Here is a 72,089-nt window from a genome sequence, read left to right as displayed (position 1 = left end):
CAGTTACTATGTTACATAGGCTCATGGCATAGGAAGAACCTAAAACAGTGGTTTCCAAAGTTTTTTGAGTATGGGAATTTTTTTTCACGGCACCCCTAGTACAAAAATTTGTTATTGTGAAATTTTGATAAAAAATCTAATTAAATTGTGTTTGTCATTCTAAAGCTGGGTACACACTGGGCAATATACCTGTATCGTTAACGTTATGGACAATATTAATATCTTTAATGATATCATGTGCATATAGTCCAGCGTGTATGTTCAATATCGTTAATGATGCACGTGGCCACGAGTCGTTAACAAACTCCCCCTCCCTGATCTGTACATGCAGCTCAATCTGACAATATCGCCAGCGACCACATGTACAAAGCAGGGGGTGGGTGACATCACAGACAGATATCTTAAACGATATCAGTCAGTGTGTATGCCCTTTATCGTTCTCTCATGGCACCGCCAATATAATTAATTATTTGCTAGTGTGTACCCAGCTTTAGGTTCAGTTACGCTGTGTGTGGCAGGACTCAGTTCTGTTTTCCCACATAGTTTAAGCTTACCAGTCCAGCACTGTTATTGCCTATCACAATAAACCATAAATAATTTGAATTAGTTCTAGACCACCACCCCAAGGCACTCCTGCAAGTGTCCCAAGGCCAGGACCGGCAACAGAAAACTTTGGGCCCCATACACTGATATCTCTATGCTGGAACATAAACTGGACGCACTGCAACCTTTGTCCTATCACACTGATGCCCTCCCTCACCCCCGGGGCCTGCGTGCTATTACACTCCCTCACCCTGCAGTCTATAACACTGGTGCACTCCCTCACCCTGCAGTCTATAAGACTGAAGCACTCCCTCACCCTGTTGTCTATAACACTGACGCACTCCCTCATCCTGCTGTCTGCGCTATACCACACTGAAGCACTCTCGAGCCCCGTGGTCTGCCCTCTATCACATTGACGCCCCCCTGCACTCTATGACAATGATGCCCTCCCTCACCCTGTTGCCCACAGAAATGCCTCTTACGCACATTAGCCATAGACTCACAGTTCTGATGGCAATTCATCTCCAGGAACCTCTGGTATACATGTGCAGTGATGGTTCAGGGCTCCTGGGGAAGCTCAGGCAGTCAGCTTGAGGGCCCTGGGGTCAGTTTACACAGTCACCCAGCCAGCAGCACCAGTGCCACAGCTCCCCCACCTCCTCCAACCTCTCAGTGGTAACACAGGCTGCACCGACCCTGTGTAAATAGTGGCTGGGAGCTGCTGCGAATTGAGTGGGCGGACGCTTTCCCCAGCCACTGCATGTCCGCCCAGAGCAGCACACAGTTTCCACCGCGCCCCTCCCCTCCTCCAGGCCGCAGTGTAGTATACACGATTGTGGAGGAATACACCTCCGAGGCCCGATTCTCCTGGGCCAGTGGCGCCAAGGCCTCGACTAATGAGTAAGTGGTTGCAGGGGACAGAAAGTGTGAGTGGCTATGTTTTACTCCCCCTTCTAAATTCGCTCCCCAGGGTGCCTAGGCATACAGTTTGGGAACCACTGATCTCTTAGAGGCTTCAAGCAGTAACACTCATTTTTTCCTACTCCACTTTCTCAGTAAAATAATAATAATAATGTTATTTATATAGCACTTTTCTCTTAATAGGACTCAAAGTGCTTGCATGAGCCTTTTACAGCTCAAAATACAAAACAAACTTAACAACTTAACAAGAGACATTAGTGAAATGCTTGGGTGAACAGGAATTTTTGAATGTTTCCAGAGCGGAAGCTTCTCGAACTGAGCAGGGAAGTGAGTTCCATAGTGTTGGAGCCACAGCGCTGAAAGCTCGACCCCCAGATGAATTCAGGGCATTTCTGGGTACTGTTAGTAGTCCTTCATCCACCGATCGCAGTAATCGAGTGGGACAATAAGGGATCAGAAGCTGCTGCAGGTACCTTGGGCCATGGTCATGTAGAGCTTTAAAAGTCAGTAAGCCAATCTTGAAAATGATTCGCCATCTTATAGGCAGCCAGTGAAGGGAGTACAGAATGGGTGTTATGTGGCTGGAGCGGGGCTGATTGGTTAATAGCCTGGCAGCTGTGTTTTGTACCATCTGCAAGTGGTGCAATTCTTTTGCTGGGAGAACGAGGTAGAGGGCATTGAAGTAGTCAAGGCACGATGATACAAATGTATGTATGACTTTAGGCAGATCTTCTGAGGGAATTAAGTGCTTGATTCTAGCTATATAGAATAGATGATATAATGAGGATTTAATTGTGGCTGATACCTGATGTTTAAGTGTTAAGCCACTATCCAGGGCAACACCAAGATTCCACACATGTTGCGTATTTTGAAGTTCTGCACCCCAAGTGTATGTCCTGTTGGTTGGCTCTTCTACAGTCTTGTCCTGTGACCTATAAAAAGCACCTCTGTTTTTATTAGGGTTCAGTCACAGCCAACTGGCACTCATCCACTCCAGGAGCTCAGCTAGACAGCCATTTAGGGTTGGTATTGGGTTCTCAGTACCCGGAGCAAAGGCCATGTATAGTTGTGTATCATCTGCATAGCAGTGGGCAACACCAAGATTCCACACATGTTGCGTATTTTGAAGTTCTGCACCCCCAAGTGTAAGTCCTGTTGGTTGGCTCTTCTACAGTCTTGTCCTGTGACCTATAATAAGCACCTCTGTTTTTACCAGGGTTCAGTCACAGCCAACTGGCACTCATCCACTCCTGGAGCTCAGCTAGACAGCCATTTAGGGTTGGTATTGGGTTCTCAGTACCCGGAGCAAAGGCCAGGTATAGTTGTGTATCATCTGCATAGCAGTGGTAAACCAGGCTATGACGTCTGATTATTTCACCCAGTGGTAGAATGTAAACAGCAAAAAGCATGGGAGATAATATGGAGCCCTGAGGGACACCACATGGAAGTGGGGGATGCAGTTACCATCCCGGCGGTCGGGATCCCGGCGTTCAGAATCCCGACGCCGGGATCCCGGCGTTCAGAATCCCGACGCCGGAATCCCGACCGCCGTAATGCCGACACTTTCTCCCTCCGTGGGTGTCCACGACACCCCTGGAGGAAGAATAAATTAGTGTGCCGAGCGTAGCGAGGCACCGGGCCCGCTGCGTGGCGAGCGCAGTGAGCCCGCAAGGGGGGGCGATCCATGTCCCCCCCTTGTCGGGATTCCGGCGTCGGGATTCTGAACGCCGGGATCCCGACCGCCGGGATTCAATACTGAATCCGGAAGTGGCACTGGTGATGATTAATACACTCCAGACAGGGGCGGATTTAGGGATGAGGGCGCCCCTAGGCATAACAATAATGTTTACTAAGTAGGACAGTTTATAGAGGCAGTATCTGCATGTCCTATCCATTTACACTATATTTAAGATGGAATATAGTACAGTACAGTGGATATTTTGCAGTTATTGGTACATTTTGGGCTGACAGTACTATTACAGGCATCCGAGTGCCGCCCCCAAACATGTGCCGCCCCTAGGCACGTGCCTAATGGGAAATTCGGCTCTGACTCCAGATGAAACTCTCTGTGACCTACCAGTGAGAAATGATTTGAACCAGCTAAGAACTGTGCCATCCAACCCACATAAAATTTTCATGCGCTGAATTAGAATATTATGGTGCACGGTATCAAAAGCTGCTGAGAGATCCAGAGGATTAAGATTGAGCAGTCACCACTGTTTCTTGCCATCAGAAGATCATTAAGCGCACATACCAGGGCTGTATCAGTGCTGTGTCTTCTCCTGAATCCTGACTGGAATGGATCATAAATATCATGGGCTGACAGGCGGGTTTCTAGTTGAGTTGCTACCACTTTCTCAATAACCTTTTCTAGAAAAGAAAGGTTTGATACCGGTCTGTAGTTGCTCATGCAGTCGGGGTGTAAATTAGTTTTTTTTTAAGAAGTGGTCGAACAATTGCTTCCTTTAGTGGCTCAGGAAAAATGCCTGTTTGCAGAGAGCTTTGAACTATTTTTGCAAATACAGGGCCAATTATATCCATGCACTCTATTAGCAGCTTAGTTGGGGCAGGGTTCAGGTCACAGGGGGTGGGACACAGCCGTCGGGTAATTTATGCAATGACTTTTACATTCATTGGGTCAAAGCTGTTCCAAGAAGTCAGGTGGCTTACATTCGCAGGCTTGATAGTTTGGAACTCCTTTGATGACACTGTGGGGATTCCAGCCTGGATGGAAGATACTTTATCTGCAAAGAATTTAGCAGACTCATTGCAACTTGACTGGGAGAGGGCTTCATCAGACTGCAGGCATGCTGGTTTGCAAAGCTTCTCCACTGTACGGAAAAGCTGAGCAGGCCTATTGTTTGCTGCTCTGATCTCATTTGAAAGGAACTCTGATTTCTCACGATTGATTGTTGATTGATATTCTCCAGTATGTTTCATTAGTTTTAACTTATCCTCTACCATGCTCAACTTCCTCCACAGTTCTTCAAGTCTACAACCCCTTTTCTTGAGTTCACTAACACTGTTGTCAAACCAAGGGGCTTGACGTCGTGGTGTATGGGGTTGTATATGCACAGGGGCTATAATATCCATTGCAGCTATCACATCCCTGTTATAGTAACAGACTAGGGAACAAGGATCTTCACAGGCCCCCATTACTGCAGAGAGATTCTGGTTTGCTGCTAGAGCCTGGGGAGTCTAAACCCTCCTTGGGCGATATCTGGTCAACTCCATGGGTAAGGTTTTATTTTGAGGGGTTGCAACTGAGAACCAAATTGAGTGGTGGTCAGACCATATGACTGGGTTTATTTTTAGGTCATGAGACTTCTAATCCAATCTGGAAGACAAGATCAATAGTGTGGCCACTTTATGTGTAGCAGAAGTAATGACCTGTGTGAGGCCCAGAGCATTCATAGTACACAGGAGGTCTTGACCAAGACATGATAGCTCATCATCAACCCATGCATTGAAAACACCAAGGATCAGCCATCTTTGCTGCTCCAGAACTAGTCCAGCGACAAGATCTGCAAATTCTTGTAGAAATATCTTTCCAATTCCAGGGGGCGGTAGATGAGAAGCACTCTAAAACCTAATTCTGTATCTCTCCAGGCAGCAATACCCTCAGTGAGTAGTTTCCATTAGGAGTATGGCTATTGATGGGTATTTCTGTGCATTGGAGTAAAGAACGGGACCTGTGAAATATTAAAAGAGGTGGCACTTTCGAGTGTGATTAATATAGCATAATCAAGCATATATATTTTGTATAAGTTTAGTGGGCTATTCAATTTTCTGCTGAGCCTTGTAGCAGGCAATTTGTGGTAATGTATCTGCACTGTTTTTCCTGACAAGCAGTACAGAAAAATTAGTGGGGAGGGTCTAGGGTCGAGAATGTGAGAATGTCGATATTGACCATGTTGATAATCATGTAGAAAGTGTTGAAATGTCAATGATTGGTCTTTAAATGAGGCACCATCTGGAATAGGGAAGACCGTATCTTTGGGCAATGTTTGAATTATATAATCATGTAAATCGGGATAAAATACCTACTGATTTTTTTCAGACCTAAAAAGATAAATTCTGTGTTTTTTCCTACATCAGTACTAATTTGTAATTTAAAAAATTCCAGGTGGCAATCAGGTTTCCATCAATGTATCCTATCCCAGACAATGATATTGGACGTTGCTTTAGAAAGATTGTCCAAACATAAAACCCTCCCTATTCCAGATAGTGCCTAACTTAAAAAACAATGAGTTTGCAAATTTAAGAGTACTCAAGCCCACTCAAGCCAACTGGTGCTTCACTTAGGCCTATTACCATTTCTGTTTCTGTGAACTGCACAACATAGACCTGGGGGTAGCCAACTCCAGCCCTTGAGAGCTACCAACAGTTAATGTTTTCCAGATCTCCTCACAGAATCACAAGTGAAGTAATTAGTTCCACCTTTGGATCTTTTAAAATGTATTAGTGAGTAATGAGTGCACCTGTGTATCAGCTAGGTTGTCTGGAAAATGTGAACTGTTGGTACTGTAGCTCTCGAGGACTGGAGTTGGCTAGCGCTAACATAGACTGATCCAGCTATACCATCCAGCCCTGGTGTTCTGGCACTGTCCCACTACTGACGGATATTTGCACACATTTATGGACTGTTTTTTTGGGGGGGACTTTTATCATTTTATGCTGAATAAAACAAAACTTTTTGTTAATGAAAATGTCAATGTTTTAAGATCTGTGAACTGCATATCCACTGAGATATGGAAAAAAATTTTTATGCACATTCGAAACAGAATGATAATTTAACTGTATTTTCACAACAGGAGTAGTAAACACTGTTTTACTATGTTATCCCACTAATTGGAATTGGGAAAGATACCTTTATGTCCATGCAGGTGACAAACTGAATGTAAGTGTTAAGCCATGTACAGACTGAGCGGTAAAAGAAGCAATATCATTTTAGCCTAATTTTATCATCCAGTGTGTATCCTGCACCCGACAGCCAATGCACTCTCCCATGGGGTAATTGATCCACTCCATCTTCTATCCATATACAGACAAGGGAGCAGATCGTTAAGAAGTCCCCCTGCCCCCCTACTGTCGCTCATTGCCCACTGGCGATGCCGGCACCCTGCCAGGTCTCCACTGCTGCCAATATCCGCATCGTGAGTGAAACTATAATAAAAAATGAATGATAAGAAATAAACAAGATGGAGTACAAACAGGTATTTAGAGTTAGATCAGGCCATAAAATAATTTTAAAATTCAGGAGTAATTGTCCCTGTACCAAATTTACAAAGAAACATGAAGGTTTGTTTCAATCTCTTTCTGGTTAAGAGACCAAACAAGTGTCACAAATCAGTCAGCTATCTTAAAGTTAAAGATAGACAAATTCAGGATGGAGTCTATTAGGTTAGTCATAAATGGGATGAAAGCAAATAAAGTGTTAACATCAATGAACCTTATCTTCATATATCCATTTGGGAGTTTGTTATTTGCTATTGGGAGGAATGCATGTCCAGTTCAGTGCACTGCTTTTTAGACTAGTAACAGCCCCTTGTGTATTTACAAAAGTCATGGCAGTTATGTCTATGTTTTAGAAAGTATCCGAAGAAGAAAGAAGAAAACGGTTTCCTTATCTAGATGATTTACAGTTCAAAGTATAGTCAGAAGAGGGTCATCCGGGAGATCTTCTAGGGGAATTGGAAATGTCACTGTACCATGGTTGTATCATCAATTGGAAGAAATTTGGATTGATTCCTAGTCAGGTAATGGAATAGATGGCCTTAAACTTCAATTTGTCAGTTTTTCTGACAGAAGGATAAGCATATTCAGAAGTTAGTGAAAACGATTTTTGGACTCAGAAGTCCATCAGTTCTTTTCTGCATAAAACCGTTAGGAAAACAGTTTTTTATCCTTTCAAACTATCCAATATGTGAGGCTCCATTCTAGAATGTTACAAATAAACATCTTAAAGGGTTATTCAGCATCCAACCATTGCCTATCAAACAACTTTTTTACCCTGTCCACAGAGACATGACAGTCTCTCAAGTGGTGGACCAATGTAGAAATTCTGAGCAAATGCATTTGCTTACTTTTCCTGAACTAGATAGTAATCATTACAGATGCCAGTCTACAGGTTTGGGAGTTGATCATGGGGGACCAAAATTTTCAAGGAGTTATGATCCTATTAGGAAATAAGACTTCCCATAAATGTGTGCGTGCTAAGAGCAGTTCTGAACATATTAGAAGGTGGAAAACTTCTTCTAGGGAAGCCAAGAATAATTTAGTTGGATAATGCTACAAAAGCAGCATTCATAAATCATCAGGGAGGAACAAAGAGTTCCTTGGCCATGAGGAAAACTTTAAGAATCTGTCCTGGGCATAAAATATGGTCCCATCTATAACAGCAATAGTTATTAAAGGCAGGGATGGTGCAAGTTTTTTTGGCATCCTAGGCAAAACTTCAGCTTACTGTTACCATCACCACCCTCACACCAATGACTTTCCAGAACCTCAGGAGAAAGTGTGAAGGTGTCATCTTAGAAGTTCAACACCTGCCAGTTTAACAAAGATGCCTCTCTGAGTGATCTTTTATTTTGTGATAGTCAAGGGAGCTCCCTAGATTCTAAAGCCCTTAGGCATCTGTCTAAAGCTGCCTAATGGTAGAGCAGGCCCTGATTACAGGGATAGAGAATTTGGAGGCAGACTTTTTGAGTCACCAGACAATTGTTCCAGGAGCATGGTCTCTGCAGCTGGAAGTTTTCCAGAGTCTGGTAGTGAAGTTGGGTTATCCAGAGAAAGGTTATTATACAACAATACGGACAAATTTTGTTGCAGAATCAGGAATCATTTAGCATCTTTAATGGATGCAATGGTAGTCCCTTGGAAATTTCATCTGGAATTCAAATTTTTACCAATTCCAATGCTTCCACAGGTCCTAAGAAAAATAAGAAAAGAATGGTTTCTGGTCTAGTAGCTCCAAACTGGCAAAAAAAGTGTGGTACACAGACATAGAGGAAATGGCTGTGGGTCAGGAAGTCAAATCTTCTCTACTTCAGGATCTATTGTCACAAGGCCCAATTCTGTATCAGGGGTCAGGACATGAAGATACTAAAATTAATGGCATGGCTCTTGAAGCCAAGATTTAAAAAATAATAATACATTTTATCGGATTCTGTGATGCAGTCTATGATTAAGGCCAGGAAAAAGACTTCTGCAAATAATTAACAAAGAGTCTGGAAAAGATATATTGATCGCTGCCAAAAGGAAAAAGCTTCACATTCATCTTTTTCTTTACCTAGTCTGCTTTCTTTCTTACTGAACGGTTTCTTCTTAGAGCGCAGGCTAGGATCCCTGAAGGCAGTGGAGGAACTCCCGGAGGCAATGGAGTCATCTGCCGCCGGGCGCCAGCTTTAAAGGGGGCATTTGCTGACTCCATTGCCTCCTGAGCCGGAATTCTGGCAGGAGACTTCCAGCCCGCATGCATATCTAATGAGCGGGGACCCGGCGCAGTGCGATCGCACAGCTGAGCTATCCCGCACTCCCGGTCTGTGGCAGGCTGGGCTGGGGGGCAGGGCGCCAACTGCCTCCAGGCCAGTACACTTAAAGTGCTCCAGGGCCACCCACAGCCTCATCCTCCATTGTGCTGGCTGCAGAAGGCAGGCAGAGCTTCAACGGATGCTCCCTGCAGGGCCAGTTGAATGGAGTGATATAACAGGGGCTATTACAAGGGATGCAGGGCAGCCTCTGCTGGTATCCAGTAGATCATATCACTTATCTGGCCTGACCCCAGTTGCTGCAGAATGGCTGTGGTTGCCAGATCATGGATGACTCAGAAATGCATGGAAGAAGTGCTGCTTGTGAAAGAGGGCAACATAACCTTACCCCTGGAGACGAAGGCACCAAGAGTACCACTGAGGACACCTATGAACCGTCATCAAGTCCCAAGGACCCCATGTCTCATGACCCGACTGGTAAGGGGACCTGCAAGGACCCCTAATGCACTGCTCTGAAGAGGAGGAGCTCCATTTCCTGTTTCATTATGGCCAGCAGCACTGACTGATCATCGGAATAGGATAGAGAGAGTTGAAGGAAGCCACTGCTGTGCAGGGTGGGGTGAGGAGCTTCTGCGGTGGGGTGAGAATTAGTTGCTGATTAATGCCAAATTTGGTAGGAAGGCTGATAGGAGAGTGGCGCTCCCTGCATTGCATTATCAAGGGGGTAATACCCTTAGCAAGGTGTGTTAGTTATAGATTATTGGCATGTTGATCCGCCTAGATGTCAAATGCCCAATAGTTAGGGCACAGTTTGTGCCTCAGAATGCAAACTGAATAGCCCAAAAATATAATACTGAAGAAACATTGAGGGGAAAAAATGAGAAAGTTATTTTTTGCACCTAATGTTTCTACAGGGCCAATTGAATACCAGCCTCATCAGTGTTGTATGGAAAGAGCTGTCAGTGAGGGGGAAAAAAACTTATGGAGAGGCAATATGATATCTGCAGGGAGAAGTAGATATGCAGGGAGGGCTGACATATTCCCCCCCAGCCAGCCCCTGCTCCTGGTATTTATATGGGGTTGGGAGACCTGATGATTGCCGCCAGCTGCGGTATATCGGAGGGGGGCACCAACATGTATCTTGCCTCCGGGCAACTTGAATGAACTTACGCCACTGCCTGAAGGTGCAAGTATTAGCTCTCACTGTCTGATTTCAAAAGAGGTCGGCTGTCATCCCAGAGGTTACAACTTAACTGCAGGGCGTGTTACACATACAACCACCATATAGTAATGGTATTTTAAATCTGGTATTGACAGCAATTCAGGCCTCTCCTTTTGAGCAAATAGAGGAGGTAGATACAAATGAATATCTTGGAAGTTAGCTTTCTTCTTGGGCATTACATCAGCTAAGATGCTGTCAGAATTAGGAGCTTTATTCTGAAAATCTCCATATTTGTTCATCCATAAGGATAGTGTAGTGTTACGTTCATATCCCTTATTTTTTAGCAAAAGTACTCTCTGATTTCCCTTTAAATCAGGAAATAGTTATTTCCTATTTTTTTAAAAGCAGTAACAAAATTTTCCGGGAAAAATAATCATTGTTTGATGTGTTCATAGTTTTAAAAATATACTTGGATAGGACTGCAAGTATTAGGAAGACCGATACAGGTGTGGCTTCTGGTATACATGGACACATACATATTCACAGGTTTCCTTGGGAGAGCACTGTGGCATGAACAGTGCAACTAGTCATGGCAAGCTGCATATAATACAGGTATAGGGTTGTATTCCGACAGTCAGAATCCCAGACCGTTTTCGCTCGGCTAGACAGGTACTCAACAGGTGGAATCAATGTTCCACCTGTCGTGTGTCGAAAAGTGGGTGTTTCGGCTAAAATGGCTACGGATTTTCGAAAAATGGATGTAAATTTGACAATCTGCAGCTGTTTCTGACAAGTCGGATCTGTTTTGTCGGAATTCGCCTTTAATGCTGTTGGAAATGGCAGCATTGAATAGGCAGCCGCTATTTCTCCTGTCAGAAATAGTGGCCAGGATTGAATACTCCCATAAGCTGAATCCTGTTACATCTGAAGTTTATTCATTCTTTACGAGGATAAGAAAATAGGTTGGTCGCCATCTAAGCAGGTGACAGCTAGGTGGATTACGGTCACAATTAAGCAGACGTATACTGGGACTAAGGGCCAGATGTATCAATCCAGAAAGTGATAAAGTGGAGAGGGATAAACAGCCAGCCAATTAGCTCCTACCTGCCATGTTACAGGCTGGGTTTGAAAAATGACAGGTAGGAGCTGATTGGTTGGTTGTTGATCACTCTCCACTTTAACTCTTTTTGAAGCTTGATACATCTGGCCCTGAGAGTCTGTTGCAGTTATTGTCAGCTCATTCCACTCACTCAGTAGGTAGGTACTTCGTGGACAGCACCAAGGCATGTCCGAAGTTCTGGTAAGTTTAGATAAGTCTGGGTGCACCCTCCCATAGGGGGCATCCCAAGATCATCCAGAAAAAATATATTTTTAGTACTTACCATTTAACTCTCTTTCTCTGACTTCATCTGGGGAACACACGGATCCCTTATTACTTAAATATATGAGAGAGTTTTCTCCAAGTTATCCTTGATGTTCCTTAAATTGAGACTGAGGAGGGGTTTCAGGAGGAGAGCTTTTATACCACTTAAAGTTAGCTTCTTAAGTGTTGTTGCCTCTAACCCTTACTAACCCCATGGCCAGATGACATAATGGAAAGAGCTTTTACTGGTAATTACCAAAAATCTAATTTTTTACTATAGAATTTTGGTAGTTAATATATATGAATGTTCAATATTTTTTGTGTTATTGATGCCACATTCATCAGTTCACTACACTTCACCTCTTACTTCAACATTCCTCTATGTCTCCAGCATTATCACCCTGTCTTGATTTCCCTACGCCTACCCAGCCCTGCCAGCAGCCAACTCTTGTCTTCTATCTTTTGTCTGTGCTCCTCTTCACAGCTCTTCTTCTTGCTTTCAGCGGCACGATGCCTAGGGGTCATCCATAATGTAGCAAATAAACAAAAGCTGCTCACTCTTTGCCAGGAAACCTGCATCTATTTGGCCTTAACTGATCAAAGTATCCCACTACTGCATTACCCTACATGGAGGGATCACAAAGTACTCTAGTTGAAGGGATCTTTCTGCCAAATCTAAATTTAAAAAATGATCTTCAAACGGTAGAGGATCTACAAATGTGAATAATGTGTCACCTGAAATACTTATAAATATTTCTATTTCTTATAATGAAGATAGACAATGCCTCACACACACACACACCGATTGCCTTCCCTGACAAGTCTTTTTCTGCTTCGATCTGGGAGATTGAAGGCAGTGTAATGCTGCCCCCCCCCCCCCCGGCGCACGCGCGCGCTGTCCTCCCACCAACCTCCCTCCCTCTTGTTCGTTTCCAGCAACCTGCCAGGATCGAAGCGTTTGTACGCCCCATAAGTGTATGTATTTGTATTTTTTTTATATATATCTAACCTTAAGGCAGTCTTTAAATCACCTACTTATATCCAAAGTGAGATTGTTTCGCATCTAAAAAGATGAACCTTTACAAATGTCAGATTTACAAAAAAAGGAGAAATGCCAGACTCTCCGACATTAACTGCGTGACTTGTTGGCAGCCACCAACAAGGAAAAAGCGGCTGGTGCTATAGGAGTAATGAGAAACAGCCCTTCAATAATATGAAGACAGATGTTTCATAGCTGAGATAAATTGGCAATTAAAAGGAAAGAGATGCAAAGTGTTACCGTCAATATTTTATAACATGTTGGCAAGGAGAAAAGCAGGACAGACACCGCAATAAAAAGGTCAGAACCATCAAATCTTAGACTGTGCAGTGAGTCCAACAGATTGTGCTGCTCTCATCTTAATGGCAGTAACATATTTCATACGTTTTACATCGTTCAGCCATTCAGGTTTGGTGTAATGCTGCTAATAAATTGACACTGCACAGATGGAAATCACTTAGTAGATTTCTGTTTCTATTTTTACATCCTTGTTACCAATACGTCACAATAAGGTTTTTTAAGGATTTTCCTTTCTTGCTACTTATCAATGTATGCTCCACAAATCGACTCTAGCTTACCTGGCAACCAAACATTTTGATATTGATATATACTGTATGTGAAGCTGAATAATATCCATGAAATAACTGGAGTGAAGATAAGTTGAAAGAAAAATACCTTTATCAAAAATACACACGTACAACTGGCCGTGGGTCAAATGCTTCTGTAGCCTCCATAAGCTATGCCAATGCATATTAATATTATTATTGTTTATGTATATGATCCCACAAAGGTTCTACAATGCCTAATAAAGAACATAAACAAATGAACAAAGTCTTACAGTACAAGGCAGTGTAGGACATAGAATATAAACACTGTTGCATTAGGGGACATAAGTAGCGCACGCAGGGGGGGGGGTTCTGAGTACCCAGAAACCCCCCAGGAGTCTAATGACCCTAGGCTGAAAGTTGAGGGTCACCTCTTTCCATGGGTACAAGAATTTCAAAAATCGACCCGTGGGAACCGGAGATATCTGACTCCAAATCAGTGGTCCCCATCCAAGCCTGTTAATTGCGGTTCCCAGTCAGATATTTCAGGTTATGCCTGACATAGAGTTTTTCTGAGGGTATATTCCAAAAGCTGGGACTCTCTCCCTTTGATGGACACTAGTAGCTTGTCTCTACTGTTCCCAGAACCAGAGATATCAGCCTTCCAGCAGCTGGTTACTGCTCCAGCTCCACACACCTGGTATGTAGTTTTATATTCTCGTTGGCAGATTGCTCTGCCTCCTGAACTCTGATCCCCTAGTCCCCAGTACCATTTTGTAGGTGGGATTCTCTAGTTTAGATTCCATAAATTACTAAGAAATCTATGTCCGGGAACTGGAGATATCTGCAGTCAAGCAAGCTGTCCTCCCACCAGAAAATTATGAATAATAAGCCCACTCCACTATACACCCCTCCTCTGCGTATTAAACATCCTGTACAACCCTGGAAGTTATGTATCAGGTCCCCTTCATTCAGCCCAGTCCACCATCTGTGCAGTAAAGGGGTAATTAGTGGAAATTACTGATCCAGGCCCTACATGCTGTGCGGTTGATATAATACCCCCTACCACCCTCGGGACATCAAAGCTTCCCCCACCCCTACCGCTGGAGGATCGGTAGGGGCCACAATACATTGCTATGCCCAGGGGTCTACACTGCTGTTTATGCCCCTGTATGTATGTATATATATATCTATATCTATATATATATATATATATAATTTTTTATTATTATTATTTATATACATTTGGTCTATCTATAATACTTTAACTGACCCGGCATATACTGGGTCACAGAAGTGTCCATCTCCGTGCTTTGCTCCGCCCGTCTGGAAACCCCCTTCTGAAAATCCTGTGTTTGCCCCTGACATAACACAAAAATAAGCATTTGAGTGTCAGAAACCAAGGGTAAGGTGCTGTTGTAGGGAATATGGGGAAGATAGTCTAAGTAAGAGAAGGAAAAGTGAGGGCCCTATCCGAGAGAACTTACTTTATAAAGGGGAGGGGTAGACAGGCAATGGTGATGCAGATGGGGAAGGCAGTGAGCATGGAACAGAGGGTTAGTATGAGAGATGGCTGGGTTTGATGAAGACATACAGTAGGAGTCCATTTAATGCTTTATATAGAGTTAGAGAGTCTCGTAGGAAGAGGTAGAGAATTACAGAGGTAGGGAGCAGGAATGGGAGAAAGTAATCAGTTGGCAGGATAGGTGGCATGTATTTGTGGAGCAAAGAAGGGTGGGTGGAAGCGTAATCAGAGATAACGTCACATATATAAAAGGGAGAGAAATGGGTGAGGGTTTTGTGAGTGAAGGAAGCTTTAATTGGATTCCGAAGGGGAATCATTGCAGGGCTTGTAAGAGAGGGGAGGTGGTACATTTGGAGAGGAAGATGAGCCAGGCAGCAGCAGTTAGGATAGAGTGGAAAGCGCCGTTTGTCATAGAGGCCAGATAGGAGGAAATTGCAGTATTTCAATCTGAAGATGACCAGTAAGTGTCTGTTCCTCTAAATATATTTGAGGTAGAAGTGGCAGGGCTGAGAGAGGTACTGAATCTGTGGTTTGAAGGAGAATGTTAACTCTGGAGGCTGGACATGTTAAATTTAAGAAAATGCTGGGATGCCCAGAAAGAGATAACAGAGAGACTGTTTGAGTTATAAGTAAGGAGAGAGGGGAGAGGTCAAGGTGGGAGAGGTCAAGGTGGGAGAGGTAGATTTGAGTATTATAAGCATAGGGATTATGTTGTAATTCAAAAGAGCGACCTAAAGAGTTTCCATAGAGAGTGAGTGAAAACAAGAACATAACCTTGGGGGATATCTACTGATAGGGGAAGTGAGATAGGGGTAGATTCATGAGAAGAGACAGAGAAGGAGGAGGAGTGAACAGAGAAGTAGGAGGAGGGGGCAGTATCATGCAGACCAACTGAGTGAAGAATTTGAAAGAGGAGAGAGTTGTTCACAGTGTCAAAGACAGCAGAGTAGTGGCCCTTGATTGTAGTAAGATGGAGGTCATTGCAGACATTTCATGAGGGCAGTGAGTGGAGAAATGAAAGCCAGACTAAACTGGGTCAAGGGAGTGGGAGGAAAAAAAAATCAGTAATGTTGTAGACAATATGCTCCAGGAGTTTTTAGGCAAAAGGGAGGAGACAAACTGGTCAGTAGTTGGACAGAGTGTTATGATTAAGGGTAGTTTATTTAAAGAATACAGGAGACAATGGCATTTGTGTAGGCAGAGGGGACAGTGTCTGATGAGTAGTTGAGATTGAAGAGGTGGGCAAGATGGGAAGTAAGAAGGAGAGAGGGAGCGAATGTGGCTAGAGGGAATAGTGTCTATTGGTGAGGTCAAGGAGAGGACTGGATAACGGCCATTACTTAATCTCCAAGATACAGAGGAAAAATATGATGATCAGGGTATTATGGGATGTGTTGTTGAGAATATGTTTGGGTGTGATGTCCTGGCATACAGAGTCAAGTTTGGATGTGTAATGGGTGGCAATGTCAAGCACAGAGAGTATCCAGGTTACACCACCAGGAGGTGAATCAGGTGAACATGGTTGGACTGGTCCACAGGGAAAACCCTGGAGGGCTCTACTGCCTGGTGACCCACCTTCCCATCTAGGGATCATGTTCCAGATTGTACACTTGGATTATACAGTATACATATGTTACCTTATACCGCACAGAATATAATGTATTTTATACCGTGCATTACTGTTATTAATCTGGCAAATAATAATGCATGCACTAGCAGTATTTGCAATGTAGATATGTATATCAAGGGGCCCAGAGCATGCTCTCTTTAATGGTTAGGCAAATCAATATGGTGGCTCCCTCTGGAGTCTGGTCACACCCCTAAGCATGGGGCCCTACCACTGCAATTCTCCTGGTGGGCCCTTCATACCCCAGTCTGACACTGGATATGAAGAATAAACACACTACCACTGCTTCGGCTGCAGCCCATAGAAGCCAAAAGGCAGCCCCTGGCTTCACTACATTTGACCAGGTTGGGGGGGTTGGGGGAGGGGGGGGTTTGGCTTCTGCAGTCTGTCCTGCAGCCTATAGGTAAAAATAATGTAACATACTGTATTTATAATGTATAACTCAGCTATTCAGCTTCAAAGTTTGGAGCCTGATCTCTAGAGGAGGAGATGTAGGCCCAGACAGTGGGGCCCACCTGGGATTGCCCCTGTAGGCCAGGCCAGCCTGTCTCTTTTTACATCTGCACTAAACGCTATCTGCTCCAGCCACAGCTGCTCCAGCCTGATGAAGACAATATGCACATAGACGGATTGGGTATGAAATCCTGGCTTCAGTATTCTGATGATCATGATGTAGCTCAGCAGAGGATGCACAGCAGGGAGGCACTGGACAGGCACTGCTCTGCAGCTCTAATGTTGATGTCCTGCTGCTGCTACCTGTCACACCGCCTGGCAGGCAGCAGCACCGGCAGCTAGAGGCACCTCCACACACAAAGGGGGCAGCAGAGCTAGCCATGAATGAAAAGGCGGGGCTATCCATAGATGAGGGGGCAGGGCTACCCAGGTCCAGGCTAAGGCTGCTTTACAGTATGTCAGACTCAGAGGAAGAAGAGGAGGAGATCCAGCCAGCCAGACTTTGCTAGGCAGGTGGAGGTACAGTGAGTGAGTGAAAGTATGTGTGTATGCATTATATGTAAAACTGGTACTACTGCGGTCATCGACCCTTATTCAGATCTGATCGTAGTACAAATTTGTTCTCCAAATGGGCAAAACCATGTGCACTGCAGGTGGGGCAGATGTAACATGTGCAGAGAGAGTTAAATTTGGGTGGGGTATGTTGAAACTGAAATCTAAATTGCAGTGTAAAAATAATGCAGCCAGCATTTACCCTGTACAGAAACAAAATAACACCCAAATCTAACTCTCTGCACGTTACATCTGCCCACCTGCAGTGCACATGGTTTTACCCATTTTGAGAACAAGTTTGTACTGAGATCAGATATGAATAAGAGCCATTATGCATATGTGCCACTACTCCTGTTGGTGTTATGTGTAAACAGCGCTACTGCTGCAGGCATTATGTGTGTATACAAAACATTACCATTGTCACCGCAATGTGTTTATAAGCTACGCTACTATTGTGGGTGTTATGTTTATAAGTGACATTACTACTACACGCATTATGTGGATATGCGACGTTACTATTGCAGGTGTTATGTGTATAAGTGACATTACTACTGTAGGCATTATTTGTATAAACAATGTTATTACTGCGAGTGGTATGTGTTTAAGTGACGTTACTACCCAACATTCATATTTCCCCTGTGGTGACTACCGTGAGGCCCGACGTGCACGAGCCTGAAAAAGTACATGGCTTTATAGAAAGGGGGTGTGGCTTCACGGTAATGTCTGCAATCGTGAAGCCATGCCCCCCACAGCGGAAAAATGGTGTCTGAGCTGTTGGCCATGCCCCCTGTCTCTCTGCCTCCTGTGAATAGATGCTGTGGGCATGTGTGCAGTGTCTATTCACCTCTGCTAGGCACATTGGGAGACTACTGGCCCCGGTTGGGACATAAGACCGTCTCAGAAAAACAGGACAGTTGGGAGGAATATATTCAGCGCATTTAAATTGTTTTAGGTGTAGCATAGTATAAATTTCTTCAGATTTGATGTCCTTGTGTGTCAGCCCATTGTTTAAGCATGAAGGGAAATCAATGTTTGCGGCTCCATCAAAGACAGACAGGAACAGGAAGAGACATTTTCACAGGTCAGTCTCTAACTAAAGACATTATTGCTCTACCACCCAACACTTTCACTTATATCGCTGTACACATTAAGGGGAAAACCCCCACACACACACACAAAAACAATAACAAAATATATAAGCCGATGTTTATACTCCAGATGTTAGCACAGGCTTGTAGAGCTAATTAAATTAAACTAATGATGTTAAATAAAAATGAATATAGGTTCCTTAAATACTTGAAAAAAACACCTTAATGCCCTGATTTATGTCAGATTTCCCAACAGCTTTGCTATCACACTGAAAATTCAATTACTGCAGCATGAAAACACAACAGGCATAAGAGAAGAAGTATAATAGGCCTTTTTAGTACACAAAGAAAGGACAGATCAAAGTTAAAAGTCGCTGAAATACATCACTGACCAAAAACCTTTATGTTTCAATGATACAGTAGATACCCAGGGGAATTTATCTGAAAAGAATTTAGCTTGTGGAAATTTTTTTTCATGTACATTAACAGCAGTGGTGGGATTCAGCCGGTTCGCACCGGTTCTATAGAACCGATACTTAATGTCCTAACACTTCTGCAGAACCGTTTGCTAGCCTGCTGAATTCCACCACTGATTTTCCCAATGGATGCCTCATGCCTGTCATTAATAACTTTTTTGTCCGCCGTAGCTTGCCCTGGCGCTGGCTTGGACAATGATTATTTATAAATGAATAATATAAATGGCTAAAAAAATCATGGCTGCCTACGGCCTCCCTGGCTCTGCTCTTCTGGGCTTGGCAGGCCTGGCCTGGCTGTCAGTCAGCATGTGTAAGCCCTGCCCTGCCTCCCTTGATGTTGGCAAAGATTGGCTGAGAGTGCTCACGTGTTCTGACCTTCTGTACAGACTGTGCAGAGGAGGGAGCGGCAGCGGATGGTGCGCAGAAGGGCAGGCCGTCGTCTGGAAGCCTGGAACGTAGACGTCGTCACTGGGGATCGGATGGACTCAGGAGTGCCAGAGCGGGGACAGACGCTCAGCGCAGCTGTGACATCAGCGATGGTCACTCTGAGGCGAGCCCGGCGGAGGCACAGACAGAAGAGCAGAGCCGGACAGTACTGGGTCATCGTCACCGACCGTCGGTGTCCGGTCTTATCTACTACTCTGTCTGGGTGAGTTATGCTATGCTGCGGTGCTGAGGTGAGCGGCGAGCCTGTTATACTGCAATAATGTGGCAAGGGAGCAAGGGCCCCTTTCTGCTTGTGAGACAAATAATCATACCACTCAAAATAGTTAATAACCAACAAAGACCATATGTCTACTTTATGTTGCCATCATTATTTCAACCTCCTTTTAATTTTTTTGGACACTAGGAGGCTTAAAATATGAATAGCAAATTCTCAAATTTTCAAGAAAATTTCAAACACTGATTTTTTTAGGGACCAGTTCAGTTCTGATGTGACTTTGAGGGACTTGTATGTGAGACACCCCCATAAATGATGCCATTTCAAAAACTGCACCCCTCACAGTATTCAAAACAGCATTTTGGAAGTTTGTTAACCCTTTAGGTGTTTCACAGGAATTAAAACAAAGTGTAGGTGAAATTTCAAAATTTCATTTTTTTTAGCATATTTGTTAATTTTAATACATTTTTCTAAGGAACACAGTAGATTTTACTAGAGAAATGTGACTAAAAATTGATTCCCCCAATTCTTTTGTTTTCATAAATATCCTATATGTGGCCCTAGTGTGCACGTTGACCAAACCACAGGCTTCATAATAGAAGGAGCACCTACTTGATTTTGGAGCCTCCTTTTTATGAGATTATTTTTTAGGCACCATGTAGGTTTCTAGGCACCATAAGATGCTAAAAGTTAGGAACCCCCCCCCACAAGTGACCCCATTTTGCAAACTACACCCCTCAGGGAATTCATCTAGGGGTATAGTGTACATTTCAAACCCCCAGGGGTTTCACCAATTTTGGTACAACTGGGCTGCGAAAATGAAAAATTACATTTTTTTACACAAAAATGCAGTTCTGGCTCAAAATTTTTCATTTTCACAAGGAATGAAGGAGACAAAGCACCCCAAAATCTGTGCCACAATTTCTCCCGAGTACGGCAATGCCTCATATGTGACCAAAAAATACCATTTGGGTGCATGGCAGGACTCAGAAGGGAAGGAGTGATATTTGGATTTTGCAGCACAGATTCTGGTGGAATGAATGGTGGGTGCTATGTCGCATTAGCAAGACCCCCAAAGCACGGTGAAATGATGAACCTAATAATCCATAGATGTGTGGTATATTTTAAAACACTCCTTCATACATAGGCCGGGTTTGTCGGGGCAAGTTTCACAGTGGAAAATAGTTTGCTTTCTTATTCCCTTTTTATAGCAAACTTTGCACCTTTTTTGTGTCCTGGCCTTTTTTCCAGTGCAGGGGATTTTGTTAGGAAAATGCTGCCCTGATACAATACGGGGGCCAGTACTAGAAGTACTGGGGCCAGTACTAGAAGTACTGGGACCCTCTGCCTGCTGGTTCCCAAATATTAGGCCCTTTATGACTTCCTCTTGAAAGTGCATAAATGTCCCCGTCTGGCTGGTAGAACGGAATAGTACGTAAGCGTTATACAGTGCCATCTGGATGATATACACGGCCAGCTTCTTATACCATATTTTTGTTTTCCGCAGGGCACTGTACGGCTTCAGTACCTGATCTGAAAGATCCACTCCGCCCATGTACTTATTGTAATCTAGGATACAAATAGGTTTTGAGGTGTGGGTACTGGTACCTCGTACAGGGACGGAGGTGGTACTGTCTCAGTGAATTGTTGTCAGTATAAGGACATCCCTCTTGTCCTTATATTTGACAAACAACATATTTTCGGTGGATTGTGCCCTGCTTTCACCCTTTCTCAGTAATTGGGCAACGTGCGTTTTTGGGAGGCCTCTTTGGTTCTTGCGCACAGTACCGCAAGCTGCTGTACCTCTTGAACCAAGGGCCTTAAACAGGGGGATGCTGGTGTAAAAGTTATCCACATAGAGGTGATAACCCTTATCCAGGAAGGGGTGCACTAAATCCCAGACAATCTTTCCACTAACACCTACAAGGGAGGGGGGGCATTCTGGCGGTTCAATTCTTGTGTCCTTCCCTTCATATACCCTAAACCTGTGGGTGTACCCTGAGGTACTTTCGCACAGCTTATACTGAACAAGCACTGGCACGTACTGCTCCAAGACGAAATTCTAGGAGATATACTCACAACTAGACCCAAAGTAATATATAGAAAATCCACAGATCTCAAGCAGCAACTTACACATAACCATGCTAGGACTAAATACACAGCACCCAAGCAAAAAGGCTTCTACCACTGTGGCACCTGTAAATATTGCATGAAAGGAAGCAAAACAACAAGTAAAATTGAGACATTCAAATCCACAACCACAGGCGAGTCTTTCCGGATCACAGACTACATTACTACATTACATGCAATAGCACGGGCGTGATATATCTAGCGAGCTGTCCGTGCGGTCTTCAATATGTAGGTCGGACCATTAGAAAGTTGAAAGTACGAATTGGTGAACATATGCGGAACATATGTAACGGAAAGGAGACACATAGTTTGTCCCAACACTTTAAAGATAGACATGAGAGCAATCCCAATGCATTATCCATTTTAGGGATAAAGGTAGTCAACAAAAATTGGAGAGGGGGGGACTATATTAAGACCATCAACAAAGAGGAGCTCAGATGGATGTATATATTAAAAACACTGACTCCAAGAGGCCTGAACATTGACAATGAGATCAGGTCTATCAGCACAATGTAATTAAAACAAGATTAATTAAAACAAGGTCAATAGTCCATATTCAGGAAGATCCCCTTTTTACACCTGTACCTTCCATACAGCAAACCCAAGAGGTCAAGAGTGCCGTTTAACCCATTATTATTATATTATTATTATTTTATTTATTATTATTTCTATTTCTATTTTTATTTTTCTTTATTTTTATTTATTTATTTTTTCTTTCACCCTTTAATGCACAGTACCCCCCACATGTGCAAGGACCTTTCCCCTAAAGAAGGTTACTACCTTCCATTATACAAAACAGTTCATTTCCACCAGCCTTTACATACGTTAAGGGCATTTTTCCCTTAACCAAGATGGCCACCGGCCGTTTGGACGCATATTCAATGAGATTTCTCAGTCAGGGCAGGCTTTCCAGCATCAAAGATGGCCACCGGGCATTCACGAATAGCCAATATAAGGATTCAACTCCCTTACAGCTTATACACTCTCCCTGAAGAAGACCTCCAGCAGGTCGACACGCGTTGGAGCTACACCCTACACTCACCAAGTCTCCTCCCTCTAACAAGGGAGTCGAGCGCACGCTATTCCGCTGTACCGCGCTCCCGGCTCATGCTGACAGGCAGAACCCGGAAGTAGCGGATACCAGTGTTAGAAGCAGCGTGGGGAACAGACAGCGTCCTGCAGGGCTCTGCAGGCGCACACAGACTGGAACTACGTGGGACGGTCAGAGAGAAAGCCAAGGATTAAAGGTATGTGCTAGTGCACCACCAGCAGTGCAGGGACGCCAGCCACTGGTGACACTTTTTGCACCATCACCAGCAATCAGTGTGACTTATCCTCAAACCCCCCCACCCCCCCGGACTTTCGTTTCATTTATCCACATAGAGGGAACCTCCAGGACATCAGTACATGGTTCTTCCCTCCCCTATTCTTAACTAAAGGCATGCAATTCTGTGAACATTAAAACAGTCATTGCACACACTCGCCCCGATTGTTTTTTCCTCTTGTTACCTAGTCAGCCAGGCTGCAGACACCTCTTCAGGTGCAACAGTGAGCCGACAACCCCCCCCCCCCCTTTTTTTTTCCCCCCTTCCCCCCCCCCTAGCTCCTTTGGCACATTTAACCCAATACCTGCCATTCTGCAGAATATTGTTGTTGTTTTATTCTTGTTTTTTTCTTGCTTTATTCATTAAACCATTTGTACACACATCAACGTCCAGACAGCCTTTCTCTCACCGCACAACAGGCAAAGCGCAGGTCTCCAGACACCCCTGTATTTATACATTTTTATGCCATACCTTGCCCTCTTATTGGGAAGGTACTGGCGGAATTTAACCCTTCCTTTAAAATGTATAAGTGACTCGTCTACACAAATGAATTTTTCGGGGATGTACATCTCAGCAAATTTGGCGCTGAAATTATAAATGACCGGCCTGACTTTGAATAGCCGGTCAAAGGTGCGATCATCTCTGGGTGGGCACTGTGCATTATCGTTGTAATGCAAAAATTTAAGGATCGTCTCAAAACGAGTCCGGGTCATGGCCATACGATGAAGTGGGGTGCTGTACAGAACATCTGTACTCCAATATTGTCTAATTTCTGGCTTTTTAACTATGCCCATATGTAACACCAGACCCCAAAACGTCATCATCTCTACTGCATCTACAGGGGTCCACCTAGCAAATGATGACGTGGGGTTTTGGGCAATAAACTGCTGGGCATATAAATTACTTTGGTCCACCATTAAATTTATAAAATCATCAGAGAAAAAGACTTTGAAAAAGTCAATTTCTTTGAGGCCTGTAGTATCAAATTGGATTCCTGGGTTGGCCAAAAACTCAGGAACCTGGGGCTCAAAATTGTCTGGTGGTGGGGTCCATACGAGATCAATCATTGGGGGGGGGTCTCAGCTGCTCTACAGGGGCGTCTTTGAGGGGGTCCCTCATCACTAGAGGAGGAAGAGGAGGTTAAGACCAATGCGATAAATTCATCGCTTTCATCACTGGCTGTGTCAGTGTCAGAGGCAATAAGGGCATATGCCTCCTCCACTGAAAACAGTCTTTGGAATGATTGGGACATTTTTATTATTTTTGTGTTTGTGTAAGTGTAGTGTTTCAACACGTGTATAGTGTAGGGGGGGTACAAACTTTATTTCAACACGGGGGGTATGTAGTATGTATGTAGTGCTTTAACACGTGTAAGTGCACTTAAGGGGCAGCAGCTTCAAGGCAGCTTTTGGTACAACCTTGAAGGGGTTAAAAGAAAAAAAAAAAAGCTCCTGCGCCAAAAATTGAGCACAGATGTTGGTCAGTAACGTCCGTCACTGATCAGCGCTCAGCGGCCACAGGACACCCACAAAATCACCGTGGGTGTAAAAATTTTTTTTAAAAAAGACCCCACAGCACCCTCCAAAAAAATAAATAAAAAAAAAACTGCTGATCAGTCAAAGGCAACAGGAATTTGATCCAAAAAAAAAAAAATTAGATCAACCCTGTGCCAAAAATGCTGATCAGTGATGTACGTCACTGATCAGCGCTCAGCGGCTACAGGACACCCACAAAATCACCGTGGGTGTAAAAAAAATTTTAAAAAAAAGACCCAACAGCACCCTCAAAAAAAAAAAAAAAACTGCTGATCAGTGATGCAACACTGATTAGCAGTGAGGGGCAGCAGGCGCGCAACTTTTGGCGAAACCTGACGGGGTATATATAAAAAAAAAAAAACCTGCACCCCAAAAAAGTTGCTGATCAGTTAATTTATACTGATCAGCACAAATGGGGGGCAGGAAAAAAAGCTGTGCAGAGGGTTTAAGCCCGTCTGCACTACAATCAGCCACAGGGGGCAACAGAGACAAAATTATATTTTACTATGATGCTGCAGCAGCAGCAGCAGAAGCAGGCAGCAGGCAGCACAGATGCCACCACACCACCAACGCTGATCGAGGTCAGATAGGTCAGATAGGGGGACAGATGGGCACGGAGACCGCACTGCACGCTGTTCCTGACCGGAATGGCGGCGGCAGGGCGATCTCCGTTACTTTCACTGAGGTGCAATGGCTGTGATTGGTCCGTCGGTCCGACGGACCAATCACAGCCTTGGGGGCAGGTGGGACCAGGTGGGACCACCACCAAAGACCCCTTTATACTCGGTGGTGATTGGTGCTGTACTGATCAAGTACCAATCACCACCGATCCCTGTGTTACCGAGCGCCGATATTGGCCGGAACACAGAAAACGCTGCAATTGGCTGTTCACATTTGAACAGCCAATTCACCGCATCTATAGACGCGGTGACACTTTAAAGTCATGGCATACATTTATGCCATGTGTCGGGAAGTACATCCCGACCATGACGTAAATGTATATCCAATGTCGGGAAGGGGTTAATACAGTTTACAGCCTGTCAAAAAGATGGGTAATTGTGTAGTTTCACGGCGCCAGCATGGCGCCGTGCTACTTCCGGGTTCTACGCTCGCCACAAACTATGTAAAATAAAGTAACTTAACTCCATGCCAACATGGATAGTTCATACCTCCACTATCCATGCTGGCATGGAGTTGATTTTAAATAGCGTGGCGAGCGTAGCGAGCCACCGAGCCCGCAGCTTGGGTGAGCGAAGCGAGCCCCGCAAGGGGACTCAGACGCACGGCGCCATGCTGGCGCCGTGAAACTTCCCAAGTACCAAAAGATGTAAACCATTTTCAGACAGAGAAGATGAGATTGAACTGAAAATAAAAAATGGCTTAGATATGGGAATAGGATTGCATTCACGCACAACTGCTGTGAAAATAGTGGATTTTATTGCAAAGGAAATTAAAAAAGAAATATTTACTAAAATTACTGAAAATAATCAGAAAATATGTTTGATTATTGACAAAGCTTCAACGATATCTTGCAAACCAGTTATTATACTTTTCTTAAAAGTTGAAGACTCCGTTTCATCTCCAACTATTTTTGTTGAGCTGGTTGAATTGGAAAAACAAGATGCAGAGACAATGGGTGAGATTTACACTGCAAAACCAGTTTGATTTTGAAGTGTAAATGATTGCCGCTTTAAAAAAACTGGAGATTTCTTCCCAAATCTCTCACTTTCTGAATATCTCATCCTATTAAATCTCACCCAAGATGTTCTTCAGTTATGGAAAGTTTAAATAAAGTTGGCATTACTAAGAACTACCTACAAATAAATGTAATAGGATTTTGCTCTGATGGTGCAAGCGTTATGCTTGGGAGAAAATCTGGAGTGAGCACTAGGATAGCAAAAGACTTTCCAAACATAATAATATGGCACTGTTTAAACTATCGCCTCCAACTTGTTTTAGATGACTCAAGAAAGGAAATAAAGCAAGTAAATCATTTCAAAATATTCATTGATAAGATATATGCTATTTTCCATCAATCCAATAAGAACCAGATTGAATTTACCAAAATATCCGAACAATTTGGAATTTAAATTATAAAGATTAGTAGAGTTTTGGGATCAAGATGGGCTGCCTGTATTTTGTGACAATTATCTGGCATTTTGTAATCAAAGTTAAATTTACTGATGGGCCATTTTCTTGCACAGATGCGACCCAGGTAGTAGCACCGAGTGGCTGAGTGATGTCATGGAGGCTGTATAGTGGACTGAGGGAGAGGGAGGAGGGAATACTGGTAGCAGTAAAGTAAAATGGGCAGATTTAAATGATTGGTATTCTTGTTCTCATTACGTGTGATAAATGGTACTCCATCCAATTAGTTCCTTACTGTCATGTGTTTGAAAAATGTCACGTAAGATCTGATTTTGTGGAGCACTATTTAATATTTATAATGACTCATTAATGAGTGATAACATGAATATGGTCCTCTCCTATGTTCTCATTGAATGGTTTTTTTATGCAAATGAACCTACAGCATTCAAAAGAAGCCTGCTTTCTGCAGCCATTTGAAATGAGTGAGTCAGAGGAAGCTCAGCAGGAATCAGCCCTGTCACAGTCCCGTTGCGCTGACTGTGTTCGACTCATATGACATGGGGTAGGTATCCTTTGTGGGGGCAATGTGTTTTTAGATATGATGTGGTAGCAATGTGTTTATTTTTTCCCTGTGGTGAGTAATGTGTGTTTGAGTGCTTTTTCCTGTGGGGAGTAATATGTGCTTTTTTTTTATTCCTGTTGAGAGCAATTTGTGTGTGTGGGGGTGGGTGGATCAATGTTGGTCAGTTTACTTCTCTGAGGGGTAATGTGTGCTGTTTTTGTCCTGTGTTCTGAAGCATTAACTACTATGTACAATTTATACTCCCTATATCTCTGCTGGCTTCTAGATACAGAGGGGGAGATTCAATCGCCGTCGAGCATCTCCCGTGGGGGAGATGCTCGACGGGCCCTATTCAATGCTGTCTTCCCCGACAGCATTGAACAAGGTTTTCTGTCAGAACGAGCCCGACATCTCTAGCTGTCGGGCTCGTTCTGCCGAGGACAGCCGGGAAGTGACGAGCTGCCGGCTGCAGTTCGTCACTTCCCGGCCGCAACTCGCGGCCACGTCCCTTTCTCGCCGCTCGGCGGCCGGGACATTGAATCCCGACTGCCGAGCTCCAGTCGAGGTAAGCGAGAACGGGACAGGGGCACGGCTGTCGCGCTAGCTCGACAGCCGTGCCTCTGACATTGAATACCCCCCAGAGTTGCAGAATGTTAAGACATATAACCATTCATGGGTCTATGTCAGTGGTTCCCAAACTGTGTGCCGTGGCACCCTGGGGTGCCTTGGGAGACTTGCAGGGGTGCCCTGGATTGGTGGTCCAGGACCAATTCAAGTTTTTTTATATCCATTATAATAGTCAAATTGTGGAAAAACACAAGGGAATCCTGGCCATTACCACATAACTGATCCTAAGGATGAGATATTAACACAATTTATTTAACTTAATATTTGTTTCTGACTTTCTAAATGAGAAACTTTTAGCCTAAGGGTGCCGCGAAAACATTTCTGATGCATTGGGGTGCCGTCATTCAAAAACTTTGGGAACCCCAGGTCTATGTACTAAGACTTGGAAAGAGATAAATTGAACAGATATAAAGTACCAACCAACCAGCTCTTGTCATTTCTCAAAAACAGCCTGGCAGTTAGTAGCTGATAGGCTGATGTTCATGCTGGAGGGCTGGAGTTGGTGTGGTTTAGCGTTGGTGATAGAAACAGGTAAATTAATGAAGTGAGGTGAATTAATCCAGCTCACGGAGCATGAGACACGAAAGATGAATAATTAACCATTGGAATAATAAAAAGCCTGTAGGTGTGAAAGTTCTGCATTTTATTAGTGACAAATGATATAATAGTTGATGTCAGCATTCTTTATTCCACCATGGAAGAACTGTACAAAATGGTAACCATGATGAGTGAGTTGCAAGGAGATAATTTCTGCTATCCAAAAGGAGTGTAAAGATTTGTCTCATGTTTGCCAAAAACAGATTAATAACCCACAATCTTTTTGGGCTAATATTCTTTGTATTGAGAAGTCAAAAACTGAATATTTTGGAAGACATGGGTCCATTTATATCTTACATAAAGCTTACACAGCATTTCTCAGTAACAACATCATAGCAAAATTCAAACATGTGGTAGTGTGGTGGTGTGAGGATAATTTGCTGCTTCGGTACCTGGGCAACTTGCCATAATTAACAGAAACATACATTCTGCTTTCTACTAGAAAGTTACATATTAATATAGATTTTGACAGCTGAATGGATCCGCTTGGCCCATCTACTGTAGTTTACCCATGTACACACACACATTCATTTTTGTTGGGAGCCAATTAGCCTACAGTTCCAGTATATTTTGGGGAGAATATACAAACTCCCCAAAGTTTCAAAATAATCAAACCCACAACCTCAGTGCTGTGAGGCAGTAATGTTAACCTTTATACCATCCATAATTCTGACGGATAATGATGGGATGCAGTCATAATGTTGACATTGACAAAGTCAACAATCATAATGACGACATCACAACCATCCTGATGTCGACATTTACAAATACCCAAAAGTAATTGGTAAGAGTGCATGTGCTTTTTCACACCACTAAATTTACATGTACCAGCTTTTTTAACACATGCAAACAAGTGGCATAGATGGAGGGTTCTGGATCACATATGTTTAACTACTTAACTGTGACAGCCACATGGGATGTGTCTGCAGTCAGATAGACTTTTTGTGACACGGTAACATCCCATGCAACCATGCCCACCTTCTCTGATGTTCCTCTTCCTTGTACATGGAAATCAGGTTTACTCAGGTAGTGATGTGGTTTCTCTAACATGACACTTTTGAACACTTGAATGCCATCCATGCTCTTCTGAGCACTACTCACTGATGCCACCGGAAGTTGGGTGAATCTTAAGACCACTGTGAAGGTAAGGGGTTAATGACACTAAGTTTTTTTTTACCCTGGATGAAATGGTGCTCTGTTAATAAGGGGAATTTCTTGCAGCTTGGCAGGGAGGGGTTTATATTTTTATTAAGGATTAGTGGGGTAAAGAATCTGGAGGATCTATTACCATAGGAGATAGGGTTAAAGTCACTGGGGTTCTATTGCCACGAGGTTTGGGTGGAAATGTTAACATGGGGACATATCGACACTGGATTGGGTGCTAGAGTCCACTTGGTATATTTGTTTTGCACTTAATTATTGATATGTTTTTGATCAAAATAAAACCAAATTGCAGTGATCATTAGCACATACTAAACATACATGTTTTACCATTGGTGTGTATTTCTCTCTGGGGACTTACAAATAATAATGTATTAATTGTTAAACAAGCTGTACTGGTGCTTCATGGTTTTTAGGAGTGGACGACAAGCAGTTCATGCTCATTGCTTCATGTAAAAGACGGCATTGGACCCCTGGATCTAGCACCACTGTTACCGCATTGTTGGTAACACTATACTTAAAGAACAAAAAGTGCTAAGAAGGCAAATGTGCTGCTGATAACTTCAGTATTGCATCATTCAATTACCAAAGGATCCAATACAAGAACAAAGTAAATGATGTATTGCTGAGATAGTAGTAATCATTGCTGAAAAAAATTGAGTTTGATGCCTTCAATTAAATGATAAAAGGAAAATGTATCCCAAACAAATCCCAACAATCTGACAAATTACAGAAGTGAATCCACTATTGTGCTCATCTGTATATAAAGCATATTGTAAAGACTAGGCTGGCAGCCAAGTAACCATCTGCAAGACACTATGCTATTCTGCATGGAGGTAGACTTTGGGTAGCATTGTCTTCACGCTGCATAACCACACATTGGTCAAAATGAGCCAAAATACACACATTTGGACCCTTGCTAAGCTACGAGACATCTCTAACATCTGGAATATATGAAACGTTGCAAAATGTTCATGGGTGGTCAGGAGACATCATGACCTATGACGTTTTTCATGAATTCATCAAGAAAACAATAGGTAACTGGAAAAACCTGACAAGTTTTTGTCTAGGCCACAGAATGTCAAGCCAGTGATATTTCTACCAGACACCACTATTCCCAATCTGATTGCTGAAGAAGGGAAATGTTACACGTATCGAGAGATGCAAAACCGTAATAAAAGAAACATGTAATTTATACTGTTACACATTTATGTCAAATTTTCATTAAAAAAAGTCTATAGTTTTAATTGAGCTGACACTAATGCAAGAAGGCAGCTGTGTTTGTGTCATCTGTTCTAATGTCTTATAAATACAGCACTGACAGTTTCTCTCGTCGCATTGCCTAATTAAAAATGTAAAGCTATGCCTGATGTGCTCCTTGGTTATTCAGGAGTGCTGAGTTTTTGACAGGCTAGTTAAAAAGGAAGAAATCTTGGAGAGTAAAGAGCAGAGAAAGAAATAAATATGATTAAATGTGGAATTGAAGAACCAGATGCTTCCAGGATATACAGAAGGGAACCTATGAGAAATATTTATTTTTCTGGTGCCAGAAACAATTGAGAAATAATCAACAGCTATACCGCTGGTTCTAAGCTCTGCCCAAAGCCCTGCTCTGTTACATATCCATCACTGAGAGACAAGGCATCACACTACAAAGCCATTGGTTACAGTTACAGAGCAAAAGTGGCTTAGTAAATAAAGTGCTATATATCGCAAGACATTATTTTGATACAACGATTTGAAATACTCCACTACTTTTATTGACTTCTGATTCTACAACACTTTTATTGGTAAGCTGCTCAATCAGAGGTCTGTCATTCAGGTGCCAACAGGGAGGGGTAAATCTGGCTAGGAAAAAAAAACAGTTTGTATCCCTATTGCACACTGAATGAGAAATATACATATAATAATCAGATAATACAGAGATCTTGGTTGCATATATCTGCAGATATAGGGTTAAGCCCCCAGGCCGTACGTCAAGGCGTCTCTGTCACTGGGGGTCCCTAACACTGGGTATGGGTCTGGGGTGTGGGCCCCCAACATGCCGACACAGGCTGACTACTCCAGGGCAGCACACAAATGAAAGTTAGTAGGTGTTAAATAAGAAGCACATAAGTGCTATGTAGGGAGGTGAAGGTGTGATTAAAATAATACATACAATAGGGAAAAACATAAATGTTAATAAAGTGTTAGGGTGTGCTACCCTTGAGCAGACCAGCCATACCAACAAAGGGGGAATCACACTCCCAAACCCATCCCATGCACAATAACAAATTTATGGGCCTAATAGCCCAGTGTAAGGCCACATGATAATGGCTTACAACATCTGAGAGCCAGCTTACCTGGAGATACCCCTGGCTTCTCCAATGGCACTCAGGTGTCAGCAATCCCTCCTATTGCTGACCCATCTATGCCTCTCAACTGCACAACACTTTTATTGGTAAGCTGCTCAATCAGAGGTCTGTCATTCAGGTGCCAACAGGGAGGGGTAAATCTGGCTAGGAAAAAAAAACAGTTTGTATCCCTATTGCACACTGAATGAGAAATATACATATAATAATCAGATAATACAGAGATCTTGGTTGCATATATCTGCAGATATAGGGTTAAGCCCCCAGGCCGTACGTCAAGGCGTCTCTGTCACTGGGGGTCCCTAACACTGGGTATGGGTCTGGGGTGTGGGCCCCCAACATGCCGACACAGGCTGACTACTCCAGGGCAGCACACAAATGAAAGTTAGTAGGTGTTAAATAAGAAGCACATAAGTGCTATGTAGGGAGGTGAAGGTGTGATTAAAATAATACATACAATAGGGAAAAACATAAATGTTAATAAAGTGTTAGGGTGTGCTACCCTTGAGCAGACCAGCCATACCAACAAAGGGGGAATCACACTCCCAAACCCATCCCATGCACAATAACAAATTTATGGGCCTAATAGCCCAGTGTAAGGCCACATGATAATGGCTTACAACATCTGAGAGCCAGCTTACCTGGAGATACCCCTGGCTTCTCCAATGGCACTCAGGTGTCAGCAATCCCTCCTATTGCTGACCCATCTATGCCTCTCAACTGCACAACACTTTTATTGCTAAGCTGCTCAATCAGAGGTCTGTCATTCAGGTGCCAACAGGGAGGGGTAAATCTGGCTAGGAAAAAAAAAACAGTTTGTATCCCTATTGCACACTGAATGAGAAATATACATATAATAATCAGATAATACAGAGATCTTGGTTGCATATATCTGCAGATATAGGGTTAAGCCCCCAGGCCGTACGTCAAGGCGTCTCTGTCACTGGGGGTCCCTAACACTGGGTATGGGTCTGGGGTGTGGGCCCCCAACATGCCGACACAGGCTGACTACTCCAGGGCAGCACACAAATGAAAGTTAGTAGGTGTTAAATAAGAAGCACATAAGTGCTATGTAGGGAGGTGAAGGTGTGATTAAAATAATACATACAATAGGGAAAAACATAAATGTTAATAAAGTGTTAGGGTGTGCTACCCTTGAGCAGACCAGCCATACCAACAAAGGGGGAATCACACTCCCAAACCCATCCCATGCACAATAACAAATTTATGGGCCTAATAGCCCAGTGTAAGGCCACATGATAATGGCTTACAACATCTGAGAGCCAGCTTACCTGGAGATACCCCTGGCTTCTCCAATGGCACTCAGGTGTCAGCAATCCCTCCTATTGCTGACCCATCTATGCCTCTCAACTGCACAACACTTTTATTGGTAAGCTGCTCAATCAGAGGTCTGTCATTCAGGTGCCAACAGGGAGGGGTAAATCTGGCTAGGAAAAAAAAACAGTTTGTATCCCTATTGCACACTGAATGAGAAATATACATATAATAATCAGATAATACAGAGATCTTGGTTGCATATATCTGCAGATATAGGGTTAAGCCCCCAGGCCGTACGTCAAGGCGTCTCTGTCACTGGGGGTCCCTAACACTGGGTATGGGTCTGGGGTGTGGGCCCCCAACATGCCGACACAGGCTGACTACTCCAGGGCAGCACACAAATGAAAGTTAGTAGGTGTTAAATAAGAAGCACATAAGTGCTATGTAGGGAGGTGAAGGTGTGATTAAAATAATACATACAATAGGGAAAAACATAAATGTTAATAAAGTGTTAGGGTGTGCTACCCTTGAGCAGACCAGCCATACCAACAAAGGGGGAATCACACTCCCAAACCCATCCCATGCACAATAACAAATTTATGGGCCTAATAGCCCAGTGTAAGGCCACATGATAATGGCTTACAACATCTGAGAGCCAGCTTACCTGGAGATACCCCTGGCTTCTCCAATGGCACTCAGGTGTCAGCAATCCCTCCTATTGCTGACCCATCTATGCCTCTCAACTGCACAACACTTTTATTGGTAAGCTGCTCAATCAGAGGTCTGTCATTCAGGTGCCAACAGGGAGGGGTAAATCTGGCTAGGAAAAAAAAACAGTTTGTATCCCTATTGCACACTGAATGAGAAATATACATATAATAATCAGATAATACAGAGATCTTGGTTGCATATATCTGCAGATATAGGGTTAAGCCCCCAGGCCGTACGTCAAGGCGTCTCTGTCACTGGGGGTCCCTAACACTGGGTATGGGTCTGGGGTGTGGGCCCCCAACATGCCGACACAGGCTGACTACTCCAGGGCAGCACACAAATGAAAGTTAGTAGGTGTTAAATAAGAAGCACATAAGTGCTATGTAGGGAGGTGAAGGTGTGATTAAAATAATACATACAATAGGGAAAAACATAAATGTTAATAAAGTGTTAGGGTGTGCTACCCTTGAGCAGACCAGCCATACCAACAAAGGGGGAATCACACTCCCAAACCCATCCCATGCACAATAACAAATTTATGGGCCTAATAGCCCAGTGTAAGGCCACATGATAATGGCTTACAACATCTGAGAGCCAGCTTACCTGGAGATACCCCTGGCTTCTCCAATGGCACTCAGGTGTCAGCAATCCCTCCTATTGCTGACCCATCTATGCCTCTCAACTGCACAACACTTTTATTGGTAAGCTGCTCAATCAGAGGTCTGTCATTCAGGTGCCAACAGGGAGGGGTAAATCTGGCTAGGAAAAAAAAACAGTTTGTATCCCTATTGCACACTGAATGAGAAATATACATATAATAATCAGATAATACAGAGATCTTGGTTGCATATATCTGCAGATATAGGGTTAAGCCCCCAGGCCGTACGTCAAGGCGTCTCTGTCACTGGGGGTCCCTAACACTGGGTATGGGTCTGGGGTGTGGGCCCCCAACATGCCGACACAGGCTGACTACTCCAGGGCAGCACACAAATGAAAGTTAGTAGGTGTTAAATACATAAGTGCTATGTAGGGAGGTGAAGGTGTGATTAAAATAATACATACAATAGGGAAAAACATAAATGTTAATAAAGTGTTAGGGTGTGCTACCCTTGAGCAGACCAGCCATACCAACAAAGGGGGAATCACACTCCCAAACCCATCCCATGCACAATAACAAATTTATGGGCCTAATAGCCCAGTGTAAGGCCACATGATAATGGCTTACAACATCTGAGAGCCAGCTTACCTGGAGATACCCCTGGCTTCTCCAATGGCACTCAGGTGTCAGCAATCCCTCCTATTGCTGACCCATCTATGCCTCTCAACTGCACAACACTTTTATTGGTAAGCTGCTCAATCAGAGGTCTGTCATTCAGGTGCCAACAGGGAGGGGTAAATCTGGCTAGGAAAAAAAAACAGTTTGTATCCCTATTGCACACTGAATGAGAAATATACATATAATAATCAGATAATACAGAGATCTTGGTTGCATATATCTGCAGATATAGGGTTAAGCCCCCAGGCCGTACGTCAAGGCGTCTCTGTCACTGGGGGTCCCTAACACTGGGTATGGGTCTGGGGTGTGGGCCCCCAACATGCCGACACAGGCTGACTACTCCAGGGCAGCACACAAATGAAAGTTAGTAGGTGTTAAATAAGAAGCACATAAGTGCTATGTAGGGAGGTGAAGGTGTGATTAAAATAATACATACAATAGGGAAAAACATAAATGTTAATAAAGTGTTAGGGTGTGCTACCCTTGAGCAGACCAGCCATACCAACAAAGGGGGAATCACACTCCCAAACCCATCCCATGCACAATAACAAATTTATGGGCCTAATAGCCCAGTGTAAGGCCACATGATAATGGCTTACAACATCTGAGAGCCAGCTTACCTGGAGATACCCCTGGCTTCTCCAATGGCACTCAGGTGTCAGCAATCCCTCCTATTGCTGACCCATCTATGCCTCTCAACTGCACAACACTTTTATTGGTAAGCTGCTCAATCAGAGGTCTGTCATTCAGGTGCCAACAGGGAGGGGTAAATCTGGCTAGGAAAAAAAAACAGTTTGTATCCCTATTGCACACTGAATGAGAAATATACAGGTACTTATGTAGTATCTGGGCTGCCGATTTCTAAATCGGGTCGGATCGGGAGATCGCATCGCATCGCATGCGACCATGCGATTCGATGCGATGCGATGCGATGCGATGACCCGATTTTTCCATAGGAATCAATGTTAAAATGGACTGAGTCCATTTTAACATGGAATTCAATGGGAAAAATGGGTCCTTTTCATACCCCTACTATCCAAGTGGGCATGGAGTTGGATATAAACCTGTGGCGAGCGTAGCGAGCCACCGAGCCCGAAGCGTGGCGAGCAAAGCGAGCCCCGCGAGGGGACGAATACCGTCCCCTCGCGGGGCTCGCTTCGCTCGCCACGCTTCGGGCTCGGTGGCTCGCTACGCTCGCCACAGGTTTATATCCAACTCCATGCCCACTTGGATAGTAGGGGTATGAAAAGGACCCATTTTTCCATAGGAATCATTTTAACATTGATTCCTATGGAAAAATCGGGTCATCGCATCCGATATCGGATGCGATGCAATGCGATGCGATGCGATATCGCATCGCATCGCATCTGATTGTATGCCTTAACTTAAGGCATACAATCAAAAAATCGGCAGCCCAGATACTACATAAGTACCAATATACATATAATAATCAGATAATACAGAGATCTTGGTTGCATATATCTGCAGATATAGGGTTAAGCCCCCAGGCCGTACGTCAAGGCGTCTCTGTCACTGGGGGTCCCTAACACTGGGTATGGGTCTGGGGTGTGGGCCCCCAACATGCCGACACAGGCTGACTACTCCAGGGCAGCACACAAATGAAAGTTAGTAGGTGTTAAATAAGAAGCACATAAGTGCTATGTAGGGAGGTGAAGGTGTGATTAAAATAATACATACAATAGGGAAAAACATAAATGTTAATAAAGTGTTAGGGTGTGCTACCCTTGAGCAGACCAGCCATACCAACAAAGGGGGAATCACACTCCCAAACCCATCCCATGCACAATAACAAATTTATGGGCCTAATAGCCCAGTGTAAGGCCACATGATAATGGCTTACAACATCTGAGAGCCAGCTTACCTGGAGATACCCCTGGCTTCTCCAATGGCACTCAGGTGTCAGCAATCCCTCCTATTGCTGACCCATCTATGCCTCTCAACTGCACAACACTTTTATTGGTAAGCTGCTCAATCAGAGGTCTGTCATTCAGGTGCCAACAGGGAGGGGTAAATCTGGCTAGGAAAAAAAAACAGTTTGTATCCCTATTGCACACTGAATGAGAAATATACATATAATAATCAGATAATACAGAGATCTTGGTTGCATATATCTGCAGATATAGGGTTAGGCCCCCAGGCCGTACGTCAAGGCGTCTCTGTCACTGGGGGTCCCTAACACTGGGTATGGGTCTGGGGTGTGGGCCCCCAACATGCCGACACAGGCTGACTACTCCAGGGCAGCACACAAATGAAAGTTAGTAGGTGTTAAATAAGAAGCACATAAGTGCTATGTAGGGAGGTGAAGGTGTGATTAAAATAATACATACAATAGGGAAAAACATAAATGTTAATAAAGTGTTAGGGTGTGCTACCCTTGAGCAGACCAGCCATACCAACAAAGGGGGAATCACACTCCCAAACCCATCCCATGCACAATAACAAATTTATGGGCCTAATAGCCCAGTGTAAGGCCACATGATAATGGCTTACAACATCTGAGAGCCAGCTTACCTGGAGATACCCCTGGCTTCTCCAATGGCACTCAGGTGTCAGCAATCCCTCCTATTGCTGACCCATCTATGCCTCTCAACTGCACAACACTTTTATTGGTAAGCTGCTCAATCAGAGGTCTGTCATTCAGGTGCCAACAGGGAGGGGTAAATCTGGCTAGGAAAAAAAAAACAGTTTGTATCCCTATTGCACACTGAATGAGAAATATACATATAATAATCAGATAATACAGAGATCTTGGTTGCATATATCTGCAGATATAGGGTTAAGCCCCCAGGCCGTACGTCAAGGCGTCTCTGTCACTGGGGGTCCCTAACACTGGGTATGGGTCTGGGGTGTGGGCCCCCAACATGCCGACACAGGCTGACTACTCCAGGGCAGCACACAAATGAAAGTTAGTAGGTGTTAAATAAGAAGCACATAAGTGCTATGTAGGGAGGTGAAGGTGTGATTAAAATAATACATACAATAGGGAAAAACATAAATTTTAATAAAGTGTTAGGGTGTGCTACCCTTGAGCAGACCAGCCATACCAACAAAGGGGGAATCACACTCCCAAACCCATCCCATGCACAATAACAAATTTATGGGCCTAATAGCCCAGTGTAAGGCCACATTATAATGGCTTACAACATCTGAGAGCCAGCTTACCTGGAGATACCCCCAATAGGAGGGATTGCTGACACCTGAGTGCCATTGGAGAAGCCAGGGGTATCTCCAGGTAAGCTGGCTCTCAGATGTTGTAAGCCATTATCATGTGGCCTTACACTGGGCTATTAGGCCCATAAATTTGTTATTGTGCATGGGATGGGTTTGGGAGTGTGATTCCCCCTTTGTTGGTATGGCTGGTCTGCTCAAGGGTAGCACACCCTAACACTTTATTAACATTTATGTTTTTCCCTATTGTATGTATTATTTTAATCACACCTTCACCTCCCTACATAGCACTTATGTGCTTCTTATTTAACACCTACTAACTTTCATTTGTGTGCTGCCCTGGAGTAGTCAGCCTGTGTCGGCATGTTGGGGGCCCACACCCCAGACCCATACCCAGTGTTAGGGACCCCCAGTGACAGAGACGCCTTGACGTACGGCCTGGGGGCTTAACCCTATATCTGCAGATATATGCAACCAAGATCTCTGTATTATCTGATTATTATATGTATATTTCTCATTCAGTGTGCAATAGGGATACAAACTGTTTTTTTTTTTTTCCTAGCCAGATTTACCCCTCCCTGTTGGCACCTGAATGACAGACCTCTGATTGAGCAGCTTACCAATAAAAGTGTTGTGCAGTTGAGAGGCATAGATGGGTCAGCAATAGGAGGGATTGCTGACACCTGAGTGCCATTGGAGAAGCCAGGGGTATCTCCAGGTAAGCTGGCTCTCAGATGTTGTAAGCCATTATCATGTGGCCTTACACTGGGCTATTAGGCCCATAAATTTGTTATTGTGCATGGGATGGGTTTGGGAGTGTGATTCCCCCTTTGTTGGTATGGCTGGTCTGCTCAAGGGTAGCACACCCTAACACTTTATTAACATTTATGTTTTTCCCTATTGTATGTATTATTTTAATCACACCTTCACCTCCCTACATAGCACTTATGTGCTTCTTATTTAACACCTACTAACTTTCATTTGTGTGCTGCCCTGGAGTAGTCAGCCTGTGTCGGCATGTTGGGGGCCCACACCCCAGACCCATACCCAGTGTTAGGGACCCCCAGTGACAGAGACGCCTTGACGTACGGCCTGGGGGCTTAACCCTATATCTGCAGATATATGCAACCAAGATCTCTGTATTATCTGATTATTATATGTATATTTCTCATTCAGTGTGCAATAGGGATACAAACTGTTTTTTTTTCCTAGCCAGATTTACCCCTCCCTGTTGGCACCTGAATGACAGACCTCTGATTGAGCAGCTTACCAATAAAAGTGTTGTGCAGTTGAGAGGCATAGATGGGTCAGCAATAGGAGGGATTGCTGACACCTGAGTGCCATTGGAGAAGCCAGGGGTATCTCCAGGTAAGCTGGCTCTCAGATGTTGTAAGCCATTATCATGTGGCCTTACACTGGGCTATTAGGCCCATAAATTTGTTATTGTGCATGGGATGGGTTTGGGAGTGTGATTCCCCCTTTGTTGGTATGGCTGGTCTGCTCAAGGGTAGCACACCCTAACACTTTATTAACATTTATGTTTTTCCCTATTGTATGTATTATTTTAATCACACCTTCACCTCCCTACATAGCACTTATGTGCTTCTTATTTAACACCTACTAACTTTCATTTGTGTGCTGCCCTGGAGTAGTCAGCCTGTGTCGGCATGTTGGGGGCCCACACCCCAGACCCATACCCAGTGTTAGGGACCCCCAGTGACAGAGACGCCTTGACGTACGGCCTGGGGGCTTAACCCTATATCTGCAGATATATGCAACCAAGATCTCTGTATTATCTGATTATTATATGTATATTTCTCATTCAGTGTGCAATAGGGATACAAACTGTTTTTTTTTCCTAGCCAGATTTACCCCTCCCTGTTGGCACCTGAATGACAGACCTCTGATTGAGCAGCTTACCAATAAAAGTGTTGTGCAGTTGAGAGGCATAGATGGGTCAGCAATAGGAGGGATTGCTGACACCTGAGTGCCATTGGAGAAGCCAGGGGTATCTCCAGGTAAGCTGGCTCTCAGATGTTGTAAGCCATTATCATGTGGCCTTACACTGGGCTATTAGGCCCATAAATTTGTTATTGTGCATGGGATGGGTTTGGGAGTGTGATTCCCCCTTTGTTGGTATGGCTGGTCTGCTCAAGGGTAGCACACCCTAACACTTTATTAACATTTATGTTTTTCCCTATTGTATGTATTATTTTAATCACACCTTCACCTCCCTACATAGCACTTATGTGCTTCTTATTTAACACCTACTAACTTTCATTTGTGTGCTGCCCTGGAGTAGTCAGCCTGTGTCGGCATGTTGGGGGCCCACACCCCAGACCCATACCCAGTGTTAGGGACCCCCAGTGACAGAGACGCCTTGACGTACGGCCTGGGGGCTTAACCCTATATCTGCAGATATATGCAACCAAGATCTCTGTATTATCTGATTATTATATGTATATTTCTCATTCAGTGTGCAATAGGGATACAAACTGTTTTTTTTTCCTAGCCAGATTTACCCCTCCCTGTTGGCACCTGAATGACAGACCTCTGATTGAGCAGCTTACCAATAAAAGTGTTGTGCAGTTGAGAGGCATAGATGGGTCAGCAATAGGAGGGATTGCTGACACCTGAGTGCCATTGGAGAAGCCAGGGGTATCTCCAGGTAAGCTGGCTCTCAGATGTTGTAAGCCATTATCATGTGGCCTTACACTGGGCTATTAGGCCCATAAATTTGTTATTGTGCATGGGATGGGTTTGGGAGTGTGATTCCCCCTTTGTTGGTATGGCTGGTCTGCTCAAGGGTAGCACACCCTAACACTTTATTAACATTTATGTTTTTCCCTATTGTATGTATTATTTTAATCACACCTTCACCTCCCTACATAGCACTTATGTGCTTCTTATTTAACACCTACTAACTTTCATTTGTGTGCTGCCCTGGAGTAGTCAGCCTGTGTCGGCATGTTGGGGGCCCACACCCCAGACCCATACCCAGTGTTAGGGACCCCCAGTGACAGAGACGCCTTGACGTACGGCCTGGGGGCTTAACCCTATATCTGCAGATATATGCAACCAAGATCTCTGTATTATCTGATTATTATATGTATATTTCTCATTCAGTGTGCAATAGGGATACAAACTGTTTTTTTTTCCTAGCCAGATTTACCCCTCCCTGTTGGCACCTGAATCACAGACCTCTGATTGAGCAGCTTACCAATAAAAGTGTTGTGCAGTTGAGAGGCATAGATGGGTCAGCAATAGGAGGGATTGCTGACACCTGAGTGCCATTGGAGAAGCCAGGGGTATCTCCAGGTAAGCTGGCTCTCAGATGTTGTAAGCCATTATCATGTGGCCTTACACTGGGCTATTAGGCCCATAAATTTGTTATTGTGCATGGGATGGGTTTGGGAGTGTGATTCCCCCTTTGTTGGTATGGCTGGTCTGCTCAAGGGTAGCACACCCTAACACTTTATTAACATTTATGTTTTTCCCTATTGTATGTATTATTTTAATCACACCTTCACCTCCCTACATAGCACTTATGTGCTTCTTATTTAACACCTACTAACTTTCATTTGTGTGCTGCCCTGGAGTAGTCAGCCTGTGTCGGCATGTTGGGGGCCCACACCCCAGACCCATACCCAGTGTTAGGGACCCCCAGTGACAGAGACGCCTTGACGTACGGCCTGGGGGCTTAACCCTATATCTGCAGATATATGCAACCAAGATCTCTGTATTATCTGATTATTATATGTATATTTCTCATTCAGTGTGCAATAGGGATACAAACTGTTTTTTTTTTTTCCTAGCCAGATTTACCCCTCCCTGTTGGCACCTGAATGACAGACCTCTGATTGAGCAGCTTACCAATAAAAGTGTTGTGCAGTTGAGAGGCATAGATGGGTCAGCAATAGGAGGGATTGCTGACACCTGAGTGCCATTGGAGAAGCCAGGGGTATCTCCAGGTAAGCTGGCTCTCAGATGTTGTAAGCCATTATCATGTGGCCTTACACTGGGCTATTAGGCCCATAAATTTGTTATTGTGCATGGGATGGGTTTGGGAGTGTGATTCCCCCTTTGTTGGTATGGCTGGTCTGCTCAAGGGTAGCACACCCTAACACTTTATTAACATTTATGTTTTTCCCTATTGTATGTATTATTTTAATCACACCTTCACCTCCCTACATAGCACTTATGTGCTTCTTATTTAACACCTACTAACTTTCATTTGTGTGCTGCCCTGGAGTAGTCAGCCTGTGTCGGCATGTTGGGGGCCCACACCCCAGACCCATACCCAGTGTTAGGGACCCCCAGTGACAGAGACGCCTTGACGTACGGCCTGGGGGCTTAACCCTATATCTGCAGATATATGCAACCAAGATCTCTGTATTATCTGATTATTATATGTATATTTCTCATTCAGTGTGCAATAGGGATACAAACTGTTTTTTTTTCCTAGCCAGATTTACCCCTCCCTGTTGGCACCTGAATGACAGACCTCTGATTGAGCAGCTTACCAATAAAAGTGTTGTGCAGTTGAGAGGCATAGATGGGTCAGCAATAGGAGGGATTGCTGACACCTGAGTGCCATTGGAGAAGCCAGGGGTATCTCCAGGTAAGCTGGCTCTCAGATGTTGTAAGCCATTATCATGTGGCCTTACACTGGGCTATTAGGCCCATAAATTTGTTATTGTGCATGGGATGGGTTTGGGAGTGTGATTCCCCCTTTGTTGGTATGGCTGGTCTGCTCAAGGGTAGCACACCCTAACACTTTATTAACATTTATGTTTTTCCCTATTGTATGTATTATTTTAATCACACCTTCACCTCCCTACATAGCACTTATGTGCTTCTTATTTAACACCTACTAACTTTCATTTGTGTGCTGCCCTGGAGTAGTCAGCCTGTGTCGGCATGTTGGGGGCCCACACCCCAGACCCATACCCAGTGTTAGGGACCCCCAGTGACAGAGACGCCTTGACGTACGGCCTGGGGGCTTAACCCTATATCTGCAGATATATGCAACCAAGATCTCTGTATTATCTGATTATTATATGTATATTTCTCATTCAGTGTGCAATAGGGATACAAACTGTTTTTTTTTCCTAGCCAGATTTACCCCTCCCTGTTGGCACCTGAATGACAGACCTCTGATTGAGCAGCTTACCAATAAAAGTGTTGTGCAGTTGAGAGGCATAGATGGGTCAGCAATAGGAGGGATTGCTGACACCTGAGTGCCATTGGAGAAGCCAGGGGTATCTCCAGGTAAGCTGGCTCTCAGATGTTGTAAGCCATTATCATGTGGCCTTACACTGGGCTATTAGGCCCATAAATTTGTTATTGTGCATGGGATGGGTTTGGGAGTGTGATTCCCCCTTTGTTGGTATGGCTGGTCTGCTCAAGGGTAGCACACCCTAACACTTTATTAACATTTATGTTTTTCCCTATTGTATGTATTATTTTAATCACACCTTCACCTCCCTACATAGCACTTATGTGCTTCTTATTTAACACCTACTAACTTTCATTTGTGTGCTGCCCTGGAGTAGTCAGCCTGTGTCGGCATGTTGGGGGCCCACACCCCAGACCCATACCCAGTGTTAGGGACCCCCAGTGACAGAGACGCCTTGACGTACGGCCTGGGGGCTTAACCCTATATCTGCAGATATATGCAACCAAGATCTCTGTATTATCTGATTATTATATGTATATTTCTCATTCAGTGTGCAATAGGGATACAAACTGTTTTTTTTTCCTAGCCAGATTTACCCCTCCCTGTTGGCACCTGAATGACAGACCTCTGATTGAGCAGCTTACCAATAAAAGTGTTGTGCAGTTGAGAGGCATAGATGGGTCAGCAATAGGAGGGATTGCTAACACCTGAGTGCCATTGGAGAAGCCAGGGGTATCTCCAGGTAAGCTGGCTCTCAGATGTTGTAAGCCATTATCATGTGGCCTTACACTGGGCTATTAGGCCCATAAATTTGTTATTGTGCATGGGATGGGTTTGGGAGTGTGATTCCCCCTTTGTTGGTATGGCTGGTCTGCTCAAGGGTAGCACACCCTAACACTTTATTAACATTTATGTTTTTCCCTATTGTATGTATTATTTTAATCACACCTTCACCTCCCTACATAGCACTTATGTGCTTCTTATTTAACACCTACTAACTTTCATTTGTGTGCTGCCCTGGAGTAGTCAGCCTGTGTCGGCATGTTGGGGGCCCACACCCCAGACCCATACCCAGTGTTTGGGACCCCCAGTGACAGAGACGCCTTGACGTACGGCCTGGGGGCTTAACCCTATATCTGCAGATATATGCAACCAAGATCTCTGTATTATCTGATTATTATATGTATATTTCTCATTCAGTGTGCAATAGGGATACAAACTGTTTTTTTTTCCTAGCCAGATTTACCCCTCCCTGTTGGCACCTGAATGACAGACCTCTGATTGAGCAGCTTACCAATAAAAGTGTTGTGCAGTTGAGAGGCATAGATGGGTCAGCAATAGGAGGGATTGCTGACACCTGAGTGCCATTGGAGAAGCCAGGGGTATCTCCAGGTAAGCTGGCTCTCAGATGTTGTAAGCCATTATCATGTGGCCTTACACTGGGCTATTAGGCCCATAAATTTGTTATTGTGCATGGGATGGGTTTGGGAGTGTGATTCCCCCTTTGTTGGTATGGCTGGTCTGCTCAAGGGTAGCACACCCTAACACTTTATTAACATTTATGTTTTTCCCTATTGTATGTATTATTTTAATCACACCTTCACCTCCCTACATAGCACTTATGTGCTTCTTATTTAACACCTACTAACTTTCATTTGTGTGCTGCCCTGGAGTAGTCAGCCTGTGTCGGCATGTTGGGGGCCCACACCCCAGACCCATACCCAGTGTTAGGGACCCCCAGTGACAGAGACGCCTTGACGTACGGCCTGGGGGCTTAACCCTATATCTGCAGATATATGCAACCAAGATCTCTGTATTATCTGATTATTATATGTATATTTCTCATTCAGTGTGCAATAGGGATACAAACTGTTTTTTTTTCCTAGCCAGATTTACCCCTCCCTGTTGGCACCTGAATGACAGACCTCTGATTGAGCAGCTTACCAATAAAAGTGTTGTGCAGTTGAGAGGCATAGATGGGTCAGCAATAGGAGGGATTGCTGACACCTGAGTGCCATTGGAGAAGCCAGGGGTATCTCCAGGTAAGCTGGCTCTCAGATGTTGTAAGCCATTATCATGTGGCCTTACACTGGGCTATTAGGCCCATAAATTTGTTATTGTGCATGGGATGGGTTTGGGAGTGTGATTCCCCCTTTGTTGGTATGGCTGGTCTGCTCAAGGGTAGCACACCCTAACACTTTATTAACATTTATGTTTTTCCCTATTGTATGTATTATTTTAATCACACCTTCACCTCCCTACATAGCACTTATGTGCTTCTTATTTAACACCTACTAACTTTCATTTGTGTGCTGCCCTGGAGTAGTCAGCCTGTGTCGGCATGTTGGGGGCCCACACCCCAGACCCATACCCAGTGTTAGGGACCCCCAGTGACAGAGACGCCTTGACGTACGGCCTGGGGGCTTAACCCTATATCTGCAGATATATGCAACCAAGATCTCTGTATTATCTGATTATTATATGTATATTTCTCATTCAGTGTGCAATAGGGATACAAACTGTTTTTTTTTCCTAGCCAGATTTACCCCTCCCTGTTGGCACCTGAATGACAGACCTCTGATTGAGCAGCTTACCAATAAAAGTGTTGTGCAGTTGAGAGGCATAGATGGGTCAGCAATAGGAGGGATTGCTGACACCTGAGTGCCATTGGAGAAGCCAGGGGTATCTCCAGGTAAGCTGGCTCTCAGATGTTGTAAGCCATTATCATGTGGCCTTACACTGGGCTATTAGGCCCATAAATTTGTTATTGTGCATGGGATGGGTTTGGGAGTGTGATTCCCCCTTTGTTGGTATGGCTGGTCTGCTCAAGGGTAGCACACCCTAACACTTTATTAACATTTATGTTTTTCCCTATTGTATGTATTATTTTAATCACACCTTCACCTCCCTACATAGCACTTATGTGCTTCTTATTTAACACCTACTAACTTTCATTTGTGTGCTGCCCTGGAGTAGTCAGCCTGTGTCGGCATGTTGGGGGCCCACACCCCAGACCCATACCCAGTGTTAGGGACCCCCAGTGACAGAGACGCCTTGACGTACGGCCTGGGGGCTTAACCCTATATCTGCAGATATATGCAACCAAGATCTCTGTATTATCTGATTATTATATGTATATTTCTCATTCAGTGTGCAATAGGGATACAAACTGTTTTTTTTTCCTAGCCAGATTTACCCCTCCCTGTTGGCACCTGAATGACAGACCTCTGATTGAGCAGCTTACCAATAAAAGTGTTGTGCAGTTGAGAGGCATAGATGGGTCAGCAATAGGAGGGATTGCTGACACCTGAGTGCCATTGGAGAAGCCAGGGGTATCTCCAGGTAAGCTGGCTCTCAGATGTTGTAAGCCATTATCATGTGGCCTTACACTGGGCTATTAGGCCCATAAATTTGTTATTGTGCATGGGATGGGTTTGGGAGTGTGATTCCCCCTTTGTTGGTATGGCTGGTCTGCTCAAGGGTAGCACACCCTAACACTTTATTAACATTTATGTTTTTCCCTATTGTATGTATTATTTTAATCACACCTTCACCTCCCTACATAGCACTTATGTGCTTCTTATTTAACACCTACTAACTTTCATTTGTGTGCTGCCCTGGAGTAGTCAGCCTGTGTCGGCATGTTGGGGGCCCACACCCCAGACCCATACCCAGTGTTAGGGACCCCCAGTGACAGAGACGCCTTGACGTACGGCCTGGGGGCTTAACCCTATATCTGCAGATATATGCAACCAAGATCTCTGTATTATCTGATTATTATATGTATATTTCTCATTCAGTGTGCAATAGGGATACAAACTGTTTTTTTTTCCTAGCCAGATTTACCCCTCCCTGTTGGCACCTGAATCACAGACCTCTGATTGAGCAGCTTACCAATAAAAGTGTTGTGCAGTTGAGAGGCATAGATGGGTCAGCAATAGGAGGGATTGCTGACACCTGAGTGCCATTGGAGAAGCCAGGGGTATCTCCAGGTAAGCTGGCTCTCAGATGTTGTAAGCCATTATCATGTGGCCTTACACTGGGCTATTAGGCCCATAAATTTGTTATTGTGCATGGGATGGGTTTGGGAGTGTGATTCCCCCTTTGTTGGTATGGCTGGTCTGCTCAAGGGTAGCACACCCTAACACTTTATTAACATTTATGTTTTTCCCTATTGTATGTATTATTTTAATCACACCTTCACCTCCCTACATAGCACTTATGTGCTTCTTATTTAACACCTACTAACTTTCATTTGTGTGCTGCCCTGGAGTAGTCAGCCTGTGTCGGCATGTTGGGGGCCCACACCCCAGACCCATACCCAGTGTTAGGGACCCCCAGTGACAGAGACGCCTTGACGTACGGCCTGGGGGCTTAACCCTATATCTGCAGATATATGCAACCAAGATCTCTGTATTATCTGATTATTATATGTATATTTCTCATTCAGTGTGCAATAGGGATACAAACTGTTTTTTTTTCCTAGCCAGATTTACCCCTCCCTGTTGGCACCTGAATCACAGACCTCTGATTGAGCAGCTTACCAATAAAAGTGTTGTGCAGTTGAGAGGCATAGATGGGTCAGCAATAGGAGGGATTGCTGACACCTGAGTGCCATTGGAGAAGCCAGGGGTATCTCCAGGTAAGCTGGCTCTCAGATGTTGTAAGCCATTATCATGTGGCCTTACACTGGGCTATTAGGCCCATAAATTTGTTATTGTGCATGGGATGGGTTTGGGAGTGTGATTCCCCCTTTGTTGGTATGGCTGGTCTGCTCAAGGGTAGCACACCCTAACACTTTATTAACATTTATGTTTTTCCCTATTGTATGTATTATTTTAATCACACCTTCACCTCCCTACATAGCACTTATGTGCTTCTTATTTAACACCTACTAACTTTCATTTGTGTGCTGCCCTGGAGTAGTCAGCCTGTGTCGGCATGTTGGGGGCCCACACCCCAGACCCATACCCAGTGTTAGGGACCCCCAGTGACAGAGACGCCTTGACGTACGGCCTGGGGGCTTAACCCTATATCTGCAGATATATGCAACCAAGATCTCTGTATTATCTGATTATTATATGTATATTTCTCATTCAGTGTGCAATAGGGATACAAACTGTTTTTTTTTTTTCCTAGCCAGATTTACCCCTCCCTGTTGGCACCTGAATGACAGACCTCTGATTGAGCAGCTTACCAATAAAAGTGTTGTGCAGTTGAGAGGCATAGATGGGTCAGCAATAGGAGGGATTGCTGACACCTGAGTGCCATTGGAGAAGCCAGGGGTATCTCCAGGTAAGCTGGCTCTCAGATGTTGTAAGCCATTATCATGTGGCCTTACACTGGGCTATTAGGCCCATAAATTTGTTATTGTGCATGGGATGGGTTTGGGAGTGTGATTCCCCCTTTGTTGGTATGGCTGGTCTGCTCAAGGGTAGCACACCCTAACACTTTATTAACATTTATGTTTTTCCCTATTGTATGTATTATTTTAATCACACCTTCACCTCCCTACATAGCACTTATGTGCTTCTTATTTAACACCTACTAACTTTCATTTGTGTGCTGCCCTGGAGTAGTCAGCCTGTGTCGGCATGTTGGGGGCCCACACCCCAGACCCATACCCAGTGTTAGGGACCCCCAGTGACAGAGACGCCTTGACGTACGGCCTGGGGGCTTAACCCTATATCTGCAGACTTCTGATTCTATCAGTGCCCCTGCCAAGCAGACATATACCAGATCCACAGGGGTAATGTATGTTGCCAGAGGTCGGATAACAGGGAGGACCTCTTCTTCAAAATGCCTTCCAATGAGATCCATGCCAGGACATCTGTTAAGTGTTTAACTGTGTAACAAAAGGGAAAGATGGGGCCTTTTACAGAACTGCAAAACAACTGCCGAAGCACAGTTCACTGTGGATATATTGCACAGCAACTGTATATGCTGGACATTCTGAGAACTAGTATTTTGCTCTTGAAGGAACACTCCATAAATAAAACTGATGCACAGCATTTCAGATTTAACCTGGCTGATTTTTCTTCTGTTGCAATTTGTCATCTCTGTCTCTTTGCAAACCATTACCAAAACCTCATATTGCAGGGCCAGAACAAACTGAAGCCAAAGACAGATGTTTCACTCAAGTGATTCTCTTACCTAGAAATTATATATTTATAAAGGTATGATGAATTCATTTTCAATATTAGTTTACAAAAACCCAGACTGAATAATTTCACTTTGTTCTAACCTTACAGTGTACAACACTAGAGGCACTGTTACCAGTCTTAATATACAGTATATTGTAAATGTTACATTTCAGACTATAAAGGTTCCCTGCCTTTTTTTTTCTTCTTCTTCCTCTTCTTCTTCTTCTTCTTCTTCTTCTTCTTCTTCTTATTACTTATACTGTCTTTTAATGCAGGAGTATTATAGAAACATAACAAACACATAATTATAACAATACATCAACAAAATATATAAAAATAGCAATGGTTGCATTTAACTGAGCTTCAACAATAGAGACTGTCAATTTTCGTCCAAAAAAAACGATCCACATAACTCTTAGGATTAACACTAATACATGCTCTCTACAGGCATTGAAGAGCTTTATTATAGAGCTCAATAAACGTGGCAGCAAAGCCCTTACAAAATACTTTATCATCCTTAGAAGAACTGAATATAGTCCCATTTAAATTGACACAGCACATGCCCTGAGGCACTGGGGGTAAAAGGGGGTAATTCCAGACCAATACATTTGTTAATTTACCACAACAGTCAATGCCCAATTAAACCATGTGGATGGGTACATTACATTAGAACTGTATTTTTTCTATAGAATCTGTAAATGGCTGCCTAGGAACTGTGCACCCATTGGCGGATTCAGGGGGGGGGGGGCACCCCCCCCTGCCATTTCATTTTGTAGCTGAGGATCAGGGCTTTCCAACAAGCCCAGCCCCATATCACTAGCCCCCGGGAACCGTAGATATCGCCTGGCAAAGCTGTATCGTTTTTCCCCATAGGATAATATGGGACCCGTTAATTCCGACCCCCACCTGGTTTCGATGGCTCCCAGTCCCCCCTGGCATTACAGAAGCTTGTGGTTGATCTCATTCAATTCCAAATCGCTGGGCCTTTAATATGATACCAGGCTGGTCCATATCAGTCAATCGGTTCCAGAGATATTGCGGGTAAACCAATTTTTTTTTTAAAATGTAATTTCATGGCTGTTCATGTTCTTTGAGGGCAAATTACCCTGGAACCGAAAGTTCCAGTTTCACTGGACCAAAATCATTCAAAGCCGACTCAAAAGTTCTTCAATATGTTACTTCTCTCATGTAAATGGGTCAGTTGGTTCCGAAGATATAGCCGGTTAAATGAGATAACAGGTTAAAGGGGGGGAGGGGTGGTTTTCTCTCCCCCTCACTCCAGAAAATGCAGGGACTAGGCTGGTGTAAAAGGGGCCAACCTGGGAATGCATTTTCTGGTGTGAGAGGGGTATTATTTCAAATAACCGGGACCTGCAGTGCTCTGAATATTCAGCCAGGCTCTGCCACTGTCAGTGGCTATCACTTCTGCCTGGCGGCGGCGGCTGTCCCCCATTTATTGCGAACATGTATTCCCCCTTGGCAATGAGCATGTAATCCCACATGGCAACAAGCATGGAACCACTGGCAATGAGAATGGAACCCTTGGCAATGAGCATGTAGATAAGTAGCAGTTATGTAGCATCATTTTTAATAGGCATTATGGTGTTTGGCATAATATATAATGGATATTATGGTATGTAACTTAACGTGTAATGGACATTATGGTGTAAATGTTTAATGCGCGCCTTTGGCGGACAATGTCTCTGTTTATGAAGCGTATTGTGAATTTTGGCTTAATCTGTGGGGCATTATGTTAATTCTGGCTCAATCCGTGTGGCATTATGTGAATTTTAGCTCAATCCATGTGGCATGTGAATTTTGGTTCAATCCGTGTGGCATTATGTGAATTTTGGCTCAATCCGTGTGGCATTATGTGAATTTTGGCTCAATCCGTGTGGCATTATGCGAATTTTGACACAATCCATGTGGCATTATGTGAATTTTGGCTCATTCCATTTGGCATCATGTGTAATGGGCAAGTATAATGGTGTCTAGTATTTTGTTGCATAATGTGTAGAAGTTGTATATGGTGTGGTACACTACACTCAAGGGCACGCCCCCTGTTGAGTGGCCACACATCCTTTTCCGGAGCGCGCCTTCGGTGCGCGCACAACTGCATCCTTCACTTTTGTCGCCATGGTGGGCCTGTGTAATTTAAATGCCAGGGCCTATTATTAATTCCATTCTCACCCTCTCTCTGCCGCTCTCTTAGCATTTACACTGGCACCACTAACACCACCCCTCCCACACCCAAACCCTATTTTATCATGGTGCCCCCCCTGTCATTTTATCCTGGATCCGCCCCTGTGTGCACACTGTTCCATATGTAAGCCCATGTCTCCTGTGTGATAACTGTTCTGTCTCTGCTATAACTGTGCTGTCTTTGCTCATACTGTAACCTAACTGGCTGCTGCAATGACCAGTAGCGCCACTGATGGCTGCCTAGGTGCTGTGCAGCTCGTCAGGTATGTGTTCCCTGTGTGATTACTGTACTGTCTCTGCTTATATTGGTATCTACCTGGCTGCTACAATGACCACTGGCGCCACTGATGGCTGCCTAGGTGCGGTTCAGCTCGGCAGGTATATGTTCCCTATGTGATAACTGTACTGTCTCTGCTTATATTGGTACCTACCTGGCTGCTACAATGACCACTGGCGCCACTGATGGCTGCCTAGGCGCTGTGCAGCTCGGCAGGTATGTGTTCCCTGTGTGATAACTGTACTGTCTCTGCTTACTGTATATTGGTACATGCCTGGCTGCTACAACGACCAGTGACGCCACTGATGGCTGCCTAGGTGCTGTGCAGCTCGGCAGGTATATGTTCCCTATGTGATAACTGTACTATCTCTGCTTATATTGGTACCTACCTGGCTGCTGCAATGACCAGTGGTGCCGCTGATGGCTGCCAAGGCGCTGTGCAGCTTGGTGGGTATGTGTTCCCTGCGTCTGTATCCCCCAGGGTACTTCTAGCTTATACCTGTATGTGTTTGCATATCTGTCACTGTTTAACTGTACCTACAGTAACTGGCTGTTGCACAGCAATCCAAGTCAAATTCATGGTATGCACAAGTATACATGGCCAATAAAGTTGATTCTGATTCTAGTAATGTAAAATTTAAATTTCTTTAAATTGTTTCATTTTTTCTATCTTTTAAGAAAGCCTGATTTTAATTATCTTTCAATATCAATATAAAAAAATCAAGGCTTACTTGATTATTTGGTAATTCCGCAATGACAACAGTTACTGTGAAGCACATTCCACCTTCTGCAGCATTTATTCCAAGCTACATACAAGGTTGGCAATGCGTGGAACTTTTTTCCCTCACTGTCTCCTTTTCCTCCTCTTTATTTTTCTTTCTATCTTTAAGTGTTCACCTCCCCTCCATTTTACCTCCTCTGACAATTCTTGCCTCCATTCTCCTCATCTGTTAATTTTTCTAACACCCTTTACCAGGGACAGACTGCGGCTGAGGAGCAATCCATGCACGGCCTGCAGCACATGTGCAAGTCAGGGGTGTGTTACTACAGCTGAGAGGGTGTGCCACAAGCCACAAGCCCTGTCTTTATGGGAGCCAATGGCAGGCTGGTGGGTGGGAGGGCGAACAGAGAAGCAAGAAGCTGCATTGATCGCTCAGCCCTATGATCTGTGTGGCTGAACTGGTCCATCAGACCATGGGCCTTTCTGATATTTGCCAAATGTACCAGATGGCAGGTCCAGCCCTGCCCTTCACCCTTTATCTCTTTTTTTATCCTCTGTCTTTCTCTCCCACTACTCTGTCTCTCTCCTACCTCCCCTCTCTTCACTACATTTCTGTCTTATTTTTACCCACATCTCACTCTCCTTCCGTTTCTTGCTCTTTTTCTCTGCTAAGATTTTTTAAAATCAATTGTACATATTTTGTATTTTGATTTAAGGTCAAGTTTTTTTTCAATTAGATTCAGCAGTAGGCAGGTGTTGTACACATTAGCAGTGGCGTAACAATAGCTCCGCCTGCCCCATGGTCACAGCTCTCCTCCTTGCATGAATTGCATGTTTGAGATCTCCCCAGAGTGGCTCAATGATATTGATGTCAGGAGATTGAGATGGGCACTCCAGAACCTTCACTTTATTCTGCTGTATCCAATGACAGGTCAACTTGGCCTTGTGTTTTGGATCATTGTCATGTTGGATCGTCCAAGTACGTCCCATGCGCAGCTGATGAGTGCAAATTTTCCTCCAGCATTTTCTGATGATATGCTGCATTCATCTTGCCATCAATTTTGACCGTTTCCACTTTTCTTGGCTTAGCACATCTGGCCCTTAGGCATGCAGAGCATACACATTATAGATCAGGATGGGTTGGGAATTCTTGTTTTGGAAAACATTTTTATATTAAAGTTTTCCTTCTCCCTTTGTGGCCATGTTTCATGAATTGCTGATACAAATTTCTAGCCTGATGTTTTGAACACAGGGAGACAGAGGGGGAGATTCTCTAAGGTAAAAATGTTGTAAAAACCCCGTTATCTGGGGTTTTACCGCATTTCGGGATGCTCTAAGCATCCCCTGCCGGGTTACTGCGGCGGGGGGCTTCGCCAGGAAAATCTGGCGATGCCCCATAGAAGCCAATGGGCTTCTAACGCGAACCCACCACCACCCCGCACGGACCCCCGCCGCCCCGCATCGCCCCCTTACCTGTGTCCGGGCAGCACAGAGCTGGGGGCTCTGTGCTTGTGGGGGCGCCGGGGGCTGCGGTGCTATAGTTAAACACCCCCCCCAATCCCCCGCAGACTTACCTATCTCGCTGGTCCCGGCAGCTCTGTTCTTCTGCTGAGGACCACCACAAAATGACCACCCCCATATAGCACACTGAAACTGTCTGCTGAATGGGGGCGGCCATTTTGTGGTGGTCCTCAGCAGAAGAATGGAGCCGCTGGGACCAGCGCGATAGGTAAGGCTGCGGGGGATTGGTGGGGTTTGCATGGGTGGCAGGGGGGATGCTTGGCAGGGCGGTGGCGGGGGGGGGTGCTTGGCAGGGCGGCGGGGGGGGGGCGCCCCCACCCCCCCTAATGGCGGGGGGGCGCCCAAAACGTAGCTACGCCACTGTGCATATGTTACTGCATATGCGATAATTATGTATGCGAAGAGAGGCGAAGGGGGGCGGAGCTGAGTGGCGAATATTAGAGAATCTCGCCCAGTGACTGAGATACACAAGCCTGATGCGTCTGTAATGATGATGCACATGTTTCCATGAGATTTACGCTTAATGTTTCTTTTGTCTGTCTCTTTTTACACTGACTTTTCTGTTAGTAGCTATTTTAGGCCAATGATATTGTGCCAAGTTTAAGTATACTTCACATTTTGGCAGGGAAATGTACTTGGATCTGATTACAGGCACAAAAGAATATGAATAATGAGAAGTTTAATTACAGGCTCTGGAAGCCTCGTTCATAAAAAAGCATCAAAACAATATTATTTTCACTCAAATACAACTCAGTTCTTCTACATTCTTTTGCCAATGCGCCCCTGAAGGGCAACGCCAAGCAATTGCTTGCAATGTAAACAGCTTCCTGAGGCTAATAGTCAGGCTATATTAAGTAATGACATTTATAGTCTGATGTTTGTTAAAAATCTGGAATACTAAACTGCTTCAAATTAAAATAAAATTGCAATGCTTGCCTTGGATACAAACCAGTGCCGATATTTATGAATAATATGTAAGGCTCTCTCTTTTTATTCCTAACTAGCTGGAAGGATTGGATGTATCTAAATGTTTTCTCCTTGTAAACATGATGCATGGCCACTGTTGACATGCTAAGGATGTGTACAGCTTGACCATGTCAACATACTTATGTCGTCATGGCAAATGTCAACATGATAAATTATACCCTATTTCAGACTACAGTACATACTGTGTGACCAAGGCAAGTAGAGTAAAACAACAGCCATTCAGCTAGGGGAGAACTAAGACTCCAACTTTACAGATACCTCCATAGTGAATAAGGTCCTATGTCTGCGCAAAAGCCTAACTACACAACCAGACCTTGTTTGCCAAGCAAAAACAACACAAAAAGCAGCGCTGACAATCAAAGATGAGTGAATCAGATTTCAAAAGTTATAAAAATTTATTAAAAAAACAATAATTTAAAAATTCATGTATAGCAGCATTATCATAACATGTAAATAAATCATGTAGAGGTGCAAATTGAATAAGTGCACATGAACGTTGATTTTAAAATCAATATAAGATGACCAGATCTCACGTGTAAATGAATAACCCCATCCGGGGTGGAGGATGGAAGAAACCCACACTGTCCACACTAGATGGTAGTCCCAAAAGTTTTGATGGAGTCCAGAGAGCGGCGATTTGTATTCCTGTGGGCTCACCGAGAGAGTGGCTGATGTTGTGTGAGCCTACCTTCAACCTTGTGGCCAGGTGTCCAGGTGGATGGTTAAATTGAGCCGTAGACTTCCAATATTGTTAGGGAAGGATGGTGGTCAGGTGATTGAGCAGGAAAAAGCCTCCAAAGTGTTTGTCCGGGATCTGGTATCAATAGGCCTATTTGGGACTACCATCTAGTGTGGACAGTGCGGGTTTCTTCCATCCTCCACCCCGGATGGGGTTATTCATTTACACGTGAGATCTGGTCATCTTATATTGATTTTAAAATCAACGTTCATGTGCACTTATTCAATTTGCACCTCTACATAATTTATTTACATGTTATGATAATGCTGCTATACATGAATTTTTAAATTATTGTTTTTTTAATAAATTTTTATAACTTTTGAAATCTGATTCACTCATCTTTGATTGTCAGCGCTGCTTTTTGTGTTGTTTTTGTTTCTATATTTCTTGGGGACTGACCCTCCCCACCCAAGCAGCTGCTTCAAATTGAGGTAACAACTCCACCAAGCGCTCCCAAGAGTATACACGGTAGTGTCTACTCAATTCTTTTGGTACACTTGTTTGCCAAGCAATGCAAATAGAAATAGAGAAATTGCATCTGGATGGAAAAAAGAATCTAGGAAATACATCCTGGACGTGTGGAAACCTAGAGTGTAAGCTAAAAAACTGTACATAGAAGTAAGTAACTCTAAACAAGCTTGCCACAGAGAAAGAAAATATAGACCAGATGAACTAAGCTTCAAAAGTGATAAAATGTAGAGATAAACAGCCAGCCAATCAGCTCCTACCTGCCGTGCCACAGACTGTGTTTGAAAAATGTCAAGCAGGAGCTGATTGGTTGGTTTTATATCACTCTCCATTTTATTGCTTTTGAAGCTTTGTGCATCTGGCCCTGTATCAGTTATAACTGAATCAGAGTTTCTGAAGTTAGCAGAATTCTCTGAAATAAAAAGTCTCAGCAATATGCCTCAAGACTCTCCCTCCACCATCACTACAAGTAATTTGTTATGACTTTTGGAGGTAACCACAGTAATCAGAACCCTAAGCTCTGTTGTGTCTCCCCGTGGTCGGCAGATGAGTGCAGTGCTAGGCTTCACCTTTAGCAGCCATGTTCAAAGTAGCTGGTTAGGCCTGCTCCAACCCCCGATGCCCCCAGGTCAACCGAGACGAAGAGATGACAAAAGGCTAAACTGACTACGGCTGACTAAAGAGTGGAATACCCTTAGAGTCAACAAGCCTCTGGGAGGAATCTGGGAGCAAACCTACACAGGACTTCCAAAGAAGGCAACAATGCTAGAAGACGATACCGGTAAACACTAATATATGTAACAATACACAAGGTGGTTAACGTTAATAAACAGTAATAAATGCAAAAATGCACAATGACACAGAAAATAATAATAATAAAGACAAAAGCTGGTTTCCCCTGACTTATCTGAAATGGTAACCGATAGACCAGCACAGGAGATATGCAGCAGACTGGCAGGAAGGCAAGCTGGGAATAGGAACAGGAACCAGGAACACGTTTGACTGAGGCACTACTGAAGCAGGCACACAGGACGCTATAACCGGTGCCATTACAGAGAAGAAGCCAGTTTAAATAGTAACACCCCCCCCCCTACAGTGCTGCTGCTGCCAGGCGGAAATCTGCGGCATTGCCTAGCAATGACCCAACGCCAGCCCGCTGTCAATTATGGGCAGGAAGTTTGGGGCATTGCCAGGCAACGTCCCCAGGACATCCCTGCCCCCAGCTCTGACCGCCGATGGCTGCTGCCAGACCCTGAGATTCCTGAAGGAGCAGCAGAAGGAGTGCCCAGGGATGCAAAAGGTAGGTGGCTACGCCTAATAGACTTGAATAAGAATCCATCAGGGAGTCATCAAACCAAACATGCTGTGTGTGCAACTGCAAACTGAAGTCTAGGATAATATTGTTTGTAGTTCAGAATGAACACTCAGACGACACTCCACGGATTTAGTATAGTAGTGTATTAGATCAAACAGGTATGCATTACATATCAAAGCCCGGTTACATCAATGTTTCATGGCCACTACGGCTATAAGGTATGCAACAGGGTAGACACACCAGGAGGGGTAAAACAAATGATTCATGATCTACAGTAGATAAATTAGAGCAGGCATGTCAAACTCGCGGCCCGGAGGTGCATATTTGCGGCGGCTGAAGGCAGAGCGGCAGCGGCGTTGTAAAAAAGTAAGAATGTGCTTAATGCAGTTATGGTAGGGTGGTTGGTTGGGGGGACGGGGGGGACAGGGTCTTTTGATCCCATCGGGATGTTTTATGGCCCCCATGTTTTCTATGAAAAGTAAAAAAAAAAAAAGTAACACTCAATGACCCTCAGTGTAAGGTTAGTGGGCATATCTTGCTTTTATGGTGTCAAACTCATGGCCCTCCAGCTGTTGTGGAACTACACATTCCAGGATGCCCTGCCACAGATTCTATATAATGGATTGCTAAAACTGTGGCAGGGCATGCTGGAACATGTTGTTCCACAACAGCTGGCGGTCCATGAGTTTGACACAGCTTGTAATTTATGGTGTGTTAAGTGTCATTCTGACCCTGTGTCACAATGTGAATTTTTACTCATTCCCTATGTCACAATGTGAATTTCAACTTATTCTCTGTGTCAAAATGTGAATTTTTAATAATTCTCTGTGTAAAATGTGAATTTTTAATCATTCTCTATGTCAGAATGTGAATTTTGGGCTCATTTTCTTGTCACAATGTGAATTTCAGCTTATTCTCTGTGTCAGAATGTGAATTTCGGGCTCATTTTCTTGTCAGAATGTGAATTTCAGCTTATTCTCTGTGTCAGAATGTGAATTTTTACTCATTCCATGTGTCAAATGTGAATTTCGGCTTATTCTCTGTGTCAGAATGTGAATTTTTACTCATTCCCTGTGTCAAATGTGAATTTTGGCTTACCGTATATACTTGAGTATAAGCCGAGCATTTAAGCCCTTTTTTTTTGGGCTGAAAAAGCCCTACTCGGCTTATACTCGAGTATGGGTCTGGGGCAGTAGTGTGTGAAACCTGTCAGAATGGTCTTCTCCCCAGCGCTGCACAGCGGCATCCTCTGCACCCAGCGCATATAGAATCTAAGAGCCAGACACTGCCCAGCGTGTGCTGCCGGAAGCTCAGCTCCGGAAGAGTTAACATCCCCTGCAGTGGTTGGTCGGCATCATGGGGGTTCACTATGCTGGCTGTTTCCATGTTACTGAGCCGCACTAGGTAACAGACAGCTGCAGGACCCGACGCCAGGGAAGGGAGGTGCTGAGCCTCCCATTGGGTCTCGCAGCTGTCTGTTACCTAGGGCCTTATTCTGGTTCGTGCGGCTGGGCCGTACGTGTACGTTCCAGGTTTTTTTTTCATCTGCGCATGCGTACCATGTGCAATGCGCAGGCGCGACCACTCCACAACGCTCACGGACGGGTCTTTCCGTGCGAAAAAACCTGTACGCGAGAGTACGGTCATTGTGGGCGGCATAGGGGCGTGTTGAGGGGAGCAGCCGAAATAATGAGGGAAAATGGGCGTAAACATGGGCGTACACGGAGGTGTGCACCAAAAATGAACGGTGCTACTACCGCTCGTTCGGCTAAAGCACCGTTCATTTCGGACACAAAACAGGCGGCTGCCAACCGCCACCTCAGACCACCCCTACAGATACCGCATGACAGCGGACGCCTGGGTTTGCTAATTTACGCTGATTACTACTCAAACACATACACCTGAATGTAATAAGCAATGCTGCAGTCTATTAAGTCCAAACCATTATTTCACTACCTGCAAGCCACACACAGCATTCAAACACCTTGGAAGCTTATCTTTCTATACTTCTCGACATTTAAAGGTTTGTTAAATTTAAGGTAAGAATCTTTTTAAGACATGCTATACTGTATATGCTAAGGTAGGTATTTGTAAAACATTTATACACATTCACTACGTGCTTTCATAGACTTTACACAGTAGCACACTCAATCTACACAAGTTGACATGTGTCAACGTGTTCACTCTAATACAAACATAGGTTTCGTATTTATGATACAATAACATAAACCACATCTAACACCTACAAAGGATGTTTCAGCAATGTTTTAAGCCCATGCCCACTATTTTGCGCACAATCTTTGTATAGTACCCAAAATACCGACCTGTACCACTTTCTGATCTGCTATGAATTGGATTTTACTACACTCTGGATGTAAGATGCCACCAATCACATTATTGCACTCACATCTCTCTAACAAAGGATTCCTACATCTGCTTATGACACTCATATATATTTAAATAGTTAAACATGTTTGTTCACAAGCAATTTTATCATGTTTGGCCGATTCACACATCTTTTTTTAGGGAGGACACATATGCATTCCTACACAAATGTCCCTTTTGCCCCTTGTTTGTCTACCTCACCCACTCCATGAGGAAATCATTGTTCTGGACCTGCTTTTACCTACTAATGTAGGAGCTACCTCACCTGCACACAAACTGCTTTCTCACCTATTAAGTTGCTCTGCACATGTGCTGACACAAACTAATTAGCAGGGAAAAGTTGGATAGGAACATGTGAATGGCCATGGAGAGGGTTACACATGGGAAACTTCTACCACACTTCAAGAAATGCTCAGAAATACCCTGGTCAGTAAGTACACATAAATGTATTATTTGTTTTACACAAGAAATTACACATACAACAATTGTGTTGTAATTGGGAAAATAAATTTATTTGCTGTTCAGCATCACAGCTTATTTGCCACTTTAATGTCATAAATAAAAATAAAATATAAAATATACACAAAAATAAAAATCAGCCAGAACAAGAGGTTGCATATCTCCAAACATGTGTTACCCTGCAAATGCAATGGTGAAAGAAATGTGGACACCAGAATACGTACTGCAACAACCAGGGTGAATACTAAGCATGATACACACCACCAAAAATTTATCCTGCATTTCTAGAGGTCAAAATAAGAACTTTAATGCCCATGGCACGAAAATGGATCGATGGCCAACTCAGGAAGTGGATGTCCAGTGCAATTTAAACATTTGGGGTCCAACCACAGAGGAAGTGAACCAGGTGTCATTATTTTGGCCCTTTTTTCCCCTTTTTAGATGGGGCCTTGGGGACAGGGGCCTTTGGCTCTGATGGCTTGCGCGGCCTTCCCCTACTGGACACAGGAGGGTCAGCAGAGGTGGAAGGTTGGGGAGCAGCTTGGGGTGGGCCAGCAGATGGGGGATTGTCCCTTAGGGACCTGGCGGTGGTGAGCAGCTCCACCAGAATGTCATTCTGGCGGCTGAATTGCTGGACAATGCTTTGCATGCCAGCCGCCAGAGTGTCATTGATGCGGTTTAAGGCCTCACACTGCTGCCTCTTTGTGGGCTTCCAATCTGCCAGAAATTCCATAACCTTCTGCTGACAGACCGCAGACTCCTCCCCTCGCTGCTCCATCCTCTCCAGTATCACCATCCACCTGGCATCCCATGTGTCCTGTGGCTGGGGGTGTCATGTTGGTGGAGGCTGGACCACTTGCTCCACCTGTGGCTCTGCAGAGGAAGATGCTGCCGGTTCATCCTGTGTTTCTGCTTCTTCTAGGATAATAATTGAAAACAATGTCACCATCACATACGCACTAAAAAAAAATCTTTCCAAATACAATGCATTACTGTGACTTACCATCAAAAGCAGCAGCAAAGACCTCCACCGGGAGCTCACTATCCATATTGGATATCCCCCTGACCTCGGCCACATCAATAACATCCAAGGCGTCCTGCTCCAGGGGGGTATATTCCAAATGATCTGGCATAGGCCCCCTCCCGGTGGACATGCTGTGGTTGTACCGGTCAGTCATCTTCCTCTTCAGTGTAGTTTTGAAGTCTGACCACCTACAAGTTAAAAAATACAAATATCACCATGAGATATGTGCACCACTGTGCTAGTGAACATCATGACTACGTTACATTTGCTAGTGTGGGTGATCTTATGTTTTTTAGCCATATGTTTCCCACACACACATTAATGTCTCCATTATGAGGCATTTCAGTGTCTCATCTCATTCATTAGGCCACTAAATGCACATACATAGATCACTATGCAGAAATGACATCATCCATGGCCAAATTATGCACCTCCACCTGGTGTCAAACTACACATTCCACCATAGCTTGACAGTGTTGTTATTATGGAGTAATTTAACTATGGGAAGGCATACTGGGATGTGTAGTTTCTCACCAGCTACATGTGCACAGTTTGGTCATTCTTGTTTCAGTAGCATCATATGGAACATGTTACAACAACTCTTTTTCAACAACACACTTTCTGTTGTCCTATCACATACTTCACATGAGCAGAACTGTGCCCATAACCTCACATCACACCAATGGTGCATGTTTCATATATAAATGTGGGTTATTAGACATGGTTGTGTTCACATGTGACATTGAAGTGTAGCACTATCTACAAACACACCTTTCTATTATTCTCAAAACATACATGTAACATATGTACACACATATGACATTATCAGGGGGAGAAACACACTTGCCTTTTCTTCACTGCTAGCCAATCTCTGACCACTGGTGACACCTGGTTCACTTCCTCTGTGATCTTGTCCCAAAGGTTTCTCTTTGCACTGGCACCCAGCTTCCTGGTTGGCAATTCGATCCATTCTCGTGCCCTGGGCACTAAAATTCTCAATTCTGCCTCTAGAAATGCAGGGTTTCTCTTTTTGGTGGTGGTATCCTGCTCAGTCCTCGCCCTAGATGTTGCAGCTCGTTTTCTGGTGGCCCCAGTTCTCTCACCATGCACCTGCTGGGTCACACCTGTTTGGAGAGATGCAACCTCTTGTTCTGGCTGGTTGCTTGGCCCTTGTGTAGCTGGTGGCATTGCAGTAGTGGCTGTTAGTGAGGGGCCCCCTTGCTCTTGGGTCCTCCTTGTCCTCTCCTGCTCCCTGTGCCTCAACCTTTCAAGCAAGGATTCTGCTCTTGCTCTCTGTAGAGCGTCCTCAGCTGCGGAATCATCTGAGCTAGACATGTTTGCAGCAATTCTGGCCTGCATCTGACTGAATATTTATATGGTAATCTCCCGCCATGAACAAGGGGGCGTATATTTTTCCCGCAATGTAGTAGCTAATTTACGCCGATATTTCCCGGCAATAATTCCCGCTTAAATTACGCAGGTCTCAACGCACCTGAACATTCACCTGTACATGCACATACACAGGTTGTGGACCATTGTGTGCTACATGGTTAAATGTGTGCACCTGTCATTCCAATGATGAGTGTTGTCAGGTGGTATCTGTTGGAGTTCGTGTATGCTTTCTGAATCACATTTAAAAACATCACGTTATAATGCTTTCCTTACATATGTAATGAGTATGAAATTGTCATACACCAACATGTTGTATTGTGCCTTTTTATCAGCGTATTTATTAGTAGACGGTTGCGTGTATTATTTTCAGCACACTGTATATACAGTACGTCTCTCCATGGAAATCGTTGTATTGTGCTTTTTTTATCAGCGTATTTATTAGTAGACGGTTACGTGTATTAATTTTAGCACACTGTATATACAGTACGTCTCTCTATAAATTGAAAGCATACTGTTGGTTATGGTGTGTGTATATCAGAACGGTCCGCGTAAGTTTCTATTCGCATCCAGTTTGTTAATGTAAGAAGGATTAATAAAGTTAATACTAAACAAACAAGTTTTTAGACCAATCAGCAAGCACCAAAAGTTATATATGTACCTGCAATTAATAACTGCGCCATTGCCAATATGTCTTCAACCAGGGCTAACGCCTTTTTGAACCAGGAGCTGGTGGCCTTGGTTGAAGTGATGGACAGGCGCCTGGGGCCCAGGGGCCCATATGTGTCCAACATGGACAAGCGGCGGGCATATAATGCTGCCAGCCGGCTAATATACGCCCGGACCGGCGTCCGCAGAAGCCTGGCCCAAGTGGAGCGGCGCTGGTCTGACCTGCGCCGGCGGCAGCCAGGGATGCTCTCTTCAATTCGCCGCCATATTGCCCGATGTAAGTTTTTATTTACTAGTATGTCTGCGTTTTTTTGCAATGATTTCTGTACTTTTTATAAATATGTTCATGAGTATGTGGGTGTATATGGGGTGTATAGGGGGTGTATAAGGGGTGTATATGGGGTGTATAAGGGGTGTATAAGGGGTGTATAGGGGGTGTATAAGGGGTGTATAAGGGGTGTATAGGGGGGGTATATGTAGTCGCTCTGTTTTTGGGTGTAGCATATCAATTAGTTAGCATGATAAATGTATGAAATATAACAGAAATGATCATTTGTAAGGTTATAAGCATGACTAATGTGAATTTTTCATTCCCCCATTTTTATGAAACCCAACCTTCGATTTCTATGCCATCAACATGAACATTTCAGCACGCGCAAGGGCACGCATGGAAGCCCGGGAGGAGGCAGCCCGGGAGGAGGCAGCCCGGGAGGAGGAAGAGAAGGAGGAAGAGGAGGAGGAAGAGGAGGAGACATTGGGACCTGCTGGTGACCACCCCATTTCTACATCCCCTTCCACCAGCCACTCCCCTACCCCCACCCACACCCCTACCCCCACCCCCACCCCTACCCCCACCCCTACCCCCACCCACACCCCTACACCCACCCCCACCCCTACCCCCACCCACACCCATACACCCACCAACACCCCCTCCCCACCCCATTTCCAACCCCCCTACACCTCCCCACCACCCACCCCCAAACCTCTCCAATCCCCACTCCAACCCACTACCTGTTTCCCAAGTCCAATCCCATCCCCCTTGCTCCTGACCCCCCCAACCACTGGACACCCAACCAGCGGCGAGCAGGATGGCTCAACTAGCCGTAAGTAAATAATGTGTCTAATGTTTACCTACACATTTCTACACATAAACAATCACAACAACCACATATGTGTATCCAACATCAACATTAGTTGCAACATATCACTGCTTGGCAACCATGAGGTGTGGCCTGTCCTTCTCCAGGAACAAGGGACCCCTTGGTGGTTTTTTTGAGTGTGGCCATGCCTCAACCCTTTAATAATTGACATAACAGTACATCCAATGACATGCATGCTTTACAAACATAGCTTTAGGCCTATAATTTGTACAGCAATGTCCTAAATTTAAAATAGTAAGGAGTGCTTAAGCCGCAACAATGTCATAACCCTTAAATAGCACAGCCTAATTGTGAGGATAGAGGTGAGTCCCCCAAAACAAAACTACCAATTGGGATACAGCATACATTCATCCAAGAAGGAGTAATTTATTTAAAGTTATGTAATATGTACAGTATGTGTGTGTCAACAGAATAGTATTTAGGACCGTGTTTACAGCAGACCCATCTTCAATGTAGTTGACAAATGTATGTGCCCTTCAGACTTAACTCACAAATTCTTATTATGTTACAATGCAACAAACATTTGTGTATATGATATATTCAATATAATGCTTTTTTCCCCCTTCACTACAGACACTGAACAGCACCAGGAAGAAGTTGGGGAGATTATCAGTGAAATATTTTTGACCCTGGTGTACTTGAATATTTTGTTTTCCCGGTTGGAGGCCCTAGTTTAATTTTTTACCGAAACCTTTCAGTTTTGTACCAATAAAAGTTTTTTGACAGTTAGAAGTTGCCTGTGTTTTTCATCATAAATATGTTATAGGGTTTGTAAGGGCAGGTACACACAGATGTGTAATGTAACTTATATTTGTAATTTGAGGTGAGGGGTAACGATTGATGTGTGAATGTGTGTGTTTTTAAGTTAAATAACACATAGTGAAAATGCATGAATGTTTAATGTTGTTAGATTAAAACATCACACATAACATCAGGGTAGGTATACATGTTACACATTTTGGACAAACTAATTATGGACATAATTTAGTACATACACACAAACACCAACATAAAATTATTTAAAAGTAAAAGCAATGTGGGGACACATAGATAGTGATTAAAATGCCACATTAGAACATAACAAATATACATGTAATGAGGGTTAAAATGTTGTTTTATTAGGGTCTTTATTAAGGTAGACAATTGAGTTAATAGAAAACAATAATTGAATAACAATTAGAATAATTAATTAATTGTCTTCATTATAGTTGAAAGGCAAGATTTGCAGGTCCATATATGTGAAGGGTATGCCAGCGTGCACGGACGTACGCTCACTCTCATGAGCGGTGACATACGCTGAGTTTTCCATTGAAAACAATAGAGACCCATCCGTGCACGGTGGCGTACGCTCAGATAGCCGCAAGAAGTCGGTGAGAAGACGGACGAGAGACGTCCGTTAACGGTGGCGTACGCTCTGTTGTACGCCAGTTGTCGGAGTCTAAGGGCTGATCCGTCCGTGTACGTTGGCGTACGCTCAATTGTACGCCACTCCCCTTCGACGTTGTTTCTGGCCGTCCGTATGCGGCTGATTTGTGGGTGGACTTAACCTCAACGGCCGCGTACGGAGAGCGTACGCTAATATGGAACGTACGCACGTTTGGCTGCACCAACCAGAATAACCCCCCTAGTGTGGCTCAGGTCACTAGGCTGGCGCCTGCCCTCCCCTGCCTCCCATTGGATCTCTTGCGGCTGTTACCTAGTGTGGCTCAGGTCTCTAGGCTGCCACCTCCCCTGGCTCCCATTGGATCTATTGTGGCTGTCTGTAACATCTAGCCTGCCCGGATAGTGACAGGCAAGAGGGGGCAGGTGCTGGGGAAGCCAGCTCGCCAGGGGAGGAGGAGGGACAATATTAGCTAGGAGGAGGGTGGACAATATTAGCGAAAACGGAGCGTGTATGGGCTCCTTTAGACCTTGATTATTCAGCCCAGTTGGGATTTTGAGTTTGACATGCCTGGATTAGAGGATTCGTCAAGTGCATGGCAACTACAGGTTAATGCCAAAAAATGCACTTGGGTCTCAAAAATCCAAAGACTAAATATAGTATAAATGGCACTATAATGGAAACTACTGAGGAAGAGAGGGATCTAGGTGTCACAATTTCAGGGGATCTAAAGGCAGGTAGGCAATGTAGCAAAGCATTGAAGAAGGCAAGTCAGATGCTTGGTTGCATAGGGAGAGGTATCAGCAGTAGAAAGAAAGAAGTAATAATGCCACTGTATAGGTCATTGCTATGACCTCATCTAGAGTATTGTGTTCAGTTCTGGAGGCCGTGGGTGAGATTTCATAGGATGAGAGATTCAGAAAGTGAGAGATTTGGGTAGAAATCTCCAGGTTTTTTTTAAAGCGCCAATCATTTACACTGCAAAATCAAACTAGCTTTGCAGTGTAAATGATTACAGCTTTAAAAAAAAAATCTGGAGATTTTGTCCCAAATCTCTAACTTTCTGAATCTCTCATCCTATTACATCTCACCCCATATCTCCAGAAGAATATAAATACATTAGAGACTGTACAAAGAAGGGCAACTAAAATGGTGCATGGTCTACATCACAAAATTTAGCCTCCAATCACAGGAGGTAGAGCCAAATAAGTAGAGCAATTTAAACATGCTTGGGATAGGCATTTTGATATCCTTCCAAAGAAATAAGGATCAAATATGGTTTGAGGTAAGATGTTTAAAAAAAGGGCAGACTAGATGGGCCAAGTGGTTCTTATCTGCCATCAAATTCTATGTTTCTATTTTATCAGGATGACAGCTGTAAATGAATAAAGTGTAGATAAGGGGGAGCGGGGAGGGGGAGGAGAATTGGAGTAATTCCGCACTGGTATTTATTAAGGGTTAATGAAAGAGGGTAATAGGAGATCTGTAATATAAACTGACTAAATTCCTATTTGGAAGGAATAATAGGTCCCAGAGCACTCAGACAGTGTATGTCTTGTGGTGCCTCTATGCGGGACAGTCAGTGGTGCACCCCAGAGTAATGATTGTAAATGAAAACAATGCCAAGAGAGGAGGAGGAGGAAAGAAAACTCTAGGTGGGGGCACCCTGATATAACAGATCAGAAATAGTAAGGTTCAACGGTAGAATATAACTTTTATTAGGTATGCTTTAAAATATATATGGATCCCTGTACAGAGGATAAATAATTTTATAAAAAAGCGCAGCAAAAATATTTGAGTGATGTGGAGACCCTGGTCAGGCTCAGGACGACTGAAATCCTCATTAGTCCCCTAATAAACACCAGGTTGTGGTCTGTTAACAGTGGGGAAGGTGTTAAATCATAGGATTTTTCCTGAACCAGGTTGTTTGTCTCGCAGCAAGGCAGGGATAAACAGCAGTGTGAAGTGTGGTCATATGACTACTGATACGCTTACTGGTGAGAGCATGTAAGAGTAATAATGTATCGCAGGTATGAGCGTTACAGCAGGCAAAAAATCAGCAATAATAGAGGAGAAAAGAGTGAAAAAAGATAAAAAGAGATCCACTGGTTAATACCAGTGGTTTACCTGGAGGTACCCCACCGATGTGGTATCCGAGTACCAGAGTGAAGTGTGCTGCTGTGCTGAGTTGTGTACGCTCGCAGCTAGCTGCTGGCGTCCCTGCCTGGGAGAAAAGCCGGTCACGTGAGTGCACCACGTGTCCTGGCAGTGTCCTCTGACGTACGTTTCGCTACGCTTGGTCACAGAGGTGTACACACCTCTGTGACCAAGCGTAGCGAAACGTACGTCAGAGGACACTGCCAGGACACGTGGTGCACTCACGTGACCGGCTTTTCTCCCAGGCAGGGACGCCAGCAGCTAGCAGCGAGCGTACACAACTCAGCACAGCAGCACACTTCACTCTGGTACTCGGATACCACATCGGTGGGGTACCTCCAGGTAAACCACTGGTATTAACCAGTGGATCTCTTTTTATCTTTTTTCACTCTTTTCTCCTCTATTATTGCTGATTTTTTGCCTGCTGTAACGCTCATACCTGCGATACATTATTACTCTTACATGCTCTCACCAGTAAGCGTATCAGTAGTCATATGACCACACTTCACACTGCTGTTTATCCCTGCCTTGCTGCGAGACAAACAACCTGGTTCAGGAAAAATCCTATGATTTAACACCTTCCCCACTGTTAACAGACCACAACCTGGTGTTTATTAGGGGACTAATGAGGATTTCAGTCGTCCTGAGCCTGACCAGGGTCTCCACATCACTCAAATATTTTTGCTGCGCTTTTTTATAAAATTATTTATCCTCTGTACAGGAATGAATAAAGTGTACCTGCACTTTATTCATTTACAGCCGTCATCCTGACAAAATGTCTACTGTCTGTGAGTCTTCAAAACACTGCCATCTGCTGGCAGAGAGAGAAACTACATCTCTCTCTCACACATGCACAAACACAGAAGGTAGCAGACTAGCATTCAAAGCATTTGCTTCGAGTGAGCTTACTGGTATATACATATATATGCTACTGCAGTGGTTCCCAAACTTTTTTGAATCACGGCGCCCTAGAGCATCAAAATATTTTCAAGGCACCCCTAGGCCAAATGCTTCTTATCGAGAAATTCAGAAAAAAATATTAGATTAAGTGCATTGTGTTTATATGTCACAGTTATCTGGTGAGGGGCAGGATTTGCTTCTGTTTGTCCACATATATTATGATTGGCAGCCACAAGCACTGGTTTTGCCTGGTACATTGGCCATAAATAATGTGAATTGATCTTGGTCCACCAACCCAAGGCACCCCTGCAAGTGTCCTGGGGCACCCCAGGGTGCCTAGGCACACACTTTGGGAACCACTGTGCTACTGTATATGAGTCCAAAAAGTGTAGTGTACTTAATGGGCATTTTTATTATACTACAGTATAATGCATAAATGGCTATCTTATTACATATCATATATAAGATTGAGGGATTTAATATTACATTATATATAATTGGAGGCCATATATGGATCACTTGACTTATTATGTAATTACTGTATATAGAAACAGAGACATTATTCTTTATTTAGGATCTGGGACCAATATTGGCAATACAAGTGAATACAATATGTGGCAATACAAGTGATGAGCATGATGGTGCTGTAAGCTCTAGAATTGCAAACACACCAAAACATTAGGTCTCCATGTGTGCTGGAACTAGTAGCATGGCACCACAGGTAATTGGTCCATGGGTCAACTCTCATTAGTTCAACTCTCAATACTGATGGTGCCTCTTGGTCGACAGGCCATAGGTCGACACCTAAAACTGGTCGACATGGCTTATGTTGACTCAAGCAATGGGTCGACATACAAATGTTGACATGTGTTTTTCACTTTTATCCAGAACAGGCGTTTTTCATACTTAGCTATCTACAAGGACATAGAGGGAGTGAAGTGAGCCATACAAAGGGGACGCGGTACACTGATACGGTGTCTGTGGTGCTGTGAGTCAACATAGACACCAAACACCGTGAAAAACTCATGTTGATCTTTAATATGTTGACCTATTGCTTGTATCACCCTTTTGTCCCTGTCCACCTAAGCCATGTCAACTTTTTTAAGGTGTTGACCTATGGCCTGCCGATCTATTGAGAGTCGACCTTAATTGGTGCCAATATACATAACTGGCCTAATGCCAAGTAGGTTTGGCTGCAGGATAATGTATGGGTTAAAAAGTTGTAGTGTTTCTTATATACGTTTTAACCTGTGGTTTGGACTGAACTTCATGTATTTAGAAGTTTGTAATCTGACACAAATTGGATGCTGTTTGAGTTATAACCCTCTAACACCAGGAAATTCAATTCTGTGCTTTGAACTGTGGCGTAACTACAGAGGGTGCAGGGGATGCAACTGCTATGGGGCCCAGCCACTTGGGAAGCCCCATGGCCCAGCTGCCATTCCCTTGCATCCTTTTTATCCTGGTGTTTTTTTTTTAAATACTTCAGTGTGGGCAGTGGCTGTGCCATTGTCCCGTGCCGCAGGGCCGGATTTAGGGATAAGGCCGCCCCTAGGCACAATATTTTTGTCCGCCCCCTGGACCCGGAGGCTCAGCTCAGCTGTCCCCACCTCTGCATGCCCATTCTATACACAGCAGCCAATAGGCTGTGAATATTCAAATGGCGCCGGATGCCAGTGGCTTAGCCTGAGCCAGTGAGCCAATCACCGGAGACTCCGAACCGGTACACGGGACCACAAATATTCATGTACATGGCCGACCAGGCAGTGGCGACTGACAAGTGGCACCTCAGCTGACATGAATCTTGATAGGGCAAAGCACCATAGACAGAAAGATAGATGGGTGGCGGGCATAGATGATTGGGCAAGGGGCATAGACAGATGGGGGCAAAGCATCATAGATAGTAAGATGGACAGGACAGGACAAGTGGCGGGCATAGATGGACGGGTGAAGGGCATAAGCAGATGAGGGCAGATCACCACAGATAGAAAGATAGATGGGTGGTGGGCATAGATGGATAGATGGGGGGCATGGAAAGATAGGGCAAATCACCATAGATATATAGACACATGGATGGCAGGCATAAATGGATGGGCAAGGAGCATAGACAGATGGGGTAGAGCACCGTAGATTGAAAGATAGGTTTTGGGCATAGACGGACAGACAGGGTGAATAGACGGACTGAAAGGGGGCATAGACAGATAGGGCAAAGCAGCAGCAGCTCCTACGTTCTCTTTTCTGCACAAGCAGCTTACAGACAGCTGCTCCGCCTCCTTGCCAGAAAACTGTCAGTGGCTGACCAGCTGTCTCCTTCGCTCCCTTCTTGTTACTAAAATCGCAGGCACCAAACCGGCACGACAGCACTAGTATTTTAAATAAAGAAATAGAAAAAGTCAATACCACTGTGACTCACAGGCAGCGTTGCTGCCTCCTGCCCGCAAAATGTGCCGCCCCTAGGCCCGTGCCTCATGAGCCTAGTGGCAAATCCGGTCCTGCCGTGCCCCCCTTCAGAGGCGGTAGAACTAGGAGACCGGCACTACAGCACAGAGGAGACCTGGCGCTGCTGACTGCAGGGGAACAAGAGACCCAGTGCTGATGGTTGAGGACTGCGGGGCACAGGAGATCGGCACCGATAGCATAGGACCGCAGGACACACGGCACTGCTGACTGCAGGACACAGAAGACCCTGCGCTAATGTGTAGCTGAGCACCTCAGTGGACAGGAGTAGAGATGGGATC

The sequence above is a fragment of the Crinia signifera genome, chromosome 5 (assembly GCF_055691185.1).
Source record: "Crinia signifera chromosome 5, ASM5569118v1, whole genome shotgun sequence".
NCBI lineage: Eukaryota > Metazoa > Chordata > Amphibia > Anura > Myobatrachidae > Crinia > Crinia signifera.
The sequence above is the reverse complement of the archived record's forward strand: the minus strand, read 5'-3'. Positions refer to the sequence as shown.